At 50.4% G+C, this 70,632-nt stretch overlaps 1 protein-coding gene, 2 long non-coding RNA genes and 1 pseudogene across 5 annotated transcripts in view; 2 read left to right on the forward strand and 2 right to left on the reverse strand.

Moving 5' to 3' along the window:
- Positions 1–1,157, reverse strand: part of LBX1 (ladybird homeobox 1) — a 4,203-nt gene extending 3,046 nt beyond the window's left edge. The window contains exon 1 of one of the 2 annotated variants that reach the window (XM_063782077.1): positions 946–1,157. The gene's annotated coding sequence lies outside the window, so the exon portion shown is untranslated. Of the gene's footprint in view, positions 483–945 lie in introns of those variants that run through there. The other variant, XM_009459111.5, reaches the window with a different exon arrangement.
- Positions 1,158–3,140: 1,983 nt separating this feature from the next.
- Positions 3,141–8,806, forward strand: LOC744933 (uncharacterized). 2 transcript variants are annotated; one of them, XR_002938249.3, is made up of 4 exons: positions 3,141–3,226; positions 6,634–6,761; positions 7,379–8,492; positions 8,718–8,806. It is a non-coding gene; the product is annotated as an uncharacterized LOC744933 (long non-coding RNA). The 2 variants fall into 2 exon arrangements; XR_001706800.4 differs by having other exon boundaries at positions 6,634–8,492.
- A 14,800-nt stretch (positions 8,807–23,606) lies between these two features.
- On the reverse strand, positions 23,607–34,278 carry LOC104008281 (uncharacterized). Its single transcript, XR_682809.5, has 3 exons — positions 33,901–34,278; positions 31,585–31,683; positions 23,607–25,354 (listed from the first exon to the last, which is right to left on the reverse strand). It is a non-coding gene; the product is annotated as an uncharacterized LOC104008281 (long non-coding RNA).
- A 17,394-nt stretch (positions 34,279–51,672) lies between these two features.
- On the forward strand, positions 51,673–51,752 carry LOC112204720 (small nucleolar RNA U3; annotated as a pseudogene).
- Positions 51,753–70,632: the final 18,880 nt, after the last annotated feature.

Here is a 70,632-nt window from a genome sequence, read left to right on the forward strand (position 1 = left end):
CTAACAAGTTAGCCTTGATCGGGGTGTAATCAATTATCTGCAGCGGCACTTCTTTCTCTTTCTCTCTCCTTTCTCCCTTTCTCCTCTCTTCTTTCTCTCTGTTCTCTCCTCCTGTTCTCGCTCTCCCTCCCTCCCTCTCTCTTCTCTCTTCTCTGCTCCCCCCTTCTCTCTCCTTCTCTCCCTCTCCCTCGCCCTCTCTTTCACTCTCTGTCTGTCCAATGCAGGCGGCTGTAAGTTGGGAAGCTCATTAATTAGCGGGCCGAGGGTAGGAGGAGCCGGCTGGAATTAGCCTGCCTAATGCGCCTGTCAGTCCGGGCGCTGCGCCGCGCTCGGCCCGAGCTGTTTGTAAATTACATTAGCTGCTCCTTTATTGCACCCGAACCTCGGGCGACTGAAAAGCCACCGCCCCCACCCCAAACTGCGAGCCGCGCTCCTGGCGCACCCGCCTCCCGCCGGCCTAGCTGCAATGACCGCACCGGCCCGAAGGTCTCGGTCTCTCCGACCCGGGATGTGGAGCCCGAAAGAGTGGTGGGAACCCCAGCCCGGGAGGGACGCGGCCGCCGCTCGGGCCAGGTAGGACCAGGAGCCCGGGTGGGCCCCGCTGCCACCCAGCGTGGACTTTGCGGAGCTGAGATCAAGAGCCCAGCGCCTCTACCTCTGACCCTCTTGCCCCTCTACCTCTGACCCTCTTGCCCCTCACCCCACTGCCTCGGCGACGCGCCTGGGGAGAGGGAATCTGAAGCCCTCCTGCGCTGGCCCGCAGGAGGTCAGAGCCGGCTGCGCAGCCTTGGGTGGGCGACGCGGGAAGGGGGTGGAGGACCCCAGGGGTTGGGGGGGGGCGGCTAGTCGGAGAGCTCAGCCTTCTCCACGCGGAGAGGCGGAGGAGGGAATTGTTGGCGGCTCTGGACGCCTCTCCCCGGCCTGATTCCGAAGCGGCCGCCCTACCTCCTCCGGCAATCTTGCTCACTTTCCTCCGGCAGCCGCTCCCCAGGCTGGCTGGGGCCACCAACGGCCTGATGATGGGCGTCTGAAGAGTAGCCAGGCCAGGTGCCGGGGCTAACGGGGCCGGCTCCGTGCCTCCCTGCTGCGCTCCGCCCGGGCCCCGGCCGGGGCCCCGCTGCCGGCCCCGCCTAGCCCAGCGCCCGGCTTGAGTGCATGGCCAGGCCGACTCCAGCTGTTCCGGATGCGGGGCGGGGGCCCGGCGGGAGCCAGGCCGCGGCTGGGGCTTTGCTCTCAGGAACTCGCAGGGAGGCCAGGCTTCCAGTTAGGCTGGGGCTAAAGACCTTAGGGCCCGGGATCTGTGAATATCGGGAGAACATGTTGTGTGCATTGTTACTTGAAGGTGTTTGTGTTTTTGAATGTGTGTTTGTGTGTGGTTCTCCATGCGTATATTTGTGTAAATGTGTGTGAACCTGTGGGTATATAGGTGTGTTTGAACTCAGCTATTTCTTTCATTTCCCTGAGGCATTCCAGCAGGGCTGTGCCCTCAGGCCTTCCTGTCTTGCTACCCCATTCTGTTTATGTGGGGCCACTGGCCTCCTTACTAATTTTCCATTTCTGCCCTTGGAGAAAGGAGGAGAGGACCTAGAGGGGGTTGGAGTCCAGGGAGAAGGGCTGTTCCCCTCCCACACACACACAGCCCCGGCCCTGGCTTTGTTTGTAAACTCCTGGGTGGGCGGTGAGGTTGGGCATTGGGCAGCACCGCTTGGACCAGAAAAGGGCCCAGAGAGGCCAAAGTGAGGATTTGTGGCCCAGGCCAAGGGTTGGAATGGGAAGATTAGGATTTCTTGCCCCCTCTCCCCTCATATCTAACCCCAGAGAGGGAGTGAGCTAAGCTGGGCTCCGGGTCGGGAAGCAGGTTCTTTCTCTGGATGCCTCAGCGTAGGGGGCCTCTGCACAGCAGAGATAGGTTTCATGATCTCACCTTCAGTTGTTTGTTTGGAATTGTGGCTGGCAGCTCTCTGGAGTAAAAAGGGCAGTGTAGGGAGAAAGGGTTCTTGTTTGGTGCCCCAGTGCTGTGAATGTTGGGAAGAACCCCTACCCTCTAACTCATCTTTGTCCCCACTCATTTTCGGGGTGGGAGTAAGCGAGTGGGGGGAAGACAAATGCTCAGAGGCAGGATTGGTGAGAATGGGAATCACAGTTCCCTCAGAGCTGCAGACCCACTCCAGGGCAGACCTGTCTCTACTCTTCTGCGCTGCCCTGGGAGCCACGAGGTGATGCTGGGCCTAGCAACAGAGGAGTCAGAGCCTAGAGACCAGCAGAGACGGACCAGTGGGAGAGGGCGTCGGGGAGCTGAATCTGGGTGGCTTGGAAGCTCTGGGGCCAAGAGGGGTCAGTCCTCTCACTTCCTGCCCTCAGGATCCCATTTCAGCCTTTTCCTGCCATAACCCCAACCCCCTGACCCAGAGCCTCAGGCAAGTGAGGCTAGCAGGGAGGCAGGGAGGCCCCTCTAGATCCAGGAACCAGGACCCTTGGATCCCAATAGAGAGAAAGAGAAAGAGAGAGAGAGAGAGAGAGAGAGTTCCTCCCATACTTCCACACCCTTCCTGTCCTCTTCAGTCTTTGCATCGCATCTGGTACTAGCCCACAGGATAGGACTTTAAGGACAAGCCAAGCCCCTGCTGTTGCCCATCTCCCAGACCCTCAAGACCAGCGGAGTTCAGGGTTACTGGGAAGCTGACAGGAAGGGGAACATGAACTGGGGAGCAGAAGGGTCCCTCTGCTTGGTGTGTTCTTAATGTCTTATCCTGCTGGCTAGTACTGAGATCTTTAGTCTTCAGCCACACCATGTCAAAAGGAACAGGACGTTTCACAATCATCTGCTGAGTTACCTCCACCACCAACACCAAACCTCTTCTTCCCTGGCTGACCTGTACCTGCTGTCCAATCCTATGGCTTGGCTCTTTTGACCTAATTGGTTGGCCTCTTGGTTAAACACACTTGGGCACACCATATGGCTGGGGTGTGGAGTGCAGTGTGAGGTGCAGGGATGTGGGGAAGTCTGTGGTATCACCCTGTGTTTCGTTGTTTTGATTCACCCAGATCCCCTTATCCAGGCCACCTTTGGAAACCAGCCCACCTGCTACACCAACCTTTTCCCAACACCGTGGTCCCACCCCTACCTCCGCTGCTGAAAAACCGCATTGTGTGGGGGTCTGGAATCTTCTGGACTCCTGGGAGCCCAATCCGCTTGCCTCTTGTACCCCTCTTGCAGAGCAATGAGGTATGTTTTGGGTTTGTGTACTGACCCCTACCTGCCTCCTCTGCCAGACCTGAGGGCAGGAGGCTTCCTCTGGGTATTCCAGTTCATCTCGGACCTTCGAAGTCCTAGGAGACACCGGGCTCCCGCTGAATATCGGTCGAATGACTTTCCATAGAGCAAATGGGGTATACATGATTGTGCAATGTGGGGGGAATGGTTTGGGCCCCTCAGAGGAGTTTAGACATTAGGAGGATTCCAGAAATGAGTAACACAGGGTCAGTGCGGGTAGAGCCAGCCCTGACATTCTGGGCTCCAATCTTTCTGCCCAATCCCCTGCTGAGCCCCCATGCTGGGGCAAGGCAGACACTCTGGGGGTCTCCCCACCCCCAGTCAGCTGGGCCAGCATCTTCTCACCTGGAGCTGAAAGCAGCTGATTCCCAGGGTCTGCTCCACAGAGGGAATACCTGTCTTCAGAGCATAATCTATATGCTACCATGATCCTGAATTCCTGTTTGCTGCTTAAACAGCCAGGGTCCAGGTTTATTCTTTCTCAGTGGATAGGGAAGGGATCATTCTGCCAAAAATCTGCTTTCCCTCGGTTTAGGGAATATTCCAGACAAAGAAGAGGGAAACAGCATTTCATGAATTGCCACAATAAGGGGACCCTGCAGACCCAAACAAAACAGGTTAAACCTTAACACAGGAGAAGAATTCGCTTAAACCCCCAAAGACTCCATTGGATTCACTCTGGATTGTTTTGGTACCCCCATTCATTTCCAGATTATTTGTATAAGCACCAGCATTGACTCTCAGGCCAGAGTTCCTTTAGAGAGAAGGGTCTGACACTGCTTGAAACAAGTTAACTTGGCCAGCAGTGCGGATCATTTTACTGTTGTTGTTGTTGTCCCATGAAGACCTGCTACTCTGACACTCTGTGTGGAATTCAGAGTGTTTCTTCTACTATGGAAGTGGACTATGATAAACAGCCTCCTGCCACCCAGGCTAAGTCAGTACTGCCCACTTGGTTTTTACATTTTGCCCTGGGCCACTGTCTGCAGTAACAGCAACAATAACCATGACAATAAATACCATAAGCCCTTACCTTGTGCCTGGCTCCAGGCTAAGAGTTTTATTCATTTCATTTATTACTCACAATCTTTCTAGGTAGCTATGCTCTTACCCCGATTTTACATAACAGGAAAATGAGGCCCAGAGAAGTTAAGTAACCCATCCAAAGTCACACAGCCTGTTTTGGAGTGATCAGGATTGGAACACTGTCCTTTTGTTTTGTTTTGTTTCTTATTCAAGTCTGTCCCCTTAATTCCTGAACCAGGGGGTTCTTAACCAGAGGTCCCCCAAGGGCTCTTTGAATGGGCTTCAGGGGCTCTGTAAATCTCAGAAATTTATATGTGTACCCAGGTGGGCACATTTTTCTGGGAGCAATATTATATAACACCCAGGATTCTCAAAGTGGGTGGGGATCCAGAAAAGGTAAAGGCTGGAATCAGGCCACTGTAGGGAAGGGAGGCAAGCCATTGGGGAAGGGGGATGGAAGCGGCCTCCTCCCAGGCCTGGGGAGCAGGGAGGCAGCTGCTTCAAAATTCAGCCTGGGCTCCAAGCCTGCTCCTGGACCTGCCCTGCTTTTTCTGGCCACACCCAGCTCTTAGGACCTCAGCTGGCAGGAAGACGTGGGGCACCATCTGAGGGCAGGACACTCCTTTGGTCCCCTCCCTGATTCTCCCCTTCCCTACTTCTTTTGTGAGCTGAATTCCTTCAGAGCACCGTGACAAGGTGACCATACCACATGCACCAGCCTCCTCCAGGCACTGTAATCCTGCTTGGAAGGAGCGGGGAGTGCTTGCCCTTTGGAAGTATTGGGGGGCATAGACAGACCACTGAGTGACAGAGACAGGAAGGGAGGAGAAGAGACAAGTTCCCAGAGATGCTCAAGTCCTGGGTGCCCACTCTCTGCAGCCTCTAGAACAGCCTTCTCTTTTGGTTCCAAGCTTTTGCTCCCCTCATCCAAGGGTTGGGATGATTTGTGTCCCTTCCTTTCCTGGCACCTCCTGCTCTGTCTCTAGTGCTCAACTCATTTCCTGGTGGAAACCTTCTCTGCCCTGTTCAGCTCCTCTGCGCTCCTTAGCACATTCCCCTGGATGTCACTGTCATATTGCCAAGAATGTGTTGCTTTGTCTGTCTGTCCTGCCTCTCTCTCTCCATCTGTTGTGAACTTGGGAAGGAAGGACCTGAATCACCTCTCCATGCCCCTATGCCAGCCCAGCATACACCAAGGGGTCCAAGCATTTGTTGAGTAAATAAACTAAATAAATAAACAAGGGACAAAAATGGAGCCAGACAGGGAACTTAGCCTGTGCCTCAGAGAGAGGACCAGGGGTAGGTGTATTGGTTTTGCCAGCTGCCTGCAGATGCATGCGGTGCTCCTACTGCTCACACCAATATACTCAGAGGGGCCCAGAAGCCTCATTCTCTAATGCTTTTTGGCTATGGAGTGAGTTTCCTGGGTTGTGGACCCAGCTGTGGTGGTGTGGTCTGACTTAGTAATGAACTTCCTTCATTTGCTTTTTTTGTTTGTTTTTGAGATGAGGTCTCACTATGTCACCCAGGATGGAGTGCAGTAGCACAATCTGGGCTCACTGCAGCCTCGACCTGCTAGGCTCAAGTGATCCTCCCACCTCAGCCTCCCAAGTAGCTGGGACCAAAGGAGCATGCCACCAAGCCCAGCTAATTTTTGTATTTTTTGTAGGGATGGAGTTTCATGATGTTGCCCAGGCTGGATTTTTTTTTTTAAATAGGATTAAGGCCGGGCGCAGTGGCTGGGCCTGTAATCCCAGCACTTTGGGAGGTCGAGGAGGGCAGATCACTTGAGGTCAGCAGTTTGAGACCAGCCTGGCGAACATGGTGAAACCCTGTTTCTACTAAAAATACAAAAATTAGCCAGGTGTTATGGTATGCTCCTGTAGTCCCAGCTTCTCGGAGGTTGAGGCAGGAGAACTGCTTGAACCTGGGAGTTGGAGGTTGCAGTGAGCCGAGATCGCACCACTGCACTTTAGCCTGGGTGACAGAGCAAGACGCTGTCAAAAAAAAAAAAGAAAGAAAGAAAGAAAGAAAGAAAAGAAAAGGAAAGGAAAGAAAGAAAATAGGATTGACCCCCCATCATTCGTTGGGCCCAGAAGCAGAGAGGAAGAATGGACAGAAGATGGGAGGTGATGGGCAGGCAGGAGTGGCAGGAAACAGACACCCACACGGCACTCCAGTAGCCCAGGGGTCTGTGAAGAGGATAAAGTAACCTAAGTGAGCATGTGTGTGTGTGTTGGGGGGGGGGCGCGGTGTGGGGGGAGAGTCTGGTTCTGTTCCTGATGGAGGTGGCATTTGAGTTGAACTTTGTAAAACCAGAAGCATGTAAATAGGTGCAGGAGCAGGGACCATCCTGGAGGCAAAGGGAACAGCCGAGCACAAGCCCGAAGATGCCACCCTAAGAGAGGTTCCAGAGTTCCCTATAGCTCCTCCCTCTGTTGTCCTGGCGGTGAGCTACTGGGTAAGGGTGAAACCCTTAGTCTCTTGTTTATCGGCAGCAGGTCTGCAGCCTAGAGCCAGGGGCTGCTGGACTCCTGGGATGGCTATTTATTTATGGGGTGGGGTGAGGGGTGGGGATGGGATGAGAGAGGCTGCTTTCCTGGGCCTACAATTGGAGTTCCCTTCTCCTTGCCATCCCCAGAAACTCCAAGAGCTGACCCTCTGTCTTACTAACTCAAACGGCCCAGAAACATCAAAGTCTGACCAAAAACCGTTAATGGTAGTCAGCTCCCTCCCTTTCACAGAGGTCTCACTACTGTCGGGGGGCGCCGGGCGCAGGCCGGGCATGGGGCCTGAGCTTAGGCCAGGTGGAAAGGTGGAAGGACCTAGTTGGGACAGACGAAGAGACCGAGGAGCCGCCCGCCCGGCTAAATGGACACAGGAAAGGCCTGAGTCAGGCTTCTCATAATAAATAAACTGCACGTGAATAATTCAGCAGTCGCGCGGGGGCCGGTTGCATTAGCGCCGCCGCCGACCCGCGGCGCCCAATTCCCCGCGGAGGGGAGTAGCCAATTAAGGCACTTGAAAAGGGAGTCGGGTAGAAGATCCCCCGCCCACCAGTATCCTGGATTTACCCAGGTCGAGTTCAGAGAGCCTCCCCGGTCCCAACCCCCTCGGGCCCCATGGGTCAGGGGGCCGCCTGCTGGGAAGCGCTACCTCAGCTAAGCCGCTCAGGTGTCCCGAGACTCCGGGCAAGGGAAGACAGGCGGCGAGACGGAGCCAGAATAAGGGATGCGGACGTCTGACCTGTGGAAAACCCAGCATCTGCAGTGCCCAGCCGCACAGGGAACGTGGGCGGCGTGGTTCCAAGCAAAGTGAAGACGCCAGGCTCGGATCTGTGCTCAGAGCCGGGATCCCTCCGGGCTGCTTCGTCCTGGCCAGGACTTTCCTTGCCCTGAAGTGAGGCGCCAGGGAAGCTGCAGGGCCCTCCGCCCTCTCTGAACTCCCACGTACTTGGGCCTCTCCCAGCCTTTCTTGGACCTGTGGATGCAATTCCTGCAGGACCAGACTCCCCTGTCTCCCCGCGGCCCCCTAGGTACACTCCGTAACTTCCGAAACCTTATTTCGTTTGCGCGAAACCCGGCCCCTTTGGCTCTTCCCACTTCCCACAAGTCCCTGGGTTCCCGATCCTGAGGGATTGCATTCATCCCATCTCACACCCACCAACGCTCAATCCCTCCAGTTCCTCCCCAGCCCCCTCACTTCCATTAATTAGGTCGACTCCCTTCCTTCGCCGCCCCCTCCTGTCCCCACTCAGCCTCCCTACACCTATGCGGCGAGCCTCGGGCCAAGACCTCCGCCCTGGCTCCGCCAGTCCTGCGGGGGCCGGCATGCACCAGACCTCAAAAGGGATCTTCACGGGAATTCCGCATAGCCAGATCCCAAGCCTCCAGGGAGGCCACCAGCCCTCCCCCATCTTCTTCTTCCTCCTCCGTCTCCTTTCCTCTTCCCTCCGCCTCTACGTATTTCTTTCTATTCGTTTCTTTTCGTTTGGTGAGGTGCCACCCGCCACAGCCCTGTCCTCTAGGGAGAGGCCTGGACTAACTTTGCCGTCCTCGTGGCCTTAGCCCGGACTGTGAGTCTCGAGCGGCTTCCGAGAGGCAGCTCGGGTGTCTTCGCAGAGACAGGTGAGGTGGGCTGGCGATTGCCTAGCCTCAGATGGCTCTGCCACCAGCCAGCTCTGTGATCCTGGGTAAGTCTTTCAACCTCTCTGAGTCTTGACGTTGGTAAAAGTCAGGAGATTTAGAGAAGGTGTTGGGAGACTAAATCTTTTCATTCGTTTGAGAAAGGGAGTCGCCTGTGTTGGGACCTAAGGAGGAAGTGAGGTTCTTGAGAATTCTAGATCTGAAATGGCAGTTTGTTTTAACGAGTATTTTGGGAGCAGCTGATAACTGCTTTTTATTTTTATTTTTTACAGCCGATGGGGTGCCAGGCATTAGAAACCTTCCCTCCAATCCTCACCATGTCTCCATTTTGCCAAAGAAGAAACTGAGGTTAAGGTCGCGATGCTCTGGCCAGCATCACAGGTGGGATTCGAACGCAGATGGGGTTTGGAGCGGCTCTTGTGTTTAAGCCACACAGTCTGACGTTAGACGGGTGAATCCAGCCCTCGCAGGGCCTGGAGTGACCTAAGCCGAGAGGAGCTGGGCTGAATCTCCAGGCGTTCCTTTCTTTCTGCCCTAGGAAAGCTTTGAAATTCTTATTTTCAGGTAAACGATTTTGGCAGTGCCCGGAGAAGGATAGAAGTAAGACCTAAAGAGGAACTTTCCGCATGTTATGGGAGAGCCCCTGGGGCGAGGAGGCCAGGGCAGCCTTCCCCAGGCCAAGGGAGCAGCCATCGCTCTTGGATCTGTTTTTCCTCAAGCGTCTGTCCTGTGGGGCCTAGTCCCCAAGCGGCAGTCCTGGACCTAACGGGAGAAGGGGCTGGGGGAAGAGGGCGCACCCCCAGCCCGGGACCCACAGCAGCCCTAGCCAGTCCCCCACTCTCTCCCTCTCTAGGGGCCTCTCTCTGAGATCGGGTCCTCCTCCTGCAGGGCAGCAGAGTGGAAGCCAGGGCCTGGGACCCTCTGGCTGGGCAAGGAGGGACTGCAGTCCGGCTCCCGGCGACCCCGTCCCCAGTGCCAGCGGTGGGGTCGCCCGTGGCGGCCCGGACAGGCCACGGGTCCCTCTCCACAAGTCCCATTACGTTGTATTTATGTTTCATTTTATAGTTTTTTTTCCTCCTCCCTTATTATTGTCTCACTCTGGGGGAGGCAAAGGATATAATATATTCATCTTTATTATACCAAATCTGTGTGAAGCATTTAATAAAACGCTGTTTCCACACAGCCAGGGATATTAGTGTGAGCTATTCTTAAGTTAATGCTCCTGGACTGAGGGCGCCGCTGCCACAGCGCCTGCTGCCGGCGGGTCGCGGGAAGCGCAGGCCCTGGCCGCCGCGCTCCCCGCGCGGATCCAACGCCCTGGGTGCCCTTCTCGCCTGCGCCTTGAAGCCCCCACGCCCATCCTAGCGCGTCTCTCTGTGACCTCTCGGCCGCCAGCCTGGGAGGAGGGGTTTGGAAGAGCCGAATTCAAGCACCCTTCCTCTCCCCTGCCACACCTTGCATTTCGAATCCGCTGTGGGCCTTGGCTTGCATCTATGAAAATGGGAAGAATTCCATCACTGCCTCCCACTCAGGGATCTTGAGAGGCGGAAGATGCCTTGAAGGTGGACAGGATTTTTTAAACAGGAAAGAAAAAATCGAGAATTTGTAAGGTCAGAATCAATGAGGGCCAGAGAGAAATAGAGAGGGTGCAGGAGTGGTTTCAGGCAACACAGAGCGAGCTGGACCCCAGGCGAGCAGACAGGGTGCAACTCCAGTTTGGGCAGAACCCAGGAGGTTTCGGCATGCCTGGGCCTCACCCCAGCCCACGAAGACAGCTGAACCTAGTCAGGATCTCGGCCTGTCACAGTTGGCCCTCTCATAATCCTCCCTCTAGGTAGGAAAATAGTCTTTTTAAGTCCAGTTTTACAGCTAGCAAACTGAGGCTCACAAAGATCACGTGGCTTGTTTGAGGTGAACAAACTAGGAAGTAGTGTAGCTGGTCACACTGTCTTCCAGACTCCATGCCCCTCCCCGCCCCCATTCTCCAGGGTTTTTCTGTAAACCTTACATTCTGCCTTCTACACATGGGCACACACACACACACACACACACACACACACAAACACACATCCCTACCTGGAGATGCCCATGGGAAGGAGAAACACCCTCATTACTTTCTATATCCAGGCCCACTGCTCAGTGTCTTTCAGAGCCCACCACCTGGCTTCTTATAGGGCCCAGATCTGGGCACACCATTCTTACTTAGGCTGCTTGTACCTGTGCTGTAGGGGAGAGGGAGTTGGCTGTAACCAGGCAAAGCCAGGCAGAAGGAGTCGTGCAGGACAGGCTTGAAGTGGGCAGGTGAGTCTCCCTGGCTAGAATCCATACTCTCCTAGAAATCTCAGTCTTCCTCTGCCCCCATCACCCCATCCCTGGGAGTGGGGGCTACACAAGCTCAACACACATCCTGTAGGCTGCTGGTCAGAGCTCCTTTGGAGACTTAAGTTACTTGAGAAATCTGACAGTTCCCCCCTGGGGCTGGCTGGGGAGGAGGCACAGACTGTGTGGCAGGGCTAGAACTAGGGTGAGGCATGTGAGGTGCTATATTTAAGGAAGGCATCTGCTCTCAGCTCTGTGTGTGATCCCTTAGGTTTTGTGCCATGGGCATCTCACTCGCCTCACCCTAGTCCCAGCTCTACTGTGTGGTCTGGGAGTTAGAATCAAGTCCAGTGAACTGCTGAGAGGGGACAGGGAGGCTGATTTCAGCTCATCCTTGAGAATGGCTTTCTGAAGGATCAAAGTGGAAACAATGGAATGAGCTTCCCCCAACACATGGAGTATGCAAGCAGGGCTTAGCGCTTGCTAAGAAGGAAAATAATCACGGTCTTATTGTCATCACCAATATTGTCATCATTTGACCATCACTTTGTGTCAAGTAAAAGCTTTCATCACATTGTTTCATTTAATGTATATAAATATGTTTTAGCTGAATATGGGATATCAGAGTCTCTGACTTTGGGGTCCTTTCCAGCTCCAAGAGTCCATTGTTGCATAAGACAAAGAGCACTTCTGTTGATTTTTGATGGTTTGATGCATTGTCATTATTTGTGGACTTATAGTCTTATACTAATGGATAAGACTTTGAGGGCAGGGACTGTGTCTAATCACATTTTTTTAAATGATTCCCTCTCCTGTTTCATGCTGACCACGGGCCTGGGGCACATAGAAGCTGTTCAATAAATGTGTATCAAACAAACACATGAGTAAACCAATGTCTAAAAGCTGTCTGCCTACCTGGCCATCTGCTTTCTGGGCTGTGACTGACAGAGCCACTAGGGTGGCCACTGGGGGAGCAAGAACCACCTCTGCAGTCATTATCCCCCTTATTCTACAGCTGAGCTGAGTTCAAGTGGGCATGTCTAGAGCCTCCCCTGACATCACATGCCTAGCCCTTTGCTAGTTTGTGGATAAGACAAGGGCCAGCCCAGGTTCTGCCTGTGCAGAAGGATCTCAAGACTCATACTGGACAAATCTCTTAAGAAAGCATTCAGATGGTGAGGGAAGCCTCTGCAGATCAGAGCAGAGAAGGGCCTATAGCCAGAGAAGCCTGGCTGGCAAAGCTGAGACTAGAGCTAGTCCTTGAAGCATGAGAAGAATTGAGTGGTTGGAGGGAAGAAATAGACAATTCTTGCCGGGTGTGGTGGCTCACATCTGTAATCCCAGCACTTTGGGAGGCCAAGGTTTACTTAAGGCCAGGAGTTTGAGACTGGTCTGGCCAACATGGTGAAACCCCGTCTCTACTAAAAATACAAAAATTAGCTGGGTGTGGTGGCACATGCCTGTAATCCCAGCTACTTGGGAGGCCGAGGCAAGAGAATCACTTGAACCAGGGAGGCAGAGGTTGCAGTGAGCCGAGATCGCACCACTGCACTCCAGCCTAGGCAACAGAGTGAGACTCCATCTCAAAAAAAAAAAAAAAAGAAGAAGAAGAAGAAAAGAAATAGACCATCCTAGGTTGGATGGGGAGCAAGAGCAACGGGACAGAGGCAGGAATGGCCACAATCATTTTGGGGAGCAGGCAGGCTAGCCTGGCTAGAGTACCAGAAGAAGACAAGTAGGAAAAGGCATTTGTGGAATGCCTTGAATCTCCAGGCCCAGACCCAGAGAACAGAAAATGGGGTTCAGAAATCAGAATCCACATCCTAGAGCCTAGAAACCAAAGCCTAGAACTCAGAAAGCAGGGGCAAAGTTCAGGACCCAGTCTTGTCTAGGGCAGTCCCATTAGCTGCTGTAACAGGATGCCCTGGGGACTCCAAACTCAAGGGGCATGATCTTATTGGGAAACAAAGTGGACTCTTCTAATTGGCTTAGTCCAGGAAACCAGAGGTCTGACCCAAGCACAGGAGCATCTTGGGTCTGCCTGAGACTTGCCCTCCAGGACTGGCATGAGCAGCTGTCTTGGGTCCTCCCAAATCACAGCCTGAAGCCTGGCATTATCTGCAGCCCAGCAAGCACCCTGAGCTGGAGCAGGTGTTGCCTACCAATATACACCTTCACACCCCTCAATCCTCCCTTTTATTCTCTAATACAGGTGGGATCTGAGATTTTAGGCTAGACCCAGCTGGGGCAGGCCTCTGGAGGGTGGAGCCACGGTGCCTGCAGCAGTGCCAAACGAGCCAGCGTGTAGGCGTTACTGCGCCGGCCTGTCGCGGGGCGCAAGCCTGCCAAGGAGCCGGAGCGCTGTGCCGCGTGGAGGGTGTCAGGGGTGGTATTGTCGGCGCACAAATGCTCAACTTTATGTACTTTTAACTAGAGGTGTAACAGATGGCCCCGTTTCTGTCCAAGCCAGGGAGACTGGTGCCCATTCCGGCTGCAGCCAATCAATCCCGTCACTCTGGGGGGAGCTACAAGCTGGGCTGGGAGGCCTGGAGCCAGCAATTGCGCAAGGCTGTCTGCTCAGGCTGGCCCAGCGCAGCCTCCGCCAGCCGCTCAGCCATCGGCCTGGGGAGGTAGGAGGGCAGGCAAGTGGCAGCCATGCCTGGAGCCTGGTCAGAGGCCTACCTGGGAGGGAGAGCCTGAAACCACTCATCAGACCCCACATGGCCAATGAGTACATCAAGGTGCCAACTCACTCCACTGTGTCCTCATTCTCCTGTGGTCCTTGCTCAGGACCTAACTCCCAGATCTCTAGCTTCAAGAAGCTTTGGCTCTATAGCCCTGTAGTGTCCTGTGTTATGGACAGCAGACATTGCTCAGGACTGGGGGTGGGTAGTGATGCCATTGAGAAATAGTCACAGGACTGTGAAAGGCTTCAAGAAATGCCCAAGACAGCCAAAGAGGAAGAGAAAACAGCAGGAGCCAGGGATCCCAGAGCTGAGAGAAACTGTGGATTAATCTCTTATTATATTTGTACAGTCAACAAACACTTAGTGAAAGCCTACTGTGACCTAAGACCTTTATTAAGCACTGAGCACACAATGATGAATAAGACACAATTCCTGTCCTTGAGACCTTTTTGGGGGAAGACAGACAAGTACACGGGTAATTGGAGCAATGAACTGGGGCCCATAAAATCTCCAAAAAGACTGCGGAAGCACAGAAGAAGAGCATTTAACTGCCTGAGAGATCCAAGGAAGATTCCAGTAGGGGGCTGGTTCTGAGCTGGGTTTTAAAAGACAGGTAGGAGTTTTCATGGGAGGTGAGGGCGAAGGGCATCGGAAAGGGAAGGGATGGCATGAGCAAAGACATGGTAAGAAAACATGGTGAAGGGAAGTGTCTGAAAAGATGTGAGTGGAACTGGGGTCTGGGATTTGGGAGAAGGAGTGGAGGGGATGAGGCTGGGCAGGGGAGGGGGCAGGCCTAACCCTGTTTCAGCAGGCTGGCAACTTGACCCAGCAGGTGTCTTCCCCCAGTTGGCCCTTCTGTCACCTTCTGCCCCTTATCCTGGTGCCACAGGGAAGGAAAGGCCTAGCAGGGTGTAGGCAAGTGGTCCAGAGTGCTCCAGTCCTGGCCTGCCTTCTGTCCTGCATTGAGGAACAGGGCTGTCAACAAACTCTCCCCTAACCGTCTACCCAATGGACTTCTGAGTCTCCTAAAAACAGCATTTCTGTAGGCTCCCCACAAAGGCTTTGGAACCTTATTCATTCATTCATTCTTTTATTTACCAAGCATTGGGCATCAGCTGTCTTCAACACCCAGGCAGGATACTGAGGTAGACAGACTATTGTGCTGGACTTCGAGAAGCTCAAGTCCAGACATGAGAGGAAGACAGGGGTCTGGGCAGGGGTCCTTCTGTTTGCAAGAAACAGAGGTTCACTTGAGTAATCACAAGAAAAAGGAAGGCATTTTGTATTGAAGCACATGGCTTGTCATTGGAACTGGGCCCAGAAAGCACGCAGGGACCAAAGAAGCTCTGGGGACCAACTTCTCTCTCCTGGTCAGGTGGAAGGGAACCCCACAGGGTCTCTTTCTTCTTTATCTCTTTCTTCATTATTATTAATGAAATTAATAATTATTATCATAATAAGTGGAGGAAGAATAATTGTTAACAAATTCTGAGCCAGATCTATTGATTTCCATGCTTATCTCCATTAATCCTCTTTAGAACACTGTGCAGTTAGTTAATATCGTTACCCCCATTTTACATATGAGAACACCAAGGCTCAAGGAGGTTAGGTAAGCTGCTCCAGATTCAAGCCAGGAAGTGGCAGAGTAAGGATTCTCACTCAGGTCAGCCTCCCAAGCTCCAGCTCATAACTGCTTCTGACCCCCGTGCAGCACCGACAGCTTCCTTGGTTTCCTCATAATTTCTCATAACCGTGACTTGCATTTGACCAGCCGGCCTCTCTGAGTCTCTCTCTACATCACCTCTGCTAACTGCTCTAGTCTCTCAGTATTTCATAGTTCAAATTCCCAGGAGAGGAAATCGGATTGGCCCAGCTCATCTTTTAACGCCAGGACACATTGTAAACAGCTGCCCAGCCAAAGAGCTGGCTGGGAGTGGAGCCGTGTGCAGTCACCAATCAGCATCTTTGAAAGAGCAAAGCACAGAAATAATACAGTAAGGAGGAAATGCGAATGGTTACAGGAAGAAATGTGAGGTGCAAAAAGAGGATGAGAGGAGGCTTCATGGAGGATAGTTTGTGGTTTGAGTCTCGAAATAAGAATAGGATTTGAGGGACAGAGTTGGAGCCAAGGAGTTTCTGAAGGAGGAAACAGCATGAACACAGGCACAGGAGTAGGATTGCATGAGTCATGTTCAAAGGCCAATGAGTTGTTCTGTATAAACTAGGAGAGAGAGGTAGAACAGAGCTGGAAAGGTGGGACTAGAATGCCAGCACAAGGAGTCTGAACTGAATTCAGTGGGGGTCATGGAAGGTCTCTGAGCTGGAGAGGGATGTGATCAGGCACATGCTTTAGTTCAGATAACCATATGCCCAAGGTAGTTCCAATTTATGCCTGCTGTTCCTCTGACATTGTTTTTTCATTTTAAATTATTATTATTTTACAGATCCTCCTTTCACTCCTCCTGGTTTGAATACTAAAGTATATGGTCACCCTAGCTTTAGGGACTATGGGCTGTTGCTATGGTAGGAATAGCATGAGTGGGACATAGCATGAGTGGGACAAGATTGGAAGCAGGAGGGTCATGGATGAGGGTATTGCCACAGTTCAGGTAAGGAAGGGCAGAACCAGAGCAGGCAGAGAGGACAGAACACAAAGGGGTGTGGGCAAGAGCTGAGGCTAGTGGAAAGTTGGCCAGACCTGGTGGGTAAATGGACTTGGGAAATAAGGAAGGAGAAGGGCGAAGTCCAATGACTCCTAGGTGTTAAACTTGATTGTTCTTTGTTCGTTTGTTTGTGTGTTTGTTTGTTTGTTTGTTTAAATACAGACAGGGTCTCACTGTGTTGCCCAGGCTGATCTCAACTCCTGGGCTCAAGCAATCCTCCTCCCTCAGCCTCCCAAAGTGCTGGGATGACAGGCATGAGCCACCATGGCTGGCCAGGCTTGATTGTTTGAAAGAAGGTGGAAGTCTGGAGGCAGGGCTTGTTAGGGTTAGGGGATAGAGATCATGATTATGTTTACGATGAGTCTGAGGTGCTCCAGGGACGTTCACTCACACATGCCCAACAGGAAGTTGGACATTCCAGAGTGGAAGTCAGAAGCTGTCAGTTAGAGATTCTTCCAAGCAGATAGCTCGTTGAAACCAGGGAAGTGATGAGCTTGCTAGAGAGAGGGAATGGTAGTTCAAGACTGGAAACAGAATCCTGGGAGATCCCTATATTTAGGAAGTTGGAGGAAGGAAAGAAGTCAGAGGAGACTAAAAAGGAGTGGTTGGGAAGTAGGGAGGAAATGAAGGGGAGTGAGTGGCTTGGAGATCATGGCAGTTTTGGGTTTTTTGTGTTTTTGTTTTTGTTTTTGAGACACAGTTTTGCTCTGTTGCCCAGGCTGGAGTGCAGTGGTGCGATCTTGGCTCACTGCAACCTCCGCCTCCCAGGTTCAAGCAATTCTTCTGCCTCGGCCTCCTGAGTAGCTGGGATTACAGGTGCACACCACCATATCTGGCTAATTTTTGTATTATTAGTAGAGACGGGGTTTCACCATGTTGGCCAGGCTGGTCTCAAACTCCTGACTTCAAGTGATCTGCCCACCTCAATCTCCCAAATAGAAGTTTTTTAGGAGGAAATTAGTATCAAATTGTGCAGATCAATCAGTGAGGAAGACAGAGTAAAAGGCCAGTGGGTGGTTATTTGGAGGTCGCAGACGACTGTAAGAGACTACAGTGTGGTGGGGATATTGAATGAAGAGTTGAATGGCAAAGAACTAGAGGTGATTACGGCGATTACTCATTCAAAAAGTCCAGGAGAGGCCGGGTGTGGTGGCTCATGCCTGTAGTCCCAGCACTTTGGGAGGCCAAGGCGGAAGGATCACTTGAGTTCAGGAGTTGGAGACCAGCCTGGGCAACATGGTGAAACCCCGTCTCTACCAAAAATACAAAAAATTAGCCAGGCATGGTGGCATGTGCCTGTAGTCCCAGCTACTTGGGAGGCTGAGGCAAAAGAATCACTTGAGCCTGGGAGGTGGAGGCTGCAGTGAGCCCAGATGGCACCACTGCACTCCAGCCTGGGCGACAGAGAGAGACCCTGCCTGAAAAAGTTAAAATTGAAATTAAAAAAATAAATAAATAAAAACAAAAAGTCCAGGAGAAAGGAGGGAGGGAGAACCAAGAGTGACAAGGTATAGGAGAAGATGCTTGATGGAGAAAGTTCTGGAAAGGCACCCAAGATGTTGAGTCTTTGGTAAGAAGAAGGAACTCTTCCTCCTCAGAGACAGGAGAGAAGAAAGGATAAGTGATGATCCAGGGAGATTCTGAGGTGGACTGGCAGGTTTGGGGACAAGTAGAGTGGGGCACATTGTTTGAAGAATGGGCTCCATATTTTTGGTCAAGTAAGAGGGACAGTCCTCTAAGAGAGGAGAGCAGGGAGTTGAAAGCTCATGGAGGAAGCCTGTAGTGGTTGTGGAATTGTAACAGGGAGTCACTTACAGATGCAGAGAAAGTGTTTTCCACATGGTGACAAGGAATTAGTTGAGGCAGCATGAATGAGTCAGTTTTTTCACCTGCTCTAGAGTGCCCAGGAATGAGCCAGAAAAGTAAATGATGGTGTTGCTTAGGGCTGGAGCAGGGTGGGCAGGATGGAAGCAAGCACAGGGTTGAAGTGGCTGATACAGAACCAGGGTAAGAAGGGAGAAAGTAAAGCCAGAATGGGGGTGAGGGACTGGGAGAAAGCAGACAGTTTCAGGGACTACAGAGCAAGTCAACAGGAATGAATGAGGTGAGAAGATAAGGGATTGGGCTCAAATAAGAGAAGTTCAGATCCTGAAATTCTGGAGTTTCCAAGGAGTGAAGGGAGTGAGGGTCATGCCAATTAGTGGCTGGACAGGAAGTGAAAGATCCTGTCCAGAATGGCTCAAGACCTTCAGGTCTTCAGTAACCCCATGCTGTGGGGCAAAGGAGGCTGGCTGGGGTGGCTGGGCATGAAGCCAATCTCAGCATCCCCAGTGACATTCGGGTTTGATTTCTTTTGTATTCATGCAAGTGGTATATGTCCCTTTATTAAACACAAAGAACATTCAAATAATTAAAATAATGGCCCGTAATCCTACTCCTCAGAAATTACCAATGGTAATATGTTGTTGAATACTCTCCCAGATCTTGATACAGGTATCCTTTCTAATCAAGGCACTGGCAGATTTGGTGTTGTGTGAGGGCCCTTTGTCTTTCTTTGTTTCTTTGTTTCTTTCTTTCTTTTATTTATTAATTTTTTTGAGACAGTGTCGCTCTATTGCCCAGGCTGGAGTGCAGTGGCACAATCTCAGCTCACTGCAACCTCTGCCTCCTGGCTTCAAGTGATTCTCGTGCCTCAGCCTCTTGAGTAGCTGGGATTACAGGTGCCTGCCACCATGCCCGGCTAATTTTTGTATTTTTAGTAGAGACGGGGTTTCACCATGTTGGCCAGGCTGGTCTCAAACTCCTGACCTCAAGTGATCTGCCCACCTCGGCCTCCCAAAGTGCTGGGGTTACAGGCATGAGCCACTGTGCCTGGGAGGGGCCTTTTCTCAGAGATGGAGGCTTCTAGCTGTGTCTTCACATGGAGGAAGGGCTATACATGCTTTTTTAAAAACCAAAATGAGGATTACATTATATAGACATAATGGTTTTAAAAATAAACCATTTTGGAATTTTGGTAATTTTGGAATAATTTTAGATATACAGAAAACTTGCAAAGCTAGTACAGGGTTTCCATACATCCCTTATACACTTTCCCCTAATGTTAACATCTTACATTACCAAGCTATATTTATCAGAGTTAAGAAATCAGCATTGGTATGTTATTATTGACTGAACTTCAGATTTTATTTGGCTTTCGGTAGTTTTCTCACTAATGTCCTTTTCTTATTCCAGGATCCAATCCAGGCTACCACATTGCATTTAGTATACATACTGTTTTGCAACCTGCTTGTTTTACTCAACGTTACATTGTGAATGTCTTTCAATGATGCTAAACATTCTTCCACGCCATCATTTTAATGGCTACATGGTATTCTGTTGATGGTTGTACCATTGCCAATCCCTACTGTGGGATGTTTAGGTTGTTTCCAATTTTTCACTCTTATAAACAAGGCAGGAATGAGCCCCTTGAAGTTAAATCGTCTGGACTATTCCTGTTTATTTCCTTACAATACAGTCCTAGACATTGCTAGGGATAAGGGGGTATACTTTTTGGAGGCTGGGGATACTTCTTACCCAACTTCCCTCCTGAAAGGTTGTGTTAATTTACCCTCATATTGGCATCAATCATGCTTTTTGTTGGTTTTGTTTATGACAAGGAGGGATGTGGGTGCAGACCAACTCTTAAGAGTGGCTGTCTCTCAATGCCAGGCTTCTCAATACCACATCCTATCTCTCTATCCTCAACTCTTCTCTAAGCCACGGAGTCTGTATTGGCCCGGACTGCAGTTAGCAGCTGGGGTAGGGGTTGGGTGTGGCCAGGCTATGGCCCCTGGGCTCTGGGGACATCTCCTAAGCTGGGAGCTGGGAAGGGGGACTGGGCGGCTGCCTGGGCTTTGGTCTTTTTCCTGGAGCTGAGCTGGCCGGACGGAAGGGTTGGGTTGGGCAGAGGCTGTAAGGAGAGGGGGAGCTCTCCTCTCCCCTCATGAAAGCTGAAAGGCAGGAGGGCAGCTCCCTGAGCCAGCCGGGGGACAGCAGACGGATTGGGAGGAACGTAACCTCCCCGAGATGCATGCTCCAGTTCAAGCAGGAGGCATTAAGGATGAAATATCTCCCGAGCAACAATTCATCTCTAACTGGGAGGAGAGGGACTCGCTGACATTTAGCTGTGATCAGGGGCTGCACATGCCTGTCTCCAGAAGCCTAACAGGAGCGTGACCGTCTGCGTGTACGAGAGACTGTGTGTGCGCATGTGTGTGTGTGTAACAGAGTGTGAGGAACTGTGTGTGGCTGTAATGAAGCAAAGGGTATACGGGTGATGTGGTGTGTAAGGAACCGCATGTGTGATAGGATATGAAGGCTTATGTGTGACTTTCGTGAGGCTGTGTATGCATGTGACAGTACGTGTGTGAGGATCTTCGTGTGATTGTGAGCATCCTCAAGTGTGTGTGAAAGCTATGTCTGTAATAGGGTGTTGGAGCCTGTGTGTGATGTCGAGCAGTGTGGATGATTGTGCGAGCGTACGATAGGGTGTTCTGCAATACTCTGTCTGAAAGCAAGATTGATCCTGAAATTGGGCTTGAGACCTTATGAGATTGGGCATGCGGGATAGTAGATGTGAAACTGACCCCCAGACTAAGCTAGCCACCGCCACCTCAGGACACCGCCAGCGCAGGAGATGGCTTTGAGAGAGTTAAAAAGAGGCACCCCTTCTGTCACAAAGACACAGACACTGGTCATGCTCTCCTGGAGCCCTCTTGTGTGGTGCAGCCTGCGTAACTCTAAGTGAAGACCCTGTGTGGACCCCCTGCTCTCTTAGAGTCCAGTGAAATTTTCTCCACCATGACCCTTATTATGATTTGACTGTCTTTAACAATTCTGTGTAAATATTCATTTAATATATATATCTCTCTCCTGCTAGGCTGTAAGCTCCATGGAGGCTGGGACCACTGGTCTAGGTCTGTCTCGTTCATTGTTGTCACACCGGCTCCTAGCCCGGTGCCTGGGGCAGAGCGGTTGCTCCATGAATATTTGTTGGATGACTGAATGGATAAGACAGGGTGCACACATACAAGTGTGAGTGCACAGGCATATAGAAGTGTGGACCTGAGCCAGGGCGTCCGTGTGCATTCGCTGGATGTGTGTGCCTGTGAGTGAGTGTCATTGTCATTCCCAGAAGACCTCCCTCTCCTGTTTCCCTTTTTTTTTTTTTTCTGAGACAGTCTCACTCTGTTGCCCAGGCTGGGATGCAGTGGCACAATCATGGCTCACTGCCCACTGGGTTCAAGTGATCCTCCCTCCTCCCACCTCAGCCCCGGAATAGCTGGGAACACAGGCGCATGCCACCATGCCAGGCTAGTTTTTTTCTTTTTCTTTTTTTTTTTTTTTTTTGATGGTGTCTTGCTCTGTAGCCCAGGCTGGAGTACAGTGGAGCTATCTCAGCTCACTGCAACCTCCGCCACCTGGGTTCAAGTGATTCTGCAGCCTCAGCCTCCCGAGTAGCTGAGATTACAGGCACACGCCACCATGCCCGGCTAATTTGTGTATTTTTAGTAGAGACAGGGTTTCCCTCCCGAGTAGCTGAGATTACAGGCACATGCCACAATGACCAGCTAATCTCTGTATTTTTAGTAGAGACAGGGTTTCGCCATGTTGGCCAGGCTGGTCTTGAACTCCTGACCTCAGGTGATCCGCCTGCCTCAGCCTCTCAAATTGCTGGGATTACAAGTGTGAGCCGCCATGGCTGGCCTTTTTTCTTTTTTGTAGAGACATCGTCTCACTATGTTGCCCACACTGGTCTCTAACTCCTGGACACAAGTGATCCTCCCACCTTGGGCTCCCAAAGTGCTGGGATTACAGACATGAATCACTGTGCCCAGCTCCTCTCCTATTTGCTAAGCCCTCAGCCCCAGATAGGCTACAGACAGACATGGCCTGGAGACAGGAGGACATTTGAGAAGGAGACCAGCTCCCTCTTTGCACTGTGTTTGGGCAAGAGTGGCAGGAGCAGTGAGATTGGGTTTACTGGCTGGAGAAACAGCAAGGGGTCAAATCCTTCCCCACTCCACCCTAGATGTTCTCCTGACTCATTGTCCAGGCCTGTTTGAGGTCCTGAGAAGAGTTCTGGGAATTGGGAGGAGCAGATGAAGACAGCTTCATCTGCTCCTGCTGCTTTAACAAAATAGCTTAAACTGGGTAATTTAGAAACAAGGGAATTTTTTTGTTTTGTTCTTGTTGTTGCTGTTGTTGTTGTTGTTGTTTTTTAAGACACGGTCTTGCTCTGTCACCCAGGCTAGAGTGCAGTGGTGCAATCTCAGCTCACCTGCAACCTCTGCCTCCCAGGCCCAAGCCATCCTCCCACCTCAGCCTCCTAAGTAGCTGGGACTACAGGTATATGCCAGCATGCCTGGCTCATTTTTGTATTTTTTTTTAAGAGACGGGGTTTCTCTGAGATACAGGCTGCCCAGGCTGATCTCAAACTCCTGGGCTTAAGCTATCTGTACAACCTCTGACTTCTAAAGTGCTGGGATTATAGGTATGAGCCACCACATCCAGCCTGGAAATTTATTTCTTACAGTTCTGGAGTCTGGGAAGTCTAAGATCAAGGCGCCAAGAGATTCAGTGTCTGGTAAGGTCTTGCTTCAAAGATGATGTCTTCTTCTTTTTTGTTTTTGTTTTTGTGTTGAGATGGAGTCTCACTCTGTAACCCAGGCTGGAGTGCAGTAGCAAGATCTCGGCTCACTGCAACCTCCACCTCCCAGGTTCAAGCGATTCATGTGTCTCAGCCTCCCAAGCAGCTGAGACTACAGGCACGCACCACCACACCCAGCTGATTTTTGTATTTTTAGTAGAGACAGGGTTTCACCATTTTGGCCAGGCTGGTCTTGAACTCCTGACCTCAAGTGATCTGCCCACCTCCGCCTCCCAAAATGCTGGGATTACAGGCATGAGCCAGCGCGCCCAGCCTGATGTCTCCTTGCTACATCCTTATGTGGGGGGAAGGGCTAGGGAGCTCCCTTCAGCCTCTTTTCTAAGGACAGTAATCCCACTCATGAAGGCAGAGCCCTCGAGTCTTAATCACCTCCCAAAGGCCACACCTCTTATTACCACCACAGTGGAGATTAGGGTTCCACATGAATTTGGAAGGGACACACTTGGATAGTAGCTGGGCCACAGGCACCTGCGATTAGACAGGCCTTGGCAGCATTTCTCAGGAGAGAACCCGGTCCATGTTCTTCAGGCCTCTGTCCCAGGGCCAGCCCTTTTTTTTGCTCCACACTGGGGTTCACGCCACCAATCCGGCTTCTTTTTTTTTTTTTTTTTTTGAGACAGGGTCTGACTCTGTCGCCCAGGCTTGAGTGTAGTGGCGCAATCTCAGCTCACTGCAGCCTCTGCCTCTCGGGTTCAAGCAATTCTCCAGCCTTACCCTCCCAAGTAGCTGGCCTGCACCACCATGCTAGGCTAATTTTTGCTTTTTTTTTTTTCTTTTTTTGAGACAGAGTCTCACTCTGTTGCCCAGGCTGGAGTGCAATGGCAAGATCTCGGCTCACTGCAACCTCTACCTCCCGGGTTCAAGCGATTCTCCTGCCTCAGCCTCCTGAGTAGCTGGGATTACAGGCGTGCACCACCACCACCCCAGCTAATTTTTGTATTTTTAGTAGAGACGGGGTTTCAGTATGTTGGCCAGGCTGGTCTTGAACTCCTGGCCTCAAGTTATCCACCCGCCTCGGCCTCCCAAAGTGTTGGGATTATAGGCATGAGCCACCACGCCTGGCCCCTGCTTGTATATTTATGTGATTTACGTGGGTAGACATAGCAGTTTTTGTCACTAATGCCACACCAGCCCTACCCCTAGGCATGGCCTAGTCCCTAAGAAGGAGGGCCCCGTGGCCCTGCATTTTGAGAGAGGTGTACACGGGGGGACATAGAGATGAAAAGGGTTGGTTTGGGGTGGGGGAACATTTGGCAGGGAGGTTTGCAGAAGCAGAGAGAAATGACCTAAGAAGCATGAAGGGGACAGGAAAGTGAGAATGTTGGGGGCTGAACAGGTTTGGGGCAGAGCAGGAGGCAAATGGCTCAGCACAGAGGCCTGACGATGCCCTCGGTGGGCGGATGGGAGGAGGCTAGAGTTCACCAGAGCCCCAGGTGGCCATCAACACAGCTAGACCCACTCCTAACTCCTAAAATCTGGGGTGGTTCCTGAGGCTCACTCATGCTGGTGCTCTAGGAACAGAGGCGGGAACCTGCTCAGCTAGGGAAATGAGCTCAGAGGGTTTACTGGAGTGATGCTCTGTCCCAGTGTGGCCAGACAGACCACAGGGCAGTTGACAGAAGAGACTCAAGATGGTAGTTGTCCCTGTGTGAACTGTTTCCCCCCTAAATGACAGAGGAGGGCGAAGTGCTCTTCCAGGCCCCCTGTTCAGACTGTGCTAATGGGACTCTGGTTATTGGGGCAAAATCCGAGGGCTGCACTCACCCGGCCGCTGTGCTGACCCAGTGGCGGCACTCAACCGGTGGCTGCACTGGCCTCTACTTTCCCAGCAAACGCTTGGGCAGACACAGTGTCCTGGGGGTGCCTGTCAGACCCTAGAGGCCCCTTCCCCACCCACAGAGGCTCTAAACTTTCACCCTCCCTTCCTGCCCCTACCCCCATCCTTTCAGAGTCTGAAAAGGCAGACAGCTTGCTGTTTGCTCTGGAATCTGACCTTCTGAGCAGGCAGTACCCTGCCTCTGGCCTCTGCCCTCTCTCCTAGGGCCCTCAGTGCTGCTTCCCTGGGGGTTCCCAGCCTGTGCAGAGACCAACCCCTCCGAGGCAGAAGATATTTGCTCTGCTCCTAGCTTTGGGAAACCACACGTTTCATCTCCCAGAAGGGGGATCAAGACAGGGCCCTAGGCTCCTAGGGGATGGGGGAGGGGCGGGCCTGCTCTCTTCTGTCACCATCCCCCCCCAATTTTCAAAGCAGTTTGGCTCCATATATGACTGGAACCAATTGCAGGCAATGTCCCTGTCAGGGCATAGCTGTGCTCATCCATTACCTGCTGGAATCTCGCCCACTGCCCTCTCAGGGGGACCAGCTCAGGAATTCAGTTGACCCTTGACAAGTTGGAAAGGCCAAGGGTATCTTTTCCTTCCTCTCTTCTCAGTAATGACTTGATCAGACTGCAGGCTCCTTAAGGATAAGAGTCGAGTCTTATTCATCTTTGGGTCACCAAGCTCCAGTGCTCAGCACACAGTAGTCACTAAATTAAAAATGGAACAAATGAATGAAAGGAAGAGGGGGAAAGGGAGGACTGTATCCCTTTTCTCTGGTGATGGAAGTGGGGAGAGGTTGTGCTTATTAACTGGTATGTCTATGGCCATTATGTCTTCTGGTGGTGGCAAGGGGAAGCTACTAGTTTCCCTCCCACCTGGCCACCTCCCAGGGTCACTCCATCATCCGTTTGCCCAGCATTGGAGGTGAGGTAGGGGGTAACTACTGAGCATTTGGGCTGTCCTCAAAGTGTAAGCAGCCTTGTGCACATGCCAGGGAGCCTCCAATCCGATTTTTTCTGTAGATAGTCTCTGCCTTGGGCAGAGCCTTGTGCCAGGCATTGAGAAGGAATCTGGTCTCAAAACATCAAACAAGAATCCAGTTCCCTTCTTCCTACTTCACCCCTCCATGCCATAGCACTCTGGTAAAATTTATTCAGATCTGGGGATTGGAGAGCAATTCCTTTTGGATTACATGATCAGGTCAAGAGATGCGCTTTGGGATCTGAACTCAATCCAGATGCATATACTGGGTCCTTTCTCTCCCCATGCAGGGACTCAAACCATGTGTAACTGGAGGAGTTGACTGCTTGCAGAAAACATAGGTGCCTATGCATCCCTGAGAGGGCAAGAGAGTGACTGGAGGGGCTTTGGCCAGAGTCCAGGGGTGGGGAGAGGTGACAGTTCCTGCTGCCTCTAACATGGTCACTACCATCGCTAACCCTGGAGGAGGTCCCTCTCCCCAAATGCTTCAGAGCCCAAGATCTCACTGTCCGTGGAAGAGATGTGGGATATCCAGGTCTCTCTCTATAGCACACCTTCCACAAAAGAGCAACGTATCTCCATTCTTTCTGGGGATAACCTTTCTGGAAAATACATGAGCCAGAACAAGACCATTGTGAGCTCCACTGGACAAGCCAGCAGGGGAGCAGAGCTTATCTCCTGCCCCTAACCTCTTCTCCTTCCTGTGGCACTTTCCATGCATCAGGATTTTTTTTTCCTTTACTCTCTTTCTCTCTCTTTTTTTTTTTTTTTATTTGAGATGGAGTCTCATTCTGTTGCCCAGGCTGGAGTACAGTAGCATGATCTCGACTCACCACAACTTCCGCCTCTCAGGTTCAAGCGATTCTCTTGCCTCAGCCTCCCGAGTAGCTGGGACTACAGGCACGTGCCACCATGCCTGGCTAACTTTTGTATTTTTTGCAGAGACAGGGTTTCACTATGTTGGCCAGGCTGGTCTCGAACTCCCGACCTCGTGATCCGCCCACCTCGGCCTCCCAAAGTGCTGGGATTACAGGCATGAGCCACCGCACCTGGCCTTCTTTCTTTTTTATTATTCACCACTATACTAACAAGGACAGGTTTTCTATATTGGTAAGTCCTGCCAGGAAATACCGTTTCCTTGCTTCCTTTGGGCTTCAGGGACCAACCTGCCTTCAGGGATCAACTAGACAAACCCAGCCTGTTTGTGCTCAGCAAAAATCCAAGAAAAGCTGTTGGCAGGATATTAGTCCCCCTGAGAGGGCAAGGCACTGCTGAGCTCCCCAGGCCCAGCCAGGCAGGCATCTATAACTGACGGCAGAATGCCTACAGCTAAGTGGCCACAAGTTAGTTATCAACTAAGGGCCCCAAAGCCAGAGCATCCAAGCAGGCAGAAAGACAGTGCAGATTTCAATGGACTGTGGTCAGGATAGGCAAGGAGTCCAGAATCTAAAAGGTTAAACAGCAATGCAAACTTGAGCCTGAGGCAAGAATGATTGAGTGAGGGGGCTGCCAGGGGACAAGCGGTTCAAGAGCTTATTTTGACCAGATGGAAATTTTGGGTATACTCTGAGACTTCTAGACAGGAAAAAGGGATCTGGGGGTGTCCTTACAATACTGAGCTGGTGGAGATGCTGCAGGGCCTAATTTCATTATTATGGTGATGGTGGAAGCTGTTGTTGTAGTGAGATTGATAGTGACAGAGATTGTAGTAATTATGGTAATAGCAGGAATGGGGTGATGAGTGGTCATAGTGTTGCCATGGTTAATGGTTGTTGCCAAGGGGATAAAAGGAGTAAGGATGATAACTATTGTTATGGGGAAGGACATGGTGATATTGAAGCTAGAGTAACAGAAACAATCATTTTAGGGGTGACGGCAGTATCAGTGAATGATAGTGACAATAATTATGGTCACAAGTGAAGAGGTGATTGTGATGGTTGTGGAGAAGTTGACTTGTTATCCAGATGAGGGAGTGATAAGGTGATAAATATTACATTGGTAAATATGGACTCTTCATGTGGTATCATTGTTCTTTCTTTAAGCCACATAATATATGAGATAAGCCTGATCCTTTAGAGGAGCTCAGGAGGCATATGTCATGGCCCTGGGTCTCCCTGAACATAACACCTCTGTGATCAGACCTGTACTGTTTTTCCTGGTCCACTCCATTCTGACTGAAGCCAAAGTGGAGATTGGAGGGTAACCCATACCCTAGCTTTTCCTTTTGTTTCTCCATCTTCCTAGGGGCCTACTTGCTTCCTAAGATAGTCCTTCTCCAGGGTCCAATATAGTAAACTAAGGCATAGTTGTTCCTCGTGGGCTGAAGCCAGAGCACTCTGGGTATGCCAAGCATCTGGCTGGAAAAGGAATAATGCTGCCAAAAGGCCCTTGCAGCAGTAGGAACAGTGGTTACTGTAACTATTATTCTTAACTCACGGCTGGTCCTCAATCTCTAATTGGTTTCAACCTCTGGCAATTCCCTTAATCTGCGCTGGCTACTAGCCAAATGTGGCTATTGCGCATTTGAAATGCAGCTAGTCCAATTCAGATGTGAGTGTAAGATATACATTGGATTTTGAAGACTTAGCATGAAAAAAAGAATGTAAACTCTTTATCTCTCTTTTTTCTTTCTGTTTGTTTTTGTGGTTTTTTTTTTTGAGACAGGGTCTTCCTCTATCGCCCAGGCTGGGGCGCAGTGGTGCAATTGTAACTCATTGCAGCCTCAAACTCCTGGGCTCAAGTGATCCTCCCACCACAGCCTCCTGAGTAGCTGGGATTATAGGCACGTACCACCACGCCCAGCTAATTTTTAAAATTTTTGTAGAAACGGGGTCTTGCTATGTTGCCCAGGCTGGTTTCAAAATCCTGGGTTCAAGTGGTCCTCCCACCTTGGCCTCTCAAAGTGCTGAGATTACAGCTGTGAGCCATTGAGCCTGGACCTCTTTATCTCTTTAATATAAATTTTTATATTGTTCACATGCTGAAGTAATATTTTGAAAATATGGAGTTAAATGTAATATAAATTAATTTCACCTGTTTCTTTTTATTTTTTTTAAATGTGTCTACTAGAAGTTTTTTTTTTTGTTTTTGAGACAAGTTCTTGCTCTGTCGCCCAGGCTGGAATGCAGTGGTGCTATCTACTAGATGATTTTAAATACATATGTGGTTCACATTATATCGGATGGTGCTGCCTTAGCTCATTTGCTTTTCATTTGCTCAGAGAAACAAAAGGAAAGAAATAAAGCAAATTCCAAAATTATAGTAAGTTAAGCACCTAATAAGTTTGTTTCTCTTTACCATAAAATCTAAGCAGAAGTGCTGCAGGGCAGATGTGGCAGCTCCATTCCAATGTCAGGGCTCCAGGGTCTCTCTTTACTATGCTTTCACCATTCTCAACACATGGCTTCCATCTTGAGGTCTAAGATGACTGCTCTAGTTTCTATAACCATTTACACTCAGTGAAAAGGGGAGAAAAGGGTGTCAACTCCTTCATATGGGCACAGTCCAGAAGCACACATTACTTCTGCTTGCATCTCATTGGCTGGAATCTGGTTACCCAACCACACCTAGCTGCAAGGGAGTCTGGGAAATGTAGTCCTAAACCAGGTGGCCATGCTCCAGCTAACACTTGGGGATTATTATTAAAAGAAGAAAGGGAGAATGGCTGCTGGGGGACAGGAGGGCTATTACCCAAGGCTCATACCTACTACAGGTCTGAGGAGTGGCTGCCATCACTGGCAGCAGGAGGATGGAGCAGATAATCTCCAAGAAAAAGCCTGTTCTGTTTAAAGAGATTTATTTATTTATTTATTTATTTATTTATTTATTTACAAGACATAGTCTTGCTCTGTCGCCCAGATTGGAGTGTGGTGGTGCAAGCTCAGCTCACTGCAACCTCTGCCTCCTGGATTCAAACTATTCTCCCTGCCTTGGCCTCCCGAGTAACTGGGATTACAGGCACCTGCCTCCATGCCTGGCTAATTTTTGTATTTTTAGTAGAGATGGCCTGGGCTGGCACCATGGCTCACACCTGTAATCCCAGCAATTTGGGAGGCCAAGGCGGGTGGATCACCTGAGGTCAGGGGTTGAAGACCAGCCTGGGCAACATGGAGAAACCCTATCTCTACTAAAAATACAAAAATTAGTCGGGTGTGGTGGTGGCTTGAGCCCGTAGTCCCAGCTAGTGGGAGGCTAAAGCAGGAGAATCGCTTGAATCTGGGAGGCGGATGTGTCAGTGAGCCAAAATCAGACTGCTGCACTCCAGCCTGGGCAACAGAGTGAGACTCTCTCAAAAAAAGTAAATAAATAGGCCAGGTGCGGTGGCTCACACCTGTAATCCCAGCACTTTGGGAGGCCTAGGCAGGTGGATCACTTGAGGTCAGGAGTTGGAGACCAGCCTGGCCAACATAGTGAAACCCTGTCTCTGCTAAAAATACAAAAATTAGCTGGGCGTGGTGGTGCACATTTGTAATCACAGCTACTCGGGAGGCTGAGGCAGGAGAATCACTTGAACTGGGGTGGAGGAGGTTGCAGTGAGCCAAGATTGTGCCACTGCACTCCAGCCTGGGTGACAGAGCAAGACTCCATCTCAGAATAAATAAATAAATAAATAAATAGGCCAGGCACAGTGGCTCACACCTGTAATCCCAGCACTTTGGGAGGCTGAGGAGGGCAGATCACCTGAGGCCAGGCGTTCGAGACCAGCCTGGCCAACATGGTGAAACCCCATCTCTACTAAAAATACAAAAATTAGCCAAGCATGGAGGTGCGCACCTGTAATCCCAGCTACGTGTAAGGCTGAGGCAGGAGAATCACTTGAACTCGGGAGGCGGAGGTTGCAGTGACCCGACATCGTGCCATTGCACTCCAGCCTAGGCAACAGAGTGAAACTTCATCTCAAAAAAAAAAATAATAAAATAAAATAAAAATAAATGAATAGTGAGCTGAGATCGCGCCACTGCACTCCAGCCTGGGCAACAGAGCGAGATTCCATCTCAAAAAATAAATAAATAAATAAATAAATAAATAAAGACAGCCCAAGTCCCAGCATATTTTCAGATGTTCCTTGATCAGCATGATTTTAAGAGAGGGAAGAAAGGAGACAGTTTGACAAGAAAATGAAAGAGGGAGAATGAGGACGGTGCATAGCTGGGGACTATTGTTTGAGTTGTAAGCTCTCTTGCTGGGACAACGCCTGTGATTCCAGTACTTCGGACATTTATACTCAAGGTCTTCATAGGTCATGTGATATAGAAACAATGGCTCCAACCATTTGTTAAGTAGGTTCTGTTTATTAAACTCCTGCTTGCCTACCTTCTTCCTTCCACTTTTGACCTTCCCCACCTCTCTATCAGGTGCCCAGGACAGGCACAGAAGTGAACCCAGGAGACCTACAAGACCTGTACTTAAGAGAGTAGTGTGACTTGGGAGTCAGAAAACAGCCAAAGACAACTATCCACACAGCCACAGTGGGCAAAGGCTGGGACAGACACACTGGGCATAGCTCTGACTTTCTCTTTGACCCAGATCTCAACAAAAAAATACTCAAGTAAAGTTGATCTCCATGAAGACAGGACCTAGCTCTATCGTGTCCACCAATGTATTCCTGTTGCCTGGCACAGAACAAGCGTTTGGTAAGAGTTTGCTGAACAGATGAATGAAGAGGAGTGGGCTTTCTCTGAAGTCAGGTTCGAGGTTGAGCTGTGAGGAGAGATTATGTGGGTTTTGAGGTTGGGGCTCCACCACGCCCTCCCACCTACCCCTCCTTTTCCATGGCCCGCATCTGAACCTTCAATCCCATCCTCCCAGGCTCTTTCTCTCCATGACTGCTGGTCTCTCAAGCTCGGGATAGGCTGCTCTAGGGAAACTGGAGGTAGTAGGCAGAAAGGTGAGGCAAGTGTGGGCATTTCCTCGGAGGCCGGCCCTCCCTCCGAACCCACTGCCCTGGCAGACTCACCTTTGCTCTTGGACTGAGACAAGGCTTCCCTGACTGCCGCCTCCTCCACGCTGCTCCTTCTCTCTCAGCAAGGGTCAGATAAGGAGACCGCAATCCGCCCTAGGAGAAAGCCTGGCCGATAGAGGGGCCCAAACCCCGGACGTCCCCCCTCCTCCCATATATCTTGGTGTCAAACACATTTTATTTCCTCACGTCTGGGGACCCTGGAGCTTCCCCTCCAGGATTACTTCCTCCTCCGGTTTGTTTTCCAGCTGGAGATTCTAGGAGCCCCACGGCAGGGGGCGGCTCCTCTGCTTGTGGCCCAAAGGCTTCAAAGGGCCCAGAGTGGAATGCCGCGGCCAGAGGCTGCTGGCCTGGGAGGAGGGGTGGAGGCATCGCAAGCCCAAGGTACGGGGGCTCTGGCTGGGTCCCCCACTCATTTTCAAGCTGCCCCCCCATTGGCTGAAGGGCTGTATCTATGGGCAGAAGGTGACTTCAAAGGTCAGCAATGGGGGACTCCCTACCACCCCCTCCCCTGGGGCTCAGAGGGGGCCAGGAAGTGCCCCCCCCATCATGATGGATTAGGTGCCTAAGAGCCATGGCGAGCTTAAGGACGGGAGACCTTCTCTTTTTTCATGGGGTTCAGATTTCACGATTTGTGGGGGGGGTTAAATAATTAGTAATTTGTGATTAAGCCTTTTCATGGATATTTTGTTTCTTTGTTCTGTGATGTCGCCTGGAGCCATTTAAAAAATGACTTAATGACAAAGAAAAAATAATTGCTCTTTGTAACTAATGACTGTGTCAGAACTTGGAAATCACCAAAGCCTCGGAAAGTAGAAACCGAGTAGGGGGTGGGGGTTCCACTCTCCAAGGAATCAGATCAGCAGTCGTAAAGTGGCCCGGGATCTGCTTGCACCTGGATGGCCCCCTTCCCTTTCCTGGAGCCTGGAGCCAGCAGCCAGCTCCTGCAGGCTCAGCCTGGGGGCTTCAGGCCTAGGGTGCTTTAGGTACCTTTGCCCCTGGGCTGAGAGGAATGGTCAGAATGCCCTAGGCCAGCCTAGACTGCACCAGCTCAGCCTCACCTTGGAGATGCTCCTTCCTTCATAAAATCCCCCTGTAAGGAGACTTCTCCCCCTCTGGTGGAGGAGCAAGGGGTAGTTCTGTCCTCACTTCTCCACTCCTGCAGCTTCCTATAGAGCTCCGGAGTTGCCCTGGGATTCTGGATTCTTCTGGGTCTTTACTTTTTTTTTTTTTTTTTAGTACTTAATTGTCAAATAAAGATTGAGCATATTCACAGGGTACAATGTGAGGATATGATACACTCACCTGAATCTTTATGGCTCCTGTGTCCCTACCTAGACTGAGCTCTCCCTGGGGGACAGAAAAAATGCCCTCTCCCTCCTGATGCTTCAGCCCCTCCTCCCCTCATGTACGCTAACCTACCTTGGGCTGGGGCCCTGCAGAGCTCTGGGCCACTTGAGGCAGGGATCTGGCAGGGCCCAAGCCCCAAGGACTCAGGGCAGCCCACCGCCTCCTGTCACCCCCAGCCGCCTCCCGCAGCCTCTGGGGACTGGGCCGGGAGATGGGGAATTGCTCACACAGCAGATTCCACTCCTGTTCCCTTCCCAGGCCCTCGCTCCGATCTCTCCCAGGGGGAAATGCTGGGGGGAGAAAACCGTTAACTTGTGCCTTCTATTTGGTTTTCCTCTGGTTATTGTTTAAAATGCAGAGATTATGAGGTCAAACTCTCCCAGCCAATATTTTTCTAATGAAAAATGTAGTAAGGCACGACTGAGTAATCTAATCTATAAGTTAAGCGTTCCACACAGCAGCGATTTTCACCGACAGAACTTCAATAAATCTTGTTTTGAGAAAAATGATATGAGGCTGATGTTCTATTTTTGTCAATTTGAATGGACTCCCCTGCCCCCCCAGTCCCCAGAAACACTGCACTGCACCCAGCCAATCTCCTTCTTCCCTCCCCCAGAGCAGGCTGGATGAAAGTGGGGGACAAGAATGATAGGGTGGGAGGCCTGAGTTCTGACCCAGCTTGGCTCAGAGGGTCTGGGGCCACAGGCCTCTGCTTCAGCCCACCTGGTCTCTGGGGCTCTCCTCCTGGTGAGGGGCTTGGCAAAGGGATTGGGGGTCTTGAAGGAAAAGGCAGCCAGTGGTCTAGGAGAATGGTGTCGACTTTCCTAGCCGTGGGGTCAGGACTGCCCAGGCAAGCCTGTTTCCCCGAGCTGTCCCAAGACTGAGCAAAGAACAAACAGCAGGCCTCGAACCTTCCCTTGACCCCCAACAAGCCATTGATAGATCTGGCAAGAAAGGCCTCACCTCAGGAAGAACTGGTTAAATCCATCTTCAAAGCTGCTGTTCCCCTTCGCCTGACTCGAACGTGGGAGACAGGCCAGAATGTAGTAGTAAACTCACTCCTAACAAAGGATGTGTGTGTGTATATGTGTGTGTGCGCGCGCGTGCATGTAAGTGTGTACATGTGTGTGCATATGTGTGTGCATGTGTGTGTGCATGTATGTGTACCCATGTACACCCGTGTGCAGGGTTCTGGGAAGGAAGCAAGGCTCTCTCGATGAATGTGCAGACCTAAGGCTGTCATGGAGGGTGGCTGCCAAGATTAAAATCAAGAAAGAGATTTCTAGCCCAGGGAATATGTGGGAGGCCAGGAGAAAGAATATGGAGCTGTTTCAAGAAACTGGAGAAGCTGTAAGGGCAGCCAGAAAGGATTATGTCACCTCATCAGAGAGAAATCAATTAGGAGAGGCTTCACAACGAGAGCTCCTCCTCCCTCCTCCCAGCCACGATCCACCAAGGGGAACGGATTAAGACAGAGATGTCTGGAGATAGAAAGGTTTTTCTGGGTGGAGATTTCAGCAGCATTTAGATTTGGAAGAGCCAGAGACTGTCTCACTCTGAAATCTGCAGGTATGGAAACCACAGAGAGAGGTAACTTGACCTCTCAGTGTCCAGGAGAGCTGAGTATAGAGGCAGGAGGGCTGGGGTTGGGGTCTGAGGATCAGGGGATCCACGTTTTGGCATTACCAACAGTCTGACTTCAGACCTCAGTTTCTCAGCTATAAAATAAGGAACATAAGACCAGTTCTACTTACCTGAGAGCAAGGTTAGCAGATCAAGTCAGAAGATACATGTGAACACGCGGTTTAAAATACTGCACAAGGCTGGGCACGGTGACTCACGCTTGTAATCCCAGCACTTTGGGAGGCTGAGGCTGGCAGATCACCTGAGGTCAGGAGTTCAAGATCAGCCTGGCCAATATGGCAAAACCCCTTCTCTACTGAAAATACAAAAATTAGCTGGGCATGGTGGCGGGCGCCTATAATCCCAGCTACTTGGGAGGCTGAGGCAGGAGAATCACTTGAACCCGGGAGGTGGAGGTTGGCAATGAGCTGAGATCATGCCACTGCACTCCAGCCTGGATGACAGAGTGAGACCCTGTCTCAAAAACTAATAATAATAAAATAAAGTACTGCACAAGATGAGCTATGGATAAAATTATTACTGAATTGGGTGAAGGAAGGAGCTCTGGGAACAACTCTCAAAGCCCCATTATTTCTCTGGGTCAGGTTAAACTGGACGACAAGGATGGGCGACTGTCACTGGCCTGCCTCTGGAGTCTGAGCTTAGAGATTCCTCATGGAATAAGAAAGGAATTTGCACATTTCTCTCAGCTGCCAGATGTGCAAAGGATCCACAAGGTGGAGATGACTCCAGGAAAGGCTTTGGGCTGGTGGACATGCACAGTAAGGACAGGGGCCTGGGGGCTGGGAAGGGGGCTTGGGAGGGGAGGAGCTTTTGAGGGGGAAGGGAAGGGCCCCTTGTCTCTGCTTAACCAAGTCAAGGCACCAAAGCTGTGCCCCCTTTCTTTCCAGGTCTTACCAATTCTCCCTCCCCATCCCACCCTGTGTCATTGCAGGGGCCATTCTAAGGCTCCCAGCAGCTCCCCAGAAGGGGAGGGGTGAGAGTTTTTCTTTAACCTCAAACATCAAACATTAGCCCTAAGTCCCCTTTTGTCTTCTGACCCCTACCCACCATTTCCTTCCATTTAACTGTTCCCACCAACAGTTCCCAGGAAAGTCAGCTCAAGCCCAGGGCTGCCAGAGCCAAGGGGAAGTGGGGAGGTAGTGGGGAATGGCTGAGGCTGCTCAAAGTGGCCTGGAGCTACTGGGCAGCCTCAGAAACCCTGGAGACCCAATTCCCAAGGAAAATGGGAGGTGAAAGGAGACAGGGTAATATTTCTTGCATGACTAGGGTGGGAAGATGAACCCAAAGCAAAGAATCTCTCCAATTTCTCTGTGCCTGGGTATGGGGAGTGGGTGCAGCAGGCTCTAGTCAGAGCTAAAAGGTCTGCCCCCACCATGAGTTTGAGAGTCCCTGTGGCCTGGCTCTGGTCCTCCTCTTGCCCCCAAAGAGATCCCAAACCCCTGGAAGAGTATGCAGCTACAGCTCCATAGACCAGGTACTAGGAGCCCTTGAAAGCTGGGGGATTGTCAGGGGAGAGGGAATTGCAGTTGGAAGAGAGGGGAGCTTGTGCACCTTAATGCCCACTAAAAATTCAAACTTTTAATCACACAGGAACATTTTTAGAGAAAATTAAAAATATGATACAAAGCACTAGGTATAGAATGATCCCATTTATGGAGCAAAAATAATCCTATAGTTTGCTTTTTTTTTTTTTTTTTGAGATAGTTTCACTCTTGTTGCCCAGGCTGGAGTCCAATGGCATGATCTCGGCTCACCACAACCTCTGCCTCCCCTGTTCAAGCGACTCTCCCACCTTAGCCTCCCGAGTAGCTGGAATCACAGGCATGTGCCACCACACCTGGCTAATTTTGTGTGTGTGTGTATATATATGTGTATATATATATGTATATATACACGTATATATGTATATATATACATGTATATATACATATATATGTATATATATATACACACATATATATGTGTATATATATACACATATATATGTGTGTATATATATATATTTTTAACTAGAGACAGGGTTTCTCCATGTTGGTCAGGCTGGTCTTGAACTCTCGACCTCAGGTGATTTGCCCACCTCAGCCTTCCAAAATGCTGGGATTACAGGCGTGAGCCACCACACCCAGCCTTTTTTATATTTACTTTTTTTATTATTTTTATTTTTTTTGAGACGGAGTCTTCGCTCTGTCGCCCAGGCTGGAGTGCAGTGGCACGATCTCGGCTCACTGCAAGCTCCGTCTCCTGGGTTCACGCCATTCTCCTGCCTCAGCCTTCCGAGTAGCTGGGACTACAGGCGCCTGCCACCACGCCCAGCTAATTTTTTGTATTTTTAGTAGAGACGGGGTCTCACTGTGTTAGCCAGGATGGTCTCAATCTCCTGACCTCGTGATCTGCCCGCCTCGGCCTCCCAAAGTGCTGGGATTACAGGCGTGAGCCACCATGCCCAGCCTTTTTTTTTTTTTTTTTTTTAACTACTGGAATAAAACCAGCAAAATACAGACAGTGATAATTTCTGGGTGGTAAGACTTCATATGATATTATTTTCTGTATACTTCTCTATAGCTTCCAAATTTTCTACCATCAACATTTACATTTATAATTAAGAAATTATTTAAAAGATTAAGAAGATAATTCTGGGATTAAGCTGACACCCTAAAAGTAGACCCAGAATTTTGGCAGACCCCAGGCCCTCTGCCTAGTCCTAGGTCTGCTTCGGGGATCCCTGGCTGGCCCCTTCTAGGGCAGCCCGTGAGGCCGAGGCCCGCCAGCTGGGAGTCAGCTGTGCCTGGAGACAATCCGTGTCCAATGGGAGGTGGGGGGCTCATTTCCGAGCTGGATGGGGGCCAGGTCTAGGGCCAAGCAGCAACCTGCGGCACCGGTATTCACAGCTCCTCCCCAGCCTCTGCGCCTAAAAAGAGGACAGAGGCCTCAGAGTCAGCTTCTGCCCAGAGGATCCCCAGCCACTACCCCGGTGACTGGTTCTGGCCCACAGATACAGGAGAGGGGGTGAAGATGGCCATATCCCCAGTTCTGAGGCTCAGTGAGGATTTATGGAGCTGTGTTTAGGCCTAGATTTGCCCCATTCCCTCTCTCACCCCAGGCCTCCCAAGACCATGGACTCAGGGAAAGAATGACTAATCAGAGTTGGGAGGGGGTCCTACAGGGTTGGGCCCAGGGTTTTGGACCAAGGAGTCTCAGTTAATCCCAGCCGGGGTTAAGTAAAAATATGGCTAAGAAATTCTAGCCCACCTTCAAGTATTCAGCTGTGTTCAAGGAAAAAAAAACACACACACACACACACATAAAAAAGGCTTTTTAGACTATTTATTTATGAGCATGTGTCAAAATTTTATTTCAATCTTGCTACAAGTGAAGAGACCTATAAAAGGCCAGCCGCTTCAAGATGACTTCTTGGTAGATACATTTAGAGGCAAGAAGAGTGGTTAGCAGCATTGTTAAAATGGACATACAAAAATAATGTCTGAATAAAATACATAAAACTCTTCCAAACAGCAGGGTGGATAGGAAACTGGTTCCTGAGAAGAAATCTAAATCCTTTTAAAAGTTTATCAGAAAATTGCTTAAGCATTTTAACAACAAGGCTGATTTCCTCCCAGAAGGAAATAATGAATTACACTTGGCAAAAAGGCTGTGTCCCAGACAAGCTTGGGGGCCTTTCGTCTTCAGTTGGAAATTCCGGCTTGGCTGCTGCTCCAGGGCTGCAGGGTCAAGCATGAAGCAATTGATATGTAAATTCCAGGTTCCTGTGCGCCCAAACTTGTGCCGGGCACCAAGACGAGAATAAGACAGCAGGGCAGAAGTTGTGGAGAAGCTGAATTGTCTCTCTGCAAGGAAAAATTTCCTGACACAAGTATCTGTCCAGGCAAGTACCCCAGAAGTTCTGAGTTCCCTCATTTTGGAGGTAAGCAAGGCCGCAGAGGAAGCAGGAGGCCTCATGGTACAGATATTTTAGAACTACTTACCCAAGTGGGGGACCTGGACCTCTGGCAGAATGCCAGATGATTTTCAATGGTGCATTGACAAGACATTAAATCACTCTGAATTTCATAGTGAGAAAGCTATTTCCTTGTCAATTCTCTTTCTTTATTTCCCTCTTTTTTTTCCACTGGAACTTGGGTTTACAGAACTGGATTAATCACATTCCTTGCTTCATGATACACTCTCACCATTGGTCGTTGCATGGTTTTCTTTTCTTTTTCTTTTTCTTTTATTATTGTTATTTTTTAAGACAGTCTCACTCTGTCGCCCAGGCTGGGCTGCAGTGTCGCAATCTGGGCTCACTGAAACCTCTACTTCCTGGGTTCAAGCGATTCTTGTGCCTCAGCCTCCCAAGTAGCTGAGATTACAGATGTGCACTACCTTGCCTAGCTAATTTTGTATTTTTAGTAGAGATGAGGTTTCACCACGTTGGCCACACTGGTCCCAAACTCCTGGCCTCAAGCAATCCACCTGCCTTGGCCTCCCAAAGTGCTGGGATTACAGGTGTGAGCCACAGCGCCCAGCCTAGATTTTCTTTTAATTAGTTTAAAATATTATCATAAGCATCCATGACTTTATCACCCAAAACAAAATCTCAGACCTTGACAATAACTGACAACTAACCAAATGGTACCACATCCCATTCTCTGCCTCCCATCTCAGCCAACTCACAACCCTGAATCCCATAGTCATCATTCCCTTGCTTTCCTTTTAATAGTTTTATAGCACTTTTATTTATTCCTTAAAAGTTTATTTTAAATTTAAACTGTTCTTTATTAAAAAATAGTATCAGGCTATATATAACCTTTTTTGACTTGGTATTTCACATAATATTATATTGCTAAGAGTCATCCATATTATTGCATGTCACTTAAGTTCCTTTGTTTTGACTACAGTATAATATTCCATTGTGTGAGATTAGCTCAGGCTATTATAAAGATATCACTTTCCTTACACTCATGAGCACAGCAGCATTATTCACACTCACCAAAAGCTGGAAGCAATCCAAGTGCCCAGCAAGAGATGAATAAACAAAATAGCCAGGTGAGGTGGCTCATGCCTGTAATCCCAACACTTTGGGAGGCCAGGGCAGGAGGATCCCTCAAGCCCAGAAGTTCAAGACCAGCCTGAGCAACATAGTGAAACCTCGTCTGTACAAAAAATAAAAAATTGGCCAGGCAGGGCGGTGTGTTCCTGCAGTGCTAGCTACTCAGGGGTCTGAGGTAAGAGGATTGCTTGAGCATTGGTGGTCAAAGCTGCAGTGAGCCGTGATCGTGCCACTGCATTCCAGCCTGTGCAACAGAATGAGACTCTGTCTTGAAAAAAAACTTTTAAAAAATGTAGTATATACACATACAATGGAATATTATTCAGCCTTAAACTCTGACAAATGCTACAACATTGATGAACCTTGAGGACATTATGCTAAGTGAAATAAGCCAGTCACAAAAGGATAAATACTGTATGGTTCCACTTACATCAGGTGCCTAGAATAAATGCACAGGGATGAGAGTAGGATGGTGGTTGCCAGGAGCTGGGGTGGGGAGAGGAATGGGGATTATCGTTTGATAGGTACAGAGTTTCAGTTTGGGAAGAGTTCTGGAGTTGGATGATGGTGATGGCTGCATAACAATGTGAATGTAATTAATGCCACTGAACTGTACACTTAAAAGTGGTTAAAAATGGGCCGGGCACGGTGGCTCACGCCTGTAATCCCAGCACTTTGGGAGGCCAAGGCGGGCGGATTGCCTGAGCTCAGGAGCTTGCCACCAGGCTGGGCAACACAGTGAAACTCCGTCTCTACTAAAATACAAAAAATGAGCCGGGCGTGGCAGCGTTCACCTGTAGTACCAGTTACTCCGGAGGCTGAGGCAGGAGAATTGCTTGAACCCGGGAGGCAGAGGTTTCAGTGAGCCAAGATCACGCCACTGCATTCCAGCCTGGGTGAGAAAGCGAGACTCCTATCAAAAAAAAAAAAGTGGTTAAAAATGGTAAAATTTTATGTTATGTATATTTTATAATAACAAAAACATATCTTTCCCATCAATGGGCATTTGGGTTGTTTGATTCTTCCAGTTTCCTCGAAGAGAATGTCTCAGTTTGGTGCTAGTATGTCTTTAACACCTCTCTAACGTGTGTTTCTCTTCTTTCCCTTTTTAACAGAGAGGAAGATTCAACTGCAAGAGCTTTCAGCAGGCAATGGTGTCCAACTAGAATCGAAACACATTGTTATTGTTTTACTTATTTTTATAATTACTTTTGATTTTGGCAAGTAACGGGTGGTTTTGCAGTTACTGTAGTGCTAGAAGGCTTTTTAAAAAAAACAATAAACATACTTGAGTAAGAAATAGTAAGTTGATTTAAAGAAAAATATCAAGTAAATAACATTTTAGGTAGAATATGGATTTGGCATGAATTGTGACACTGGTACTCGAATGTGGAAAGTTTGGGAAACATGAATTTAGAGGTTGCTCAGACTCTTGTTGAACCAGTGATCTCTGAGACCCTTCCAAGGTTAACAACGTCTGATATTCTGGATGTACAGACAGTATAGGTCATAGGAGCTCAGCAAGTGCTAACATGGACAGGGAAGGCTTTGTGGGACATGATCTTGGTCTTAAAGAACGAGTAGGATTTAAGTGAAGATAAAGACGAAATCAGAGTTCTTCCAGGCAAAGAAAATAACATGAAGGTCAAACTAACCAAGGTATGCTTAAGGGCTAATAAGTTTGCTTGGTGGAAGCAAAGGATAGTGATAGAAAATAAAGGAAATCACCGGGCATGGTGGCTAACACCTGTAAGGCCAAGGCGGGAGGATCACTTGAGCGTAGGAGCTTGAGACCAGCCTCGGTAACATAGTGAGACCCCATTTCTAAAAAAGAAAAGAAAAGAAATTTGGAAAATCTAAAAAATCTGAGGACTTTAGACTTAGTTGTGAGGGTATAGGGAGTCACGGAAAGTTCTTGAGCAGGTAAGTGACATGATGAAGGGACTCAGATCTTGAGCAGGTACCACTTGGTTTTTGGTGAAAATTTCCTCCTTGTCCAGCCTGAGACTGCTGACTAGTTCATTTATCTCTCAAATATTTATCAAAGGCTTCCCGTGTACCAGGCACTGCCCTGTGAATTCAGTGATGCACAAAAACATACTCCTCATCCTACAATCCTCTAGTGTGTGAGCCAGGCATTAAATGAAGTAACCATGCAAACATAAAATTCCAAGTGTCGATAAGTCCAACTAAAGAGGTGCTCCTGATGCCAGGAGTGCATATAGCAGTGGGGAGGCTTACCTGCCTTAGGAGTCAGGGCAAGGCTGTTCTGAGGAAGCCACAGCTGAGCTGATATTGAAAGGATAAGAGGCATTACATGGGTGAAGAGAAGAGGGAAAAGCATTTCAGACAGGGAAAGCGGCATGCCCCAAAGCCCTGTGGCCTGCAGAGGAAAGCTGGGGGGATCAGGAGCCCCAGGAGGGCAGGAGGGGATCAGGGAAAAGGTCATTGTGGCTGGGTATCAGGGAACATGGTGTGAAGAGAGGCTGGAGCCCCGCAGGCTCTAGGAAGGTTTGGGAGTTTATCCTAGAAGAGAGGTGCCATTGAAAGGGCTGTGACATGGTCAGTTCAGTGTTTATTTACATTTCGAGACAGCATCTTGCTCTGTTGCCCAGGCTGGAGTGCAGTGACTAGATCACAGCTTACTGTAACCTCTACTTCTGGGCTCGAGTGATCCTCCTATCTCAGCCTCCTGAGTAGCTGGGACTACAGGCATGTGCCACCATGCCTGGCTAATTTTTTACTTTTTGTAGAGACAGGGTCTCACTATGTTGCTCAGGCTAGTCTCAAATTCCTGGGCTCAATAATCCTCCTGCCTCAGCCTCCCAAAAAGTGTTGGGATTACAGGTGTGAGCCACTGTGCCTGGCCCAGATTATTGTTTAAAATAATAATAATAATAATCAGGGCTGGGCGTGGTGGCTCACGCCTGTAATTCCAGCACTTTGAGAGGCCAAGGCGGGCGGATCACGAGGTTAAGAGATCAAAACCATCCTGGCCAACATGGTGAAACCCTGTCTCTACTAAAAATACAAAAATTAGCTGGGCATGCTGGTGCATGCCTGTAATCCCAGCTACTCGGGAGGCTGAGGCAGGAGAATCGCTGCAACCCGGGAGGTGGAGGTTGCAGTGAGCCGAGCGTGCCACTGCACTCCAGCTTGGTGACAGAGCAAGACTCAGTCAAAAAAAAAAAAAAAAAAAAAAAAATCAAACCTTCTGGTACATGTGAGGAAGGCAGGGTGACATGTATTCATGTCTCTCTCTCAGGCAGCCCCAGAACACTCCAGATGCTGGAGATTGGGAGGCTGATCTGAAGAGAGTGTGCAGGAGGCTGAGGTGGGCCTGCAGTGGCAGCAAAGAAAAGCAAAGGGGACAGGGTGACTGTGAGGATCGGACAGAGTATAAGCTGGGCAAGGGCCAGAAGGGACCCATATGACCGGGGAGGGGCACATGAAGAGGATACATGAGTAGGGTACTGCAAGCAGTGCGGGCAGAGGCTGGAGCCTGAAAGAGAAGGCAGGGCTGGAGTCACTTCCAGAGGCACAAAGCTGCGGCAGTAACTAAGTTTGCCCAGGAGAGGGCTCCACCTTGGCAAAATGGCTACGTCTGAATGACTCAAACGGTCTCTGAGGTCCCCTGGAGAAAAGATGTCCAAGGACGAGGCCTTGGGGAACTCCTGGCATGCTTGGAGGAAAAGGAGCCAGGGACAGTGGTTGAGGGCAAGCTGGAAGGGGATGGACCGAGCAAAGACACCAGGTTAGTAGCAGGAAGGGGACCAGGAAGAGCACAGAGCTGCAGTGACAGGGTTTGTAAGTGGGGATGGAGAAGGGACAGCCGCCTGGGTGATTGGCAAGCCTGGAGGCTCCGCAAGTCCAACCCCCCAGTCTGCAGGGGGCAGACACCATGCTTTGTTTTCACCTTCTCCTGGGTATAACGGGCGAGGCAGTGGTAGTAGAGGTTGGTGGAGGCCGGTGGGAGAACACTGACCAGGATGGTGGAACGAAGCTGACCTGAAAGTGAGGACCCCTCACTTGACCCCTACATCATCCCCCTTTTCTTTCTAAGCATCCCTGGGCTTTAGAAAAATAGGGAGACTGAGAAGAAAACTTCTCTCTAGAAGGAGCCAGACTTTAGGGGCGGGAGGGAGAAGAGAAGAGGAAACCTGAACAGGAACCCCATCGTGCTTTTCTTTTTTTTTCTTTTTTTTTTGAGACAGAGTCTCACTCTGTCGCCCAGGTTGGAGTGCAGTGGTGAGATCTCGGCTCACTGCAAGCTCCGCCTTCCGGGTTCACGCCATTCTCCTGCCTCAGCGTCCCGAGTAGCTGGGACTACAGGAGCCCGCCACCACGCCCGGCTAATTTTTTGTATTTTTAGTAGAGACGGGGTTTCACCGTGTTAGCCAGGATGGTCTCGATCTCCTGACCTCGTGATCCGCCCGCCTCGGCCTCCCAAAGTGCTGGGATTACAGGCGTGAGCCACCACGCCTGGCCACCCATCGTGCTTTTCAACATTTGTAAGCAGCCAGGGAATAAGGTAAGCTTGTGGACTCCGAGGCTCGTGTGCGCAGGCGCACATGCATGCAGGTACCCACATAGACCTGTGCTGACTTGAACACCTGCACTCACTGATTCACACGCGCATCCTCTTGAACACATGCTCACACAGCCCTCATTCACATGCCTCTTCCCTTGCCACGCACACATACTCATACTGGCATCCCTCCTAAACACATGTTCCCTCTTACCCTGCCACTCCCCAACCACACACACACACCCAGGAGAATCCTAGGAAGCTGTTCACAATAGTCCTGGATCTCCAGGAATGTGTGTGATTACCCACGATGTGTGTGTATCTATGTAAGATGCAATTCAGAGGGGTGATGTGTGGGTGGGTGGGGATGGGGGATACCCCAAGATGCGATGTGTGTCTGTAAGGGGATGAATGTAGTAAAGTGTGCATTCATTCATTCCATCATTCACTCAACCAGGTTATGGAGGCGCCACCATGTCCCAAGCACTGCACTTGGTTAAACAGTGAACCACACAGACACTATCACTGCTCACAATCTAATGAGCTCCAGAGAAGACAGGCCCTGAGGACATAGCTGGGAAATGCCATGAAGGGGGAATGCCATGTACTATGGGAGCTGGGAACAGGCAAAGTGACCCAGAGAATTTCCCAAGAACAGGGTGTGTACCTTAGTGAATGAGTATAGACACTGGTCTGGGGGGCGCCTCTGGGATGTGAGCTGCATGTCAGCAGGTTGGAAGGTATTTTGGTGGACATGAGGATTGGGAGGTATGGGGTGTGATATGTGCGTGTGTGTACAGCTGTGTGCGCATGGGAAGGAGTGAGGTGTGTATCATTATCATTGGAGCAAACAGGCTCTTTATTATGTGTCTAATTTCCCTGCGTCCCATCGGTTCCCTCTGTGCAGGGGAAGTTGGAGTGGAACTAAACCAAATAGGGGATTTAGCAACTTCCAGAGGCTGTGGCAGAGCTTAAAGTGCTGCTGATAGATGGTGGTGGCAGGCATGGGAGAGAAGAGGTGTCACCAGCAGTGGAGAGGGAACAGAAGAGGGAATTTTGATTGGGCTGGGGGCAGGGACCAGTGTCCGGTGCCCACTTTCAGAGAGGAGGTCTGGGGACAAGTGCAGGAACTGGCCGTTCTCTGCAATAACCTGAGAGAAGAAAAGGGATGGGGAGAGGGAATGCCCAATACAGCTCAGTCCTGCCTGGGGCAGGGAGTTCGGGCCTGAGGGCGTGGCTGCGCAGCCTCTCTTCTTTTAGGGGTCTCATATATGGACCCTTATATATGAGGTCCATATATTTCATGCATCTCATATGTGGAAAATGGCCCTGAAGTTTAGTGGAAATAAGTCATCTCAGTGTTGAGTTCAAATCTCGGCTCTGCAGTAGGACCTTGGGCAAGTTACTTCTCAGAGTAGTGCAATAATTGGAGTAATAATATTTACTTTGCAGGGTTGTGGTGATCAGTAGTAACATATAAAAACTTTGGCACCTTGGAAGCACTCAATGAATGATGATGTTTTATTAAAGATATTGGATCTACTTTGGGAGGCTGAGACAGGCAGATTGCCGGAGTCCAGGAGTTCAAGACCAGCCTGGGCAACATGGTAAAACCCTGTCTCTACAAAAAAAATAATTATTATTATTATTATTATAGGCCGGGCATGGTGGCTCACACCTGTAATCCCAACACTTTGGGAGGCCGAGGCAGGTGGATCACTTAAGGTCAGGAGTTCGAGACTAGCCTGACCAACATGGTGAAACTCCAACTCTACTAAAAATTACAAAATTAGCTGGGCATGGTGGTGGGTGCCTGTAATCCCAGCTACTTGGGAGGCTGAGGCAGGGGAATCACTTGAATCCCAGAGGCGGAGGTTACAGCGAGCCAAGATTGCACCATTGCACTCCTGCCGGAGCAACAAGAGTGAAACTCCATCTCAATAATAATAATAATACATAAATTAGCCGGGCATGGTGGTGTGCGCCTGTAGTCTGTTACTCAGGAGGCTGAGGTGGGAGGGTCGCTTGAGCCCTGGAGGTCGAGGCTGCAGTGAGCTGAGATTGCATCACTGCACTCCAGCCTGGGAGACAGAGACTCTGTCTCAAAAAAAGAAAAAAAAGGCTGGGCACGGTGACTCATGCTTGTAATCCCAGCACTTTGGGAGGCCAAGGGGGACGGATCACCTGACGTCAGGAGTTTGAGACCAGCCTGGCCAACATGGTGAAACCCTGTCTCTACTAAAAATACAAAAGTTGCTGGGTGTGGTGGCGCATGCCTGTAATCCCAGCTACTCGGGAGGCTGAGGCAGGAGAATCGCTTGAACTCCGAAAGCAGAGGTTGCAGTGAGCCGAGGCCTCACCATTGCACTCCAGCCCAGGTGACAAGAGTGAAACTCTGTCTCAAAAAAAAGACATTGAATCTGTTCGTAGATCTACATCATCTACCTGCCAATCAATCTACACCTCTCCCACCCTGTAAGATTAAAACCCAGCCTGTTCCTACCCAGGCTTGTGGGTACAGCTCCTTCTCCCTGCTCTGGGGCTGGAGAAATGTTTCTGAATAACGGTGTCTGTTTCTCTGGCTGCCCCTCCAAGCATGTTTCTATCACCAGTTTCTTTTTTCTTCTCTCTTTTACTTTATTTTTTCCCGCTTAGCAAAGTAGAAAATAAGTGTAAAGAAGCAGGAGAAAGAAAACCTTTAATCCCACCACTCAGAGGCAATTATAAAAATTGCTAACATTTCTTCAGTGCCACTTTGTATCAAGTTTTGTATCCAAATGCTTCGGATGCTTTATTTCATTTCATCCTCACAATAACCCAGGGAAACTGGTACCATGATTATCCCCACTTAATAGAAGCTGAAGCATGGAAGGTACCTTGCCCAAGATCATACAGCTAGTAAGTGATATAAGAAGGATGTGACTTGGGCAAATTCCACTTTCCTTCCAGTCTTTTAGCTATTCTGTCTTCTGAGGACTTTCCTGCTGGCTTCCTATAGCCTCTTGCTGTCTTAGTTGAGCCAGATCTCTAGCCTTTACTTTACAAATATTTATTGCTCACCTCCTCTGTCTTGGGCATCATGCTGGGCCCTGCTGGGAGGCAGGAGGCAGCTACAGAGAAGCTTTCCAGGGCCCAGCTGCCAGCAGTCCTTTAGAGCAAGGACCAGAGAACAAAATTATTGCCCAGGGATAAAGCAATGCAGAAGAAGCAGCAAGAGATGCTGCCAGCAGGGGCTTGGGAAGGAGGTTCCCTGAGGATTCTACTCTCAGCTGAGCCCTCACCTAATGCCCACTTCTCCCACCAACTCCCATCACTGCATTCTATCTCTTCCTGGGGCATGGCCCTGATACCCAAAGGACCTGAGACCCTGGATCGCACAGCCCTGGGGCTGCAGCAGGCCTGCAAGCTCATTCTCAGGATCATTGTAGCAGCCAAAATGCCTTTCTGCCCTCCATCCAGCCAATCCACCAGTGACCACATGAATCACCTAAAGCTGACTCCATTTTGTCCCTGTTCTGCTCAAAAGCAATGGCACTCAGTTAAGTAAGAACTTCTCAGCTGGCTGGCATTCAGAGAGGGTCTTCCTGATCTAAACTCAAACTGCCTTTGCAGCCTTCTTTCTGCTGCCCACCCAGCTCACAATTACACCCCAACTGGAAAACTCCTTCTCAACAGCTCTTCCTTATTAACACCCCACCTTTCCTTCAAGTCCTATAGGAAATGGCTCTTCCTACAAAACCTTTCCTGAACATCCTCCCCAAGCACAATGACCACCAGGCATATCTCTTCCTTTGAGGTCCATAGTCCTTTATACTCCTTCCTGGGCACTGATCTTAGGCTGCCTGATAGCATAATGTTTTTTATCTGTCAAGTTGTAGCATAATTATTTTTTAATTGAGGTATAACATGTACAGTAAAGTACAATAATCTTAAGTGAATTTTTTTTTTTAAGATGGAGTCTTGCTCTGTGGTCCAGGCTGGAGTGCAGTGGCATGATCTCAGCTCACTATAACCTCCACCCCCTGAGTTCAAGCAATTCTCCTGCCTCAGCCTCCCGAGTAGCTGGGACTACAGGCGCACGCCACCATGCCCGGCTAATTTTTGTATTTTTGGTAGAGATGGGATTTCACCATGTTACCCAAGCTAGTCTCAAACTCCTGACCTCAGGTGATCTGCCTGCCTCAGCCTCCCAAAGTACTGGGATTACAGGCGTGAGCCACCATAACCAGCCCTTAAGTGAATTTTAAATGAATTTTTATACACACACTGTAACTTCTAACCAGATGAAGATACAGCACATTTCTAGCGTCCCAGAAGGATCCTTTTGCCTCTTTCCCCAGGATCTCCTATTCTTTTTTTGAAATAACTTTTATTTTTAAATATGTATTTCTTTATTTACTTGAGACACCGTTTCATTCTGTCACTCAGGCTGGAGTGCAGTGGCGCAATCACAGCTCACCATAGCCTCGACCTCCCTGGTCAGCTCATCCTCCCACCTCAACCTCCCCAGTAGTTACGACTACAGGCGCATGCCACATGTAGTCACAGAGTTCCACCATGTTGCCCAGGCTAGTCTTGAACTCCTAGGCTCAAGCAATCCACTCACCTTGGTCTCCCAAAATGCTGAGATTACAGGCATGAGCAATTGCTAAAATAAGTTTTTATGCCTTAATAAATCCTTCATTGGAAAATCCAGTACCTCCTATTTTTTTTTTTTTTTTTTTTTTTGAGACAGAGTCTCACTCTATCGCCCAGGCTGGAGTGCAGTGGTGTGACCTCGGCTCACTGCAAGCTCTGCCTCTCGGGTTCACACTATTCTCCTGCCTTAGCCTCCCAAGTAGCTAGGACTACAGGCGCCGCCACCACTCCAGGCTAATTTTTGTTTGTATTTTTAGTGGAGACGGGGTTTCACTGTGTTAGCCAGGATGGTCTTGATCTCCTGACCTAGTGATCTGCCCACCTCGTCCTCCCAAAGTGCTAGGATTACAGGCGTGAGCCACCACGCCCCGCCTCCAGTACCTCCTATTCTAATTTATATCATCATAGATTAATTTTCCTTGTTATTGGGCCAGACACAGTGGCTCACGCCTGTAATTCCAGCACTTTGGGTTGCTGAGGCAGGCGGATCGCTTGAGCTCAGAAGTTGGAGACCAGCCTGGGTAACATGGCAAAACCCCATCCCTACAAAGTATGCAAAAATTAGCCAGGCGTGGTGGCGCAGGCCTGTAATCCCAACTACTTGGGAGGCTGGGGCATGAGAATTACTTGAACCCAGGAGGCAGAGGTTGCAGTGAGCCAAGCTCACACCACTGCACTCCAGTCTGGGCAATAGAGAAAGACTCTGTCTTGAAAAATATATATATTTTTTCCTTGTTATTGAAGCTTTTTTTTTTTTTTTGAGACAAGGTCTCATTCTGTTGCCCAGGCTGGAGTGCAGTGGTATAATCGCAGCTCATTGCAGCCTTGACCTCCTGGGCTCAAGTGATCCTCCCACCTCTGCCTCCCCAAGTAGCTGGGACTACAGGTGTGTACCACCATGCCCAGCTAATTTTTCTGTGTTTTATTTTTTTTGTAGAGATGAGGTTTCACCATGTTGTCCAGGCTGGTATCAAACTCCAGGGCTCAAGCAATCTGCCTGCCTCAGCCTCCCAAAGTGCTGGGATTACAGGTGTGAGCTACCATATAGGGCCTTGTTATTGAAACTTAGATAAATGAAGCATACAATATACACTCTTTTGTGTCCAACTTATTTCATGTAACATTGTATCTCTGAGATTTACCTACATTATTGCATTTTCCAATAGTCCGTTGTCTTTCCTTGCTTTGTAGAATTCCACTGTGGAAATATACCAAAATGTACTTACCCATTCTATTATTGATAGACATTTGGGTTGTCCCAATTTGGGGTTAGTACAAAATCAGCTGCTGTGACCATTTTTGTACTTGACTTTTGCTGAACATAAGTATTCATTCTCATGAGCATATATATGCAGGAGTAGATTTGCTGAGTTGTAGAATACACATATGTTAGCTTTAGTGGTTACTTCCAAAGAGTTGTCCAGAGATGCTACCAACTTACACTACCAGCAATGTATGTGAGTTATAGTTGCTCCAATATTTTCAGTCTTTTTATTATTTATTTATTTTTTGAGATAGATTCTCACTGTGTCACCCAGGCTGGAGTGCAGTGGCACAATCTTGGCTTACTGAAACCTCCACCTCCTGGGTTCAAGTGATTCTTGTGCCTCAGCCTCCCGAGTAGCTGGGATCACAGGCACATGCTACCACACCCAGCTAACTTTTGTATTTTTAGTAGAGATGGGGTTTCGCCATGTTGGCCAGGCTGCTCTCAAACTCCTGACCTCAGATGATCCCACTTTGGCCTCCCAAAGTGCTGGGATTACAGGCATGAGCTACCATGCCCAGCCAGTCTTTTTATTATTTATTTTTATTTATTTATTTATTTATTCTGAGAGAGAGTCTTGCTCTGTCGCCCAGGCTGCTGGAGTGCAGTGGCACAATCTTGGCTCACTACAACCTCCGCCTTCTGAGTTCAAGCAATTCTCCTGCCTAAGCCTCCCAAGTAGCTGGGATTACAGACATGCGCCACCACACCCAGTTAATTTTTGTATTTTTTAGTGAGATGGGGTTTGGCCATGTTGGCCAGGCTGGTCTTGAAGGCTTGGCCTCAAGTGATCCACCCTCCTTGGCCTCCCAAAATGCTGGGATTACAGGCATGAGCCACCATGTCCCACCCAGCCCCCTGTTTTTTTTTTTTTGAGATGAAGTTTCACTCTTATTGTCCAGGCTGGAGTGCAATGGTGTGATCTCGGCTCACCACAACCTCTGCCTCCCAGGTTCAAGCGATTCTCCTGCCTTAGCCTCCGGAGTAGCAGGGATTACAGGCATGCACCACCACGCCCGGCTAATTTTGTATTTTTAGTAGAGATGGGGTTTCTCCATGTTGGTCAGGCTGGTCTCAAACTCCTGACCTCAGGTGATCTGCCTGCCTTGGCCTCCCAAAGTGCTGGGATTACAGGTATGAGCCACTATGCCCAGCCCCCACCTAGCCTTTTTAATTTTAACCATTTCAGCAGATGTGATCATGATTTATTTATATTTTAAAATAATATTAATATTAATAATATTTACCACCTATTGGCACTAGAAATTTAGCATCCATTGCCTTTAATATTAACAACTCTAGAAAGTAGATATTTTTATCTCCATTTTACAAGCGAGGCTCTGGGTGACTAATAGTTGAACAAGGTGACATGGATGTAAGTCATAGAACCAGAACACCAATGCAGAATCCTCTGACAACAAAAGCCTGTTTGCCCCTTGCCTGCCACACAGTAGGGAGCAAGAGCCTTGTCTTTCTCCTCTGAGATGCTCCACAGTGCTTAAGTAAGAGCTTAAGAAGGCTTGTTATATTAAATGAATTGGTGTCCATGAAGAGGCTGTGCTCTTGCATCAGGGCAGGCCCATCCAGGTGCTCTAAATTCCAGCGACTAAGACTGTACTTTCAGGGATCATTTCTTTAGTTCATTACTAGATAAGTTTCTCTGAATATGTAGAGCGCTGAATTATAATAAATAGATTTTAAAATAAATAAGTAAATAAATTCCAGTCACTGACTAGATTTAGTTGCAATCAGGAGATCTTGTTTTTGGAAAGAAGGAAGGAAAGAAGGAGGGAAGAGACGAAAGAAGGAAAGAAAGGAGGGAAGGAAGGAAGGAAAGAAGGAAGGAAGGAAGGAAACACCACTGTTTGTTTGTTTGTTTGTTTGTTTGTTTGTTTTGAGATGGAGTCTTGCTCTGTCGCCCAGGCTGGAGTGCAGTAGCTCAATCTCAGCTCACTGCAACCTCCACCTCCCAGGTTCAAGCCATTCTCTTGCCTCAGCCTCCTGAGTAGCTGGGATTACAGCCACCCGCCACCATGCCCGGCTAATTTTTGTATTTTTAGTAGAGTTGGGGTTTCGCCATGTTGGCCAGGCTGGCCTTGAACTCTTGAGTTTAGGTGACCTGCCCACGTCGGCCTCCCAAAGTGCTGGGATTACAGGCGTGAGCCACTGCACCCAGCCAAAACGCCGCTATTAATCAACTGGGCCTCAGTTTCCTCATGTGCAAAATGGAGATAATAATATTGCCCTGGCTAATGAGAGAATGAGAGGCAGTGCTTTACCATTTGTAAATTTTAATTTGTAAATTGATAGAATTATTTAACCATAGCCACCATCTGTGGAACTCTCTAAAATATATGGATTCCAGGGACCCAGCCCTGAAGATCCAGATTGGCATGATCTAGGGTGGGGCCTGGGTATGTACATTTTTAAAAAGCTTCTCTGGGTGATTTCAATGCTCAGCTAATGGTGAGAACAGCTGGGGTAAAAATATGTATGATCATCATTATTGTTTCAGTATGATCATCACTGTAGTTATCTTTTGGAGGATGAAAGTGGGGAAACACCCTTCAGGGAAGTCTATAAACACCTAGATCCATTGTAAGTTAAATAAGGACCACTGTCACTGTCTTCGCTCCCTGGTCATCTCTGGCCTGGGGTTTCAGAGGCAGGTTCATAAGTGTGTGTGTATGTGTTTTCATGAATATGTGCTTGGAAAAGGCAATGAGAAGAAAGCAGATTATGAGGGGTTTCTGTCTTGAGAGGAAGCTACTGGAACCAGGAAGAACAAGCAGTCTGATTCCTAGGGGCTCAGGCCTATGCACTTAACCATAAGAAACAAGCGAAAGTGGCCCCACTGAGCTCCATGAGAAGCATGACTAATCCTGTCACTCTGATTTGCATGTAGGGATGGTCTGCTTGTGGGGATGGTCAGTTCCTGCAGACCTGTAACTGCTGAGCTCATGAAGAACCCCCTGGGATCTGGCCTGAGAGTCCATCAGCCAACTCTCCTCCTCCTGTTAGTACTTTCCCCCATAACCTGGGTATCCCAGGGTACTGTCCATCTCTCAGAGGTTAGAGCATGGCAAAGACCAACCCACCAATTCCCCTCTGCCCAGAGACCTCAGTTCCTGGGCCACTCTCTATCCAAGGCCACAAGGCCAAGTTCTAGGTCTCTTCCACTCTTTATACTCAGTAGTGGGGACCCTATGGGACTAAGCTAGGGTCCCTGCATGTCCTGGCATGGAGGTGGGAGTGAGTAGAGGGCTAGGGCTCAGAAAAGGATGTGGGAAGAGAAAAAGGGAAATAAAATAGAGGGCAGGATTAATGAAGTGGCTTCAAAAACTAATAGTGCATTTCCCAACATCTCCTCCTCTGACTCTCCCATCCCAAGGGAACCTGCCCACACCCCCAAAGCAGCCTGCCCAGCTCTCAGTCCACCTGCTAGGGTGGAAAGAGGCAGGAAGTCTCTCAAGGTGAGGGAGAGAACTCCCCTTCCTTTATACTCCAATCTCTAGAGATGAAACCCCAGGTCTTAGCCCCTCCTGTGAAGCACAGGCCCATCCCCACCCCTACCCAGCTTCAAAATAGCCAGTGGGAGGTGCATTAACTGGCGATGCTTTGGGGACAGCTCCCGCCTTCCACAGCCCTGGCCATCTTAGTTTCTTTCAGCTCATCCCATCAAATGCCCTCCTTTCTCCCAGGCCTCCTCCCTAGAAGCTGACCTGGAGCTGGATTCCCAAATAAACAGTAACTAATTGGATTAGGAGCCGATAATACTGTTGACCTTTCTTAATGTCTACTGGCTGTCTTTCCACCACACTGAGGCTTAATTGTATGTAGTGGGGAGGAGGGTGGGGGACTTCCAGGAGTGAAATGTGACCCCTGTTAACCTCAGATAAAATGGGCTCAGCGTCTTCCCAACTGCCTGTCATCCCCCACGGAGCAGGAACACACACATGCTCCCTCTCTCATCAAATAATTACACAGATGATACACACATGCATAGGCATGCATACAGAGATGCAAACACACCCAGAGGCACATATGCATCCACACGTGGTGCACACATAACTTTGAACCTGGGTCATACATGTACACAAGTCACACTCGAATGATACACATACAAAATTACATATATGAAAGACAAGTATATGCATATACACAGATACAGATTTGCAAAATGCAAACACACAGATACATATCGATAAATATATATTATTGCACCCATGATGCAAATGCATAATAGATGTATTCGCATATGTACACAAGATACATATGCAAGTAAAGATACACTGACATGCACACGTATGCATGATGCTTAAATAAATGAGCATGCAAAGTCCATGATACAAGTGCATACACACATATGCATGCTACGCATACCTTTGCACATCGATAGACGTCAGAGCCCCCACCACCACACACACACACACACACACACACACACACACAGGCAGTTTGCCTCATTCCACAGCCCATCTCCTTCCCAGTCTCTGCTGCTACCACTTTCTATTTGTTCCTGGGTTGTCTGGCTGTGTTTCTGGGATCCTGAGTATTATGGGTCTCTTGGAGTTCTGGCCCAGCCCCTCTGAGTGTCTCCTCCTCTCAGTATCTCTGGGGCCCTGTCCCCATGTGGATCTCTCTCATCCTGGGATGCTGAAGTGGAAAAGGACCTGGCTGCCACGGTGGTAGGGAGGGCATGAAAAGGGAAGAGATTAGAAGGGGAGGATGGGAGAGAAGGGCCAGAGAGGATGGAAAGGAAGGTCGGGGGAGAGGACGGGGAAAGAGGGGAGCGGGGAGCCAGGGGCGGGGGAGGGGCGCCTGCCTGCGCACAGCAGATGTTGCCGCTCCTTGGATGGAGCTGTTAATGTTAAGTGGAGTTTCTGCAATGGTAATTAGGAGGGCCCTCATTACCCTGGCGGAGCCGGCTGAGAGCCGATAAAGCCGAGGGGGAGAAGGGCCGACATCAGGGTAATGGGGGAGCAGGGCCATTGAGGAGCTGGAGCCGAGCCGGGGACCGCTCCGCGCGCAGCTGGAGCCCGGCGAGAGGGCCGCGGAAGGGGGGTGCGAACCGGGGCCGGAGCCCGGGGAGGAGCCGGGAGGCGAGCGGCGAGGGGCACTGCGCGGCTGGGTCTGCCCCGGGGTTTCGCACTGCGCCGCGGGTCGAAGTACCGCGAGTTGGCCCTGACTGTCTGCAGGATGAGGGTGTCGAGGAGGGTTCCAGGCCAGCGTGCCTGCCTCGCCTCCAGCCCGGGGTAAGGAGATCCACGGAGGCCTCTGCGCCTAAACTCAGGTGGCCAGACAGAGTTGGGGCGGGAGGCGGGTATACGGAAAGGACACCCTTCCCCTCTATGGGCCCCGCCCGCTGTGCAAGGGTGGGGAACTAGCACCCTCGTCCAGCGTCTAGCGTGACCAAGACATGTACTGTAGAATAGCCAACACAAGAGTTGACGGCTCCAGAATGTCAGATCACACACGAGAAGACCAGCCTTCAGGGTTAGAGGTAGAAGCCTCTTGACTCTTTGGATTGAAAGGAGACCAGTCACCCCTCCTGGGAGGACTCTCCCACCCATCCTCCCCTACATAGTAACCTCTCAGCCCTAGAGGAGCTACAAGCAAAGCGAATTGGAGAAGCTCATCCAAGCAGTCCTAAGTACCTTGCTTCCATGCAGGGCTTTGCAGGAAGAGGAAGGGAGGCAGGGAAGGGTACGGTGACAGCTGTAGACATCACCTGCAGCTCTGCTCCCCAGCCAGGAACGCAGGAGGCCCTCCCAGACCCCCAGAATGGGGGTTCTGGGGTGGGCAACTCATTTGCCATCTATCCTCCCCACACCTGAGTATTCCAGGATGGGCCTCCAGCGCTTTCCAGGCTAACTCAGCCAGCCCAGTCTTCTTAGTCACCTGAGAGACATGTCTACAGAACAGACCATGTGGCCAACTCCTCCTCCTCCCCCTGCCCCAGGCAAGAGGACTCTGGGAAGACATCCAGGAGGCAAGGAGTCTGTAGCCAGGGCAGAGAGAGAGGAGCTGTGGGGTTCTGTACAGACCACCTCCAGCAGAGAACCCATCCTCCATTTTCATCCCCTCTTCACATCCCTCCACCCACAGCTGCCTTCAGAAGCCCAAGGTCATTGGCCCCGCCACTCTGGTTTGCCAACTCCTCAAGGACCACATAGGCCCAACTGTTATGGAAAGGGTGGACCAGAGAGAGGGGCTTCTTTTCCTTCGGCTTTGGGGAAGGCAAAGGCAATTCCTGCCACTGCCCACTCCAGAGACGGCCGCATCTTCCAGGTGACTAAAGGCAAGTGATGGTTCTGAGGAGACCAGGACTGTGGGGAGCTCCTGGGCTCAGTGGGGGGAGCTCCTGGCCTCGGGGAGAGCCCCAGATGTCGCTCCCCTCTTCAGCTGCATGGCAGAGCAGGGGTTAACAGGGAGAGGCTGCAAGGCTGGAGCTGCGAGGCTGGAGCAGGCGGTGGCTCCCGCCTCTTCACCACCCCCCTCAAGAGTTGCTGACTCTTCCTTTTTGTTCGGGCTGACAGCGAGCACCTGGTGTGCTCCTGCAACAATATTGTTCCTGCCTCCCTCCCCCCAGGCCCCAGGCTCCCTTCCCTCTCCCCCTCCCCGCCCGCCGGCAACCTTCCCCTCTGCCTCCTCTTTCCCTTGCCCCCTCCTGCCTGTGGCCTCCTAGGCACCCCCCTACCACAACCACCACAAGCACCAACCCTGCAGTGTCAATAAACACAACATATGCTGCCATTAATGTGAAAATCGTGCCCTCTACCCCATTCATCTCCTCAGCCTGCCCGCCCGCTGGGGGTGGGGGTGGGGGGTGGGGGAAAGAAAGGTCAAGTGGGAAGCATTAACTACCCTCTTTTTCCTATCTGCTCAGTCCCCACCCCCACCCCCAGACTGGAGAGAAGAAAAGGAATTGGAGGAGAAGGAATGGGATAAGGGTGGGGGTTTTCTGAGACCCACATTCTCTCTGACATGCCCACTGAGCCTCCCCACAGGAAAACAGGTGAGCGTCCTCATCCAGCCCACAGTCTAAAACTTTGGGGTGGGGGCCAGAGTGAGGCCCTTGGCCCGCCCATGGACAGCCATGTTGCGGGCACACTGCGCCTGGGGCCAAATGTGGTCACGCAAGTGGGTCTCTTTCTCCTGCACATCCACCAGTCATCTCAGCTCCTGGGGACTGTCTGTCTGTCCACAGGATTATGAAAGAAATACTAGAAGTATTCTCCAAGTTGGGCTGGGCTTCAGAAAGCCCTTTTGATAGAAGCCAAATACCTCAGATGGCCAAGGGAGTGGCCTGGCCTCAGTCTCCTCAACTAAATCACCAGTTCCAAGACAGCAGGGAATAATAAAGATAAAAATAATATAATAACGACAGCTAACATGTATTGAGGGCTTATTTATGTACTAGGAATTGTGCTAAGCACTTTACAGGCTTTATCTAATTTGCTCCCCATAAGACCCCTATGGGGAAGTTACAACGGATATCCCCATTTTACAGCTGAGGAAACAGGCTTCACAGGGTAGCTAGCATGTATTGAGTGCTCACTGCATGCCAAGCGCTGTGCTGAATTCACTTAGTACAATGTTTTCTTGTTTGTTTGTTTTTTTGTTTTGTTTTTTTGAGACGGAGTTTTGCTCTTGTTGCCCAAGCTGGAGTGCAATGGTGCGATCTTGGCTCACCGCAACCTCCGCCTCCCGGGTTCAAGCGATTCTCCTGCTTCAGCCTCCCTAGTAGCTGGGATTACAGGCATGTGCCACCACACCTGGCTAATTTTGTATTTTTAGTAGAGAAGGGGGTCTCTCCATGTTGGTCAGGCTGGTCTTGAACTCCCGACCTCAGGTGATCCACCTGCCTTGGCCTCCCAAAGTGCTGGGATTAGAGGCATGAGCCTCCGCACCCGGCGAGTACAATGTTAATGACCCTGCGAAGCTGGCATCACTATTAGTGTCATCTTACAGAACAGGAATCTGAGGCCCAGAAAGGTTCAGTAACTTGCCCAAGGTCACACAGCCAATAAGCAGAACTTGGCCAGGAACCCAAGTCTGTCTGACAGCAAAGCTTGTCATCTCAACCCCTATACTTTCCTGCCTCCTTTTTCTATCTATCACCATCTCCAGTAACCCCACAGCATGGCCCCCTCAAATCCGCCCTGTGTGGGGTTGAACAGATACAGGGCAATGCAGAAGGAAAAGCTGACAAGCGGCCTGAGCGTGAGACCGAGCCGAGACTTATTTTCTGCTCAGCTCCTCCCTGGTTTCACTGTCACTCCTTTGCCACTGAGCTGCGCCCACCCAGCCTGTGCGCTCACTGGACCCCTGCCCCCTGTCCAGCCCCATTTTAAGAATTCATCGTGGACAGGCAAAGTGCCCCTTCAGGCTCCCTTAGCATGAAGACATTGTGCTTGGCTCTGCAGCTCCTCACTTCTGAGACTCCAGTTGCTTTATTGATATTAACTTAACACTCCCCTCCGCCACTTCCCCACCCGCCCTAGCCCAGGCTGACGGGCAGAAATCTGCTGCCTGGGCACCACCCTGACCTCTCTTTTCCTCTTTCATTATCCACTCCAGGCACCAGGGAGCCAGCACCAAAATTAAAACAATAACTAAGCCCGAAGTGGACCCAGCAGCCCCCACTCCCACCCCAAGGGAGGGGAAAAAAGCCACAAAAACACCTGGAGAGGAGAATAATCACTGGAAGGGGAGGGGGTGACCCACTCCCATGCCAGCACCCTTCACCTGCCTTAACCCTTTGTTCCCTGGACAGTAACCAAGGTTTCCCCATTTCATCCCTCCCACCCAGTCCCATAAAGAAGCGGCAGCTTCTGGCAGCTGCTCAGTCATTTGGTGCAAAGGGATTTGAATAAACAAACCGGGGACAGTGAGGTCCCCAGAAGTCCACAGTCAAGGGCGAAGACCCCTAGAGGCTTTCAGTCCTGCCACAGCATGAAGTTCTTACTTTGGCAAATTGTTGGAGCATTGGTTGATGATTTACTTGGTGATCTGTGCTGAACACTTTATAAAGGACACCACCTTATTTGATCCTTTTAACAACCGCACAAGGTAGGTATTATTGTTGTTCCCAATTTTCGGATGAGGAAATGGGCCACACAAGTTACACAACATACCCAGGTTCATACCAGCTAAGAAGTGACAGAGTCAGGCCGGGCGCGGTGGCTCATGCCTGTAATCCCAGCACTTTGGGAGGCCGAAGCGGGCAGATCACCTGAGGTCAGAAGTTCGAGACCAGCCTGGCCAATATGGTGAAACCCCCATCTCCACTAAAAATACAAAAGAAAAATTAGCCAGGCGTGGTGGCGTATGCCTGTAGTCCCAGCCACTTGGGAAGCTGAGGCAGGAGAATCACTTGAACCTGGGAAGCAGAGGTTGCAGTGAGCAGAGATCGCACCATTGCACTCCAGCCTGGGCAACAGAGCGAGACTCCGTCTCAAAAAAAAAAAAAAGAAAAAAGAAAAAAAAGAAGTAACAGAACTGGGCTTCAAACTCAGGACTCTGTTTGCAGAACCTACAACTTAACCATTTTGCTAAGCTGTCTGTATGGATCTCTCTGGGTTGTTACTGGAGTCTAGTTAAACAGGTAGGCTTAGTTCTGGGATCCTTTGGCCCTCAATCTCCCAGGCTACAGAATGGGCCTGCTGTGGCCTCTCATCTCATATCAGAGCCAGCGAGCCAGCTGGAAAGAAAGGACACGGGTCAAGGCAAGCCCAGTCTAGCTCTGTGGAGGCCAGCAGAGGGGGCTACTGTCCTGAGGTCAAGTGGTGGGAGAGGGAAGCTTAGAGAGGCCCATCTCAGGAGAGCGGAGGTGCTGATTATCCTGTAGTGGTGGGCACCTACCCATGCAGCCCCCCTGGACATTTATGGGCTAGCAGCTCCAGCAGGGGGTGTCCCTCCAGGGAGATGATCCTGTAGTGGTGGGCATCTTCCCGTGCAGCCCCCCTGGACATCTATGGGCTAGCAGCTCCAGCAGAGGCTGTCCCTCCAGGGAGAGGGGGCAGAGCTAGCAGCACTGAACTGTCCTAAGTGTGCTGGGCTCTGCAGAGGGCCTTTCTGTCATACACCCCCTCAGCCCTACCTAGAAAGAACCTATCTCACTGCTCCATCGGTCCCACACCAGGATTCCCACACCCCCAAGCTGGCCCCTTCCCTGCCTCTACTCCACACCACACTCCAACCTCTCAGGGTCTTCTAACCACCCCCTTATCTTGTCCAAGGTGTGAATAAGTCCTTGTTTACCTTAATTCTGCTAACGCCAAGAGGGAGACTTTTCCAAAGGCTCTGTACTACAAAACTGAAGGAAAGACTAGGAGAGCCAACACTTAAGTTACCATGGCCAGGCCCTGTTCTAAGGAATTTTTCTAAGATTTGCACAACAATCCTAAGAGATAGGTACCCCTATCCTACAGACGGAGGAAAGGAGGGCCTGAGAATTCACAAACTTTAGCTGGTGAATGACACAGCTGGGATTTTGATCCAGGCGGTATATGCTTATGCAACACTACTTTCTCCAAAGCAAAAAAAAAAAAAAAATTTAAGTCTTTATTTAAGTTCTTTATTCCACATTAGACTGTAGGCTCTCTAAGGGCTTTCTTGCCCATCATGGCATTCCCACAGGGTGAGGCAAAGTGGGACAACCATAAATGTGCACCAAAGGGATTCCAAGACAACTAAAGGCCTCCAAGGACTGCCTGACACACCCCAGTGGGCACAGAGGACATGATCCTTCCCCTTGCCTCAGCCATGGCTAGCATGGGTGCTAGACTCAGCCACACTGACTGCTGGCCACAAGCAGGCTTAGCTGAATCCAGAGCCAGGTCTGATGAGGTCCTCTAGCCTTTCCAGAACTCTTCCATCTTCTCATTGGTCTCCCTTGACCCTATAGGTTCTGACCCAGTCCTGGCCCCCTCTGCTCATCCTTATAGCCCCTCAAGGGCCTGCACTACCTGTCTCCAAAGACTAGTCACACTTCATGAGGGCCCTCATGGTCATGCCCTTCAGAGGCCACTACTCCCCAAGCCCGGCACTCTCCTGCTATCATGGAGCATATTTGTGGTTAGGGCTGGCCCTGCCTTTCAGAAGCTCAGCCCTCTCACCCCACAGCCTGGTTTCAAGTTGTCCTAAGGACATGTGCCCTGGCCCCAGGAGCCACTCTGCTTCACACCTGCCCCCTGCCCACAGCTGACCGAAGACTTTCCTTTGCCACTCTCTCAATACAAGCCCTCTATTGCTCCCGTTCCTGATATAAGTTTCCTCCAAATCCCCACACTGCCTCCTGTGACCCACTTAAGAGTCCTAACTCTCTGGACTTAAAATAGAAAACACTAAACACAAGCTTTTACACTTCCCGCTACCAGCGGAATAAAGGTTGCATCTTTAACAAAAACAACATAACCACCTACTAATAATAATAGTTGCCGACCACTTCAAAGTGGGTGGCCATTCACTTGCCCAGCTCTCCCCAACCCACTTCCTACCTGTCCCCAGGCTGTGGGTCTCTCGGGACGTGTGACGTGTATGGCTGTGTGCTGTGTATTTTTGCCTCCTCAGGAAAAACTCCAAAGTGACTGCTTGCCCTGGGCTCATCTATAATCTGGGGCATTGATCGGGGCCCATTGATAGCTGATTGTTTTCACTCGTGACTCGGTCACATTCCTCTAATCTCCATCCTTCTGCTCAGTTTGCATGACAAGAAGTGGCCTCGGTGGAGAGAGGTCGCTCACCTCTGACCAGGATATAATTGGAAAAAGAAGGTCATTGCCGCCTTTGCTTCTAGGGCAGATCAGCTTCGTTCCATTTGTGTCACGAGCTCTTGCCAGCACACACTCTCAATGACATGGAGACAATGGCTGTGCCCCACAATGGAGCCCACAGAGATGTGCTCGATACAACACAAACACACCCCAGGATCTGCACTCACTCTCATCAGGACAGGCATGTACGACAACACACACACAATAGGCGCTCTCAGTAAACGCTGATGATAACACCAGTGATACACGGGATGATGCATACCCAGTGACATCCACACACAGAGGATACATAAAAAGATGCATAAAGCAATGCTTACCCAGTGGTGCAGGTACCCAGCAACATACACATGCAGCGACACACAGACACATCCATGAGGGCAAATAGCCCAGGCCGAGCTACCACATCCAACATGAAAAATATGTGACATTTTTCAGTGTACCCACTTGGCAGGTAGCCCATTATATCTTGTACTATTATTGATCTGCTTGGAGCCAAAGCTGACCGTGCCCCACTCCTGGTCTCCCCATGTTCCCATTCCCAGTGCCGCACCTCCAGGCAGTTTCTTCAGGTAATGCTCATGTGGGACTCTGTATCAGCGTTATCTGGGGAGCTCTGACACCAGGCATGCTTCCAGGAAGCCCTGCCTCTACATACAAGCTTCTTACAATGCGTGCGTGCGGGTAAACACGCTTATGTTAAAAATCTCCCTCAAGTAATTCTGCTATCCTGCCAGGTCGAGAACACTGAGCCGTCACCACCAGGCTCCCCTCTCCAGGGTGGCTAAACTTGCCATTGAGGGTGTTGGGCTGTATTTTATTTTCTCAGTTTGGGAAGGGATGAGGCCCCAGAGCTGAAAAAAGGACAGTCAATGGCCAGGAACCGAATGAGTTAAAACCGGGCCCTATAGCCTTGATCCCTGGTGACTCTGGCTGGCCCCCTTAGCGCCCGCGCAGCACGCACAGAAGGACCCTTCGCGCAGGATGTCCCGGAGACTCGTCCATGCTCCCTAGCCGGGCCGCGAAGGCCCAGATCTCCCAGCGCCTCCATGCCGCGTCGGCCGCGGCCTTGGGGGTCTTCCGGGGACAGTGGCCAGCCCTGGGCCGGGTGACCTAGCCTTTGGGCGCTTCCCCGGGGCTCTAGGGTCCCAGGGCGCCAGGGCTAACACCAGGAAAGCCAGAAGGTTCCTTCCTTTGGGGCAGGAGTTGGGGGGAGTCGCCGTACGCCCACCCTGCCACGCGGGAGGCCTCCGGGAGAGGGCAGAGGGCGCCGGGCAGGGACCAATCATCGGCGGCGACCGGTCACTCGCGCCCCAGCGAGGAGACCCTGAGATCCGCGGGGAGAGCACAGGGTCGCGCCGCCCCCTGGCGGTTCAATGACAGAGTTGAGGCCCGGCGGCTGGCGACTGCGGGGTCTGGCAGCTCCAGGAAAGGATCCCCCTTGTGAAGAAACGCCCCTACGAGGACTGTCCTGTCCTGTCCCTGCCCTCCCGCTCCCGCTCGCCTTCTCTCCCCTTCTTTATTTTCTCTCTTCCTCCTCCCCCCACCTCTTCCACTCTTCCTGCCCTTCCCCCCTCCCCGTCCTCACTCCCTCTCCCACCCCCGTTCCTTTCTCTCGTCCTTCGCCCATCGCCTCCCGCCCCCGCGGGGCAGCGCCTCGGTGCGCCCGCTTGGCAGTTAGCCCATTAGATCTCGTACTATTGATCCGCTTCTGAGCAAAAGCTGACAGCACCCCCCTCCCGGGCTCCCCACGTTCCCATTCCCCGCGCCCCCCTCCAGGCAGTCCTGGCCTGCGCCTCCTCCCGCCCCCCACGCGGGCCGCGCCGAAGTCTCGCCCTCACGAAGGACAAGAACAAATGTAATTAAAGCGACCGGCGAGGGGGGTGTGCCCCCACCAACGCAGGCACGAGCGAGGGTCCCAGCGGCCGGCGCCCGGCCTGCCACCTCCCTCCCCCTCGTCCCCGCCCCCTGGAGCGGGAGCATTTGGGTTGAGCTGCGCCTGTCCTATAAATCCACATATAATTCTCCTCTTTCCTGTTCAGCTAAGGAAAATAAACGTGTAAGGCTGTTTCTGGGAGCCCAGCTCAGGGACCGCTCTAAATTCTCCTCTTATTGAGTAGGGGCTGGAAATCATTCAGCTCGGCGGCGCGCCCCAGAACCACCCCCTACCCCCGCTCCCGCCCGCGCCCGCGCCCGCGCCCGCCGCGCACACGCACGCGCGCGCACGGAAGGCAGGCGCCGGGTATATAAATATCTCCAGCTCTCCCCATAGCCGGGCAGATTTATTCCGCTGCCAAGCCTGCAGAAAATTGACTTGTTCATGGAGGCGGCTATTGACACATCACCGGGGGGAGGGTTAGGGGAGAAAGCAGTGGAGCCGGCGCCCCTCCATTATACGTTAATGTAATCAGCAGTGTGCGAAATGACTGCGCGGAAAATAGCATCACTGACATTTATATTAGAGGATATTGATGGCAGGAGCTGTGACCGCATCACTCTGCCTCCCGTTTCCACGGATTGACACAGGAGCCTCTTGTTGGCTCCATCCACGCTCGCCTCCCCTCCCCCTACCTCTCCCGCCCTCTCTCTGTCTCCACCCACCCTGTGTCTCTCCAGCTCTCCCCCTCTCCGAGGAGGAGATCTCACCCCCACCCTCCCTATTCACTCTTTGATCACTCATTTTCCAAATAATTCTTGAGCACCTACTGGGTGCCAGGCGCAAGGGTCTCTCCCTGTGCCTCCTCTCCCTAGGTTTCTCCCTCCCCCTCTCCCCCACCGTGCCCTTGCCCTCTTTCTCCCTCCTCCCCAGCTCTGCCTCTCCCCTCCCCCTGCCTTGGCTCGGTGGCTGGACCGCTGCTGTCACAGCAGATAGATAATTGAAAAATGGGCCTCACCTTTGCAGCCAGCAGGAGTGGTTCAGGCAGTTACCGCTGGGGTTACCTACTCCATCTCAGGCCCAGGCTCCAAAAGAGATTCTGAGGAAATTGGATTTTACATGGATGTTTTATTCGAGCAGAGGCTTTAGTGTATATAAATACAGGCGAGGAGGCCTTGGCGGCAAGGATGAGTGAGGACAGACAATCCCGCCTGGGGCCTCCAGGCTCAGGCGAGGCAGGCGGGCCATGTGCTCAGCTCCCGGTCCCAGACCTGGATATCAGCGCATTCCCCCTCATGATCTGGGACTGAAAGAGGTTAATGCTTCTAAACAGCTCCTCAAAAGCTGCCTTGGGAATAAAAGAGTGTAGTTGTTGAGAACTTGACAGGACAGTATACTGAGAAAAGAAGGAAATATACTGGAGAAGTTTGAGGACTGATTCTTTTTCTTTCTTTTTTTTCTTTTTCTTTTCTTTATTTTTTATTTTTTATTTTTTGAGACAGAGTTTCGCTCTTGTTGTTCAGGCTGGAGTGCAATGGCATGGTGTCAGCTCACTGCAACCTCCGCCTCCCGGGTTCAAGTGATTCTCCTGCCTCAGCCTCCCGAGTAGCTGGGATTACAGGCATGTGCCACCACACTTGGTTAATTTTGTATTTTTAGTAGAGACGGGGTTTCTCCATGTTGATCAGGCTGGTCTGGAACGCCCAACCTCAGGTGATCTGCCCGCCTCAGCCTCCCAAAGTGCTGGGATTACAGGTATGAGTCACAGTGCCCGGCCGAGGACTGATTCTTTCAATAAATATTTATTGAACCTTTAACTTTTGAAGTGTTGAGTTTGAGGCACAGGAGTGAGTAAGTTATGGCTGCTGCCTTCAAGAACAGTCTAATAGTTTGGAGAATGACACTGGGGGTTTCCTTTTTTTTTTTTTTTTTCCAGAGATGAGGGTCTCACTATGTTGCCCAGGCTGGACTCGAACTCCTGGTCCCAAGCGATCTTCTTGTCTCAGCCTCCCATCTAGGGTTTCTGGTTATGGATAAGGAAAGGGAGAGTGAGAAAGCAGATGCTGAGATTGCTTTTCTAGGGCATGACCAGCTGGGGAGCTTGAATGAAGAGGCAGAAGGGAAAGTGGTCGGATTGGGGCGATAAAGGACCTAACTCTCCAGTCTGCTCTCTGAGCCTGGTTAGCAAAGCATCTAGGGAACTTGGACAATGGTGGACAATGAATCTATAGGCAAGATCACATCCAAGGTGTTTGCAAGGAATCCTGGTGAGATTCTCTGGAGGGCCAAGATGAAGGATCATTGAAGACCAAGGTGAGGCCCTCCAGAGAGACCAGATAGAAAGTGGGAAGAGGACCTTTGCGGGAGGCCTAAATTGAAGGCACTTGGGCAAATGAGGGGCATCAGAAGACCAGGGAGATGGGATGTGGGTGTGGAGCGGGAGGAGGCAATGCCTGGGGACCTAGGATAAAGATTTTTTTGGCCGGGCATGGTGGCTTACGCCTGTAATCCCAGCACTTTGGGAGGCCGAGGAGAGTGGATCACCTGACATCAGGGGTTCGAGACGAGCCTGGCTTACATGGTGAAACCCCATTTCTACTAAAAATACAACAAATTAGCCAGGCATGGTGGTGCACACCTGTAATCCCAGCTACTCAGGAGGTTGAGGCAGGAGAATCGCTTGAACCTGGGAGGCAGAGGTTGCAGTGAGCTGAGATCGTGCCATTGCAGTCCAGCTTGGGCACAAGACGGAGCGAAACTCCATCTCAAAAGGAAAAAAAAAAAAAAAGATTCTTCCAGGGCCTGAATGTCCCCTACGCCATAGGAAGGTCTACATTTCATTCCTGGGCAGGGTCTTTTCTGTGCCCTGTTTGATCTCTGATTAGAGTCTATGTGGCTGACAGGTGCAGCGCAAATCATTTCTGTTCCTTGGAAGGAGAGTCATGAGCCATCCCATGATTAAAGGACTGGAATGAAGATGAGCGGACCCAGGCTCAGACTGCTCACTGAAGGGATAGGGGCTTCTTCTGAGCTCACAGCACAGACAACAGCTGCCTTATCCCAGCCATATCGCTGAAAGCTGGACTGTTCCTCCCCCAGAGAAACATTACAAAACCCCCCTTGTCCTCTGCCACATTGTTATACTGTTACATCATCCGCTTTGGGGGCAGGACAGGTGCTGGATAGATGATGGCCATCCCTCCAGCTGCCCCACACACATCCCAGGCACTCCCAGATGGCACACTGGGAACTCCAGTCCAGCTGTAGGATGGGAGTATTCTGCGGTAACTGGACTCCCTCTCAGAACTCTCCCTGTCTGACTGCCATCAGCATCTTCCCTCTCACCTACAAATTTCATTCATCCTGACAGCCCAGTGGAAAGGGAGCCCCTTTCCACCCATCAGGGAGCCAGAACACTCCCACTTACCTTAGTTACCTGTGCCACCTCCTTCCCTTTGCCCTCAGTGAACCACAGGAACTCATGTCCTCACTATCTGTCTCCCAAATCAACTCCTGTATTTGTCTTCCTTTCCTTGTGACTCATTTGAAACATGGATGCAGAGATTCTGGTCTTGCTCCTAGCTTAAGACCCTGCTGTGGTGTTTGTTTCCCTCCAAAATTCATATTGAAACTGAATCCCCAACGCAATAGCATTAAGAGGTGGGGCCTTTAGGAGATGCTTAGGTCGTGCCCTCACAAACAATATTAGTGCCCTTATAAAAGGGCTTGAGGGAGTTGTTTGCCACTTTTCCCCCTTCTGCCGTGTGAGAATGCAGCAAGAGGTGCCAACTATGAAGCAGAGAGATATCCTTTACCCGACACCAAATCTCCTGGCCCCTTGATCTTGGACTTTCCACCTCCAGAACTGTGAAGAACAAATTCCTATTATTACTATTATTATTATTATTACAGAGTCTCACTCTGTAACCCAGGCTGGAGTGCGGCGGCGTAGTCTCAATTCACTGCACCCTCCACCTCCTGGCCTCAATCGATACTTCCACCTCAGCCTCCCAAGCAGCTGGGACTACAGGCACCTGCTACTACACCCAGCTAATTTTTTTGTATTTTTTGTAGAGATGGGGCTTCACCATGTTGCTCAGACTGGCCTCAAATTCCTGGGCTCAAGCAATCCTCCCACCTTGGCCTCCCAAAGTACTGGGATTACAAGCATGAGTCACCATGCCTGGCCTGAATTTCTTTTATTTATAAATTACCCAGTGTCAGGTATTTTGTTATGGCTGCAGAAATAGATTAAGACAGACCCCTTGGCTGGGCACGGTGGCTCACACCTGTAATCCCAGCACTTTGGGAGGCCGAGATGGGCAGATCACGAGGTCAGGAGATCAAGACCATCCTGGCTAACACGGTGAAACCCCGTCTCTACTAAAAATATAAAAATTTAACGGGCAGGTGCCTGTAGTCCCAGCTACTCAGGAGGCTGAGGCAGGAGAATGGCGTGAACCTGGGAGGCGGAGCTTGCAGTAAGCCAAGATCGTGTCACTGCACTCCATCCTGGGCAACAGAGCAAGACTCTGACTCAAAAAAAAAAAAAAAAAGACAGACCCCTTGAACAGGATGGCGATGAGAACATGAGTGCATGCAAATACATGTGTGTGCATGCACATGTGCTCCCTTGAGCATTGCAAACCCAGGGAATAAGTGACACCATTCAAGGAACCGCACTTGGTCTCACCTTGCCATCCAATTTAGGAAATTGACATTCGTTAGAAAAATAAAGGAGCAGCCAGGGAAGTGGCTTCCCACAGCGGGAAGGATGCTCCTCAAGGCTTTATGAAGATGGGCTTCTGGGAAGTCATTCCTCCAGGAACATCTGCCCGATAAGCCATCAGAGAGGACTCAGGGAAATGGGGGGTTGAAGGTACTGGAAAACAGAGCCACATATAATTCAACCATTTCTTGAGATTTGGAATCTGTCCTTTCTCTCTCCCCATGTAGAGGCCAGGTAGATGTAGGGTGCAAAGGAGAATGAACCTTTGAAAGGTGGCTACTCTGCTTCTGGGGGGCCAAGGAAGCCAGCAGGAGCTGGGAAGTTAAGGTCTAGGTGGAGAAGCCAAGCTTGGCAGAGGAGTGTTTCCAACTTTAGCAACAAAGCCAATCTGAGCTGTGTGACTGAGGTGAAAGTCACTTCACCACTCTGGGCTTCAGGTTCCTCATCTGTAAAATGAGAAAAAATAAGATTTCTTTCCGTTCTAGTTTCTGTGATTCTAAACCGATGGGTGAGTGTGATTGGAGAGCCCAGGTTTAGGATGAAAGAAGGAATTTCAGGGCTGAAGATCCAGATTCTTACAAGAGGGATGAACAGAGGTAATTGCAGGGCCAGCGGGGCCTGACATTCATCAGAGGACTGTTGGTGGCTGGGAACCTGCCAGGGCCAGGACAAAACAGAGCATAAAATCAGCCCGGCCCTGGGGCAGAGAGAAGGCAGGGATGGATCTAGAAAGCATGCTACCTAAATTGTTTCAAACTCAGACTCTTTGCTCAGAATCTGGCTCATACAGCCCAGAGATCATGGGTAGAAACTCCAAGTGGCCAGGCAGGTGTCCATCAACCTAAGCAACAGAAAATCTGTGCACTCTCACGTTCTGTGCTTTAGAAGGGAATGAGTGGGAGGTGAGGGTCTTTGCTTTGTTTCCCCAGAGTTTCCTAATACGGTTTCCTGCTTGAGAAATGTTAGCATCACCTTGGCTGGATGGAGAAGGGATCAGGGCGCCCCTAGTGGTGGAGGCTGGTGGTTGGCAGAAGCGGCACCTCCTTAAGACTTCACTAGAAGAGCACGGGATAAAGTGTGAAGCAGCTGGAGGGAGGCCGAGGGGCACAGAGCCTAATGGAGGCAATCCCTCCGCCCTGTTTTGACTCAGGGCAAGATGAAACAGGGCAGGTGGCCAGGGAGAGTTGGAGCAGAAAGCTGCCTTGGAGGATAAATGCCTAGAGGGAAAAGACTAGAAGCCCAGAGCACAGGCAGCCAGCAGGCAGCAGGCAGGGGAGGAGAGGTGAGAAGGGAGGGAAGATATCCCTTTCCATGGATGTGCCTTGGCCCCTGCCCAGGCAAAGAGGGGCAGATTTTCCGTCTTGTCCCAAGCCCCTGCATCTGCCACCTTGTTTACCTCCTGCCTATTTATAGTTGCAAATTCCAAGCCTGGCATGGGACTCTGCGATTTATATGACTATAAACCTTCAAAGGGCACTGAGGGCTGGCAGGGAATGGGTAAAGACAGGGGCAGGCCTCACAAGGTCAAAATACTCAGTCTCCCACCCCCACTGTCCTGACATCCTACCTCCTCACAACAGGTTGAAAGGCCAGGCTCACGCAAATAAGAAAATGGGTAGGAAGCCAGAGTCGCCGCTGACTCTTCCTACCCTAAGCTTGTCCAGTTTAGGATTTAGAGCAAGGCAGAGCGTGTCCTGGGTCCTGGAACATGGTGGGGGAAAAGAAGAAAAACAATAGAGCGAAACAGAGAGAACCTGTTTTAGTCTCCCTGGCCCCTTTTGGGAGGGGGTAGGGAAGCTCAGTGTGGGAGAGTGGATCTCATCAAGGACAATTGAATTTGGAGAGAGTGGGTGAGTCCAGGCTTTCGAGGGAGAGGGGAAATTGGGATCAGCAGCCCAACTCCCACCTACCCCATCCACTTAACAGCAGAGGGGAAGAAGAATGAGACCTGGAGCACTCCTGGCCTCTGGCTTCCTTCTGGGGGTGCCTTTGGAGGCCTGAATGGCTCACCTCTTACTCAGAACAGGGTGCACTGGTTTACCCAATGCCTGGGTGCCCAGTCACCATGGAATTCTGCTAGCACTGCTCATAGGCCAGATCCTTCCCTTTAGAGGCACCCTCTCCTCAGCCTCTGGCTGACCGTCTGCTTCAATTCATCTCCCTCTCTATTTTCTCTGGACCTCCAG

Source organism: Pan troglodytes, chromosome 8 (assembly GCF_028858775.2).
Source record: "Pan troglodytes isolate AG18354 chromosome 8, NHGRI_mPanTro3-v2.0_pri, whole genome shotgun sequence".
NCBI lineage: Eukaryota > Metazoa > Chordata > Mammalia > Primates > Hominidae > Pan > Pan troglodytes.